Source organism: Lactuca saligna, chromosome 4, assembly GCF_052625555.1.
Source record: "Lactuca saligna cultivar CGN05327 chromosome 4, ASM5262555v1, whole genome shotgun sequence".
Classification (NCBI taxonomy): domain Eukaryota; kingdom Viridiplantae; phylum Streptophyta; class Magnoliopsida; order Asterales; family Asteraceae; genus Lactuca; species Lactuca saligna.
The window spans coordinates 19,288,265-19,360,353 of NC_136420.1; positions in this window are offsets into that span (position 1 = coordinate 19,288,265).

The window sequence follows — 72,089 nt, forward strand, 5'->3', positions numbered from 1 at the left end:
CAATCCTTTGCCATTTCTCACAATTTGAACTATGAAAAGGGATGCCGTAATCATATTCGAATTTTGAGAACACAATTATCATAACTGCAAACCATGATTTTAAATAGATCTAAATTCTACTAGCGAAAGTGTTTCCTCACAGTCATTTTCATGAATTAGAGTGAAACCTTTTGCCATCTAGATTTTATGGTGTATGTGTCCATATTCATGTAAATCTTATCATTTCTAACTTCTAATCATAAGATAAGGTTCATGACAAAACAAAATCAAATTTAGTTTTCTTTTAATGGACTAAACTTTGCTTATCCTTAGTTTCTTGTCTTCTGATAGCACATGGGCCTACCAATGCTTCCAAGTTATTAAGAAGCTCATCCTTATTGATCAATGTATTATCATTGACCAAAGTGCTCTACCTTTTTCAGTCAAATGAGAATTAAAGAACTCACATGCATAGTTAACTTAACTGGAAGGTGCACAGAAACAACAATGTGTCAACTTAACACGATAAGCAATCAACCTCAAGTCATGTGATAGTGTTAACTAACAGGTTTGTTCTTGATTGACTCCTGAAACTATTCAAGATCATTAAGACTGCCACTGACTTCTTGATATATAAGTTTCTTTGTTAAGGAACATTCCTCAACAAGGGAAAACAAACATTCAAAAGTCATTGTAGGTTCTTATCAAGATAACACTTCATTTAATTGGTATTAGTTTATCTTTGTTTTATCCAAAACATCACAACTACCAATTTCAAATGTGCCAGAGTAAGAAAACATTTCTACTCCAAATTTCATGAGGTGTTATAAAGCTACTTAGTTTGAAATAAGCTTCAAGATACGATTTGAAGTTACTAAAGTGTGACTCTAAAATTTTATTTAATAACGAAGTATGATTCATCTCTTTATTAAACTGTTTCAGCAATATCTGGTTTCTCTTCTTAGTTGAGACAATTTCACTAAGATGTCCTTAGAGAATCAATTATGACATAGTTCCATAATCATTAAGATGATCATAAAACATAATACTAGAGTACTCTCATTTCCTTAAAGATTGGAGAAACCTTTATCTTTCTGCCTAATAGATTCTTCATATTCATTCTATCATTCTTTGAAACCTTTCAAAGAATCAGAATTACACTTAATCTTATAATTATAACCATATTTACTGAACCATCAATAAATCATGACGAATAGACTTATGTCCTTTGTGGTGGATCTAAATATTTCACATCAATGTGTACTAGATCCTTTAGTCCTTCACTTGATTCACATAAACATGTGATCAATGAATTGGTCATGATCTTCCAACGATCAAGGTTCTCATACACCACACAATTCAAATTGTATGACTCCAAGTTTCTATCCAACTAAAACTTGGGCGATGAGAATTCCTTTTCACTTGGTTGATTATGAAATTTCCACAAACAACAAAACTAAGAGTCAAATTCATATTTAACATTGCTAATAATAGAAATATCATCACCAATTTTCATAAATGCCATTGCAAGAAAACATAAAGTAAACCAAAAATTCACTTTATTGATAATGAGCGGAAAATTTTGTCCTTACAATGCAACTATATGAAAACTATGTTTCTAGATATTTCCTAAGAAATCTATCATAACTCCAAAGCAGCAGCACAAAAATATGATCATCGAACTATGCGGTCAAGATACATCTTTCACAATCATATTCAGCTTACTCTTTTTAAGCTTCCTTCTTTCTCTTAGATTCTGCAAAACATAAAAATGTGACTATCACATCATGTATTAAGAATCTATGAATAGGAACTTAAAATAATGGAGATATGTAGTGGATGTACCTGAAGTAGAGTCACACAACTTGACTTTACTATCTCTAAGATCTTTAGGTAGTCTGCATAGCTTCGTATCCAATGTCCCTTCAATTGGACATAGAAACACGTGGACCTTTTTGGATGGCACATGGAACTATCTCAGAATTTGTCTTTCTCTTTACCATATAGTCAAACGGTTTGACCGTGGTCGATCCTATTCCATTGGGAAGAGAAACCTTTTCTGGACTACCATTGTTGATATTGTCCATGGAGTTTTGGGAGACAAATCCTTTAAACAAATTTTCTTGACCAGTGCACTTTAGCATTTCTACTTCAGTAACAATTAGCAAATATGTTAGATCAATTAGGGTTATGTTGTGGTCAATCATATAGTAGTACTTAATGAACCAATTATATGACTCAGGAAGCGAGTGAAGAACCAAGTCAACAACAAGGGCGGATTTAGGGGTGTTCCGGGGTGGCACCGACAACCCCTAAATTTTCAGGCCGCAGTGGAAAAAATTTCAAAATTTTTTAAAATTTTTATTTTTTCTACTATCGTGCAATCCCTAATCTTCCCGTGCAACCCCTACTATGAAATCCTGCGTCCGCCCATGGTCAACAACCAACTTCTTTGGGAAAACGACACCCAACATTCCTAATCTGTCAGTGTACGACTTCATTTTTAGAACATGTCCACACATAAAATTTTCATGTAGGTGTTTACATGCCAACAGGGCTTGAGTAACCTTAAACTTTTCAAGTTGAAGAAAACATGGGTCAGGAAGAATCACTGGAGGGGGTGTAAGGAATGGGTGTCTCAAATATGTTCCCTTATTTGTTGAACAATTCACAATTGCATCATATTCAATAGAAAACTAAACCTGGCTATGATACCACTGATGGATTTTGAGCAAAACATACATTCCTATGTGTGCATGCAACCCTAAATTGATTGGATCTAAGTTTTCTCTAATTGAACATGCAAATTTGAAAACAAAAGAAGAAACCCTAGGTTCTATCTATTATAATCAAAATTCATATAATAGGGATATGTGTACATACCTTGATTGTTATATTGTAATAACAATCTAAAAACCTTGCTTGTAAGACCTTTGTTAGCAAGCTCCACAAGTGTCGTGCCTCTAGTGGCTCACAAACAAACCTAGCAACCAAGGAACAATTTTTATAGAGAGAATGGTGGAAATTTTCAGAATTCCTCTAAGGAATCAAGTGGTAGACGAAATCAAACCCTATAGGGGTCCATATAGGTGATAAGGAATCTATTGGATAAGGCAGGTATATCCAAGATAACCCTAATCCATTCACCTCCTCCCTAAGGCATCCAGGGACCCTTAGAGCCCAAGGAAACCCTAGGAGCATCTAGATTTCGCTCACCCCCTTTAGGGAGGTTCCAGAATTGCCCAATGCTTAACTATTGATCATTGTCACCTTTAGTCCCTGCAGTTTCAATTAATTCATTTAATCCCAAAATTAATTCCAAATTAATTCTTGATTAGATATTAATTAAACAATATGATTTCTAATTAATATATTATTTCCATAATACATTAATAAATCATTTATTTTTATTTTTAATTAATTTATTAACCAAGTAATAAATTAATAAATCATTATTCTCTCTCTAACAGTTATCATATCCAATTGTCAGGTTTGAAGGCAACTCAAAAAGACATTATTACTATCAATTCAAGTACATACCAATTATAGTTATGTGATTAGACACCTAATCCAACAAGTATAACTTTCTTATTATTCTTTTTTCTCTAGCTTTGAACATGATAGGTTTTCCTATTTGAATCTGCATAAGGATATATATATATATATATATATATATATATATATATATATATATATATATATATATATATATATATATGATAGTTATATTAGAGATTAAAAATATTGATAAACAAAATCGTAAAATATATAATGAACATACCTTTAGCACATGGGTTAATAGCATTTGTAGAAGATAAAATTAGACTGACTAATGTAGTGTACAAATGTATGAATTTTATCTTCTTATTAGTCTTAAAAGAGTCCATGTAAATGTTTACAATATGAAATATAAGAAAATTTATAAGTTTATACAAAAAGATGATATGTTCAAATTTATTGTAAAAATTTAAGAATAAATAAATATTAAAAATCTAAAATAGACTACAATTAAAACGTTATAAAAACTTATAAATTAATCTATAAACGAAAACTACATATTTGCCAATTTTTTTTTACCAAAATAATGTTTTAAAGGTATTTATCAAACTTATTTAATTGTTCTGGTCATTTGTCAATTTACTTAAAAGAAATACGTGCTTTTAACCCAACTTGACAATAATCAAATTGTCATTCTCTCAAAAATCGCGTCCAACAGGACTTCGTTCATCTTCGACCTCATAGACGTTGACGATCAACCTCCAACCATACTAACGGTGACAAGTTCTCCTCCAGTTGCACCGACGACGACGCTACTACTCCGGCCACATGGTTCGATTGGATTTGAGCTTCGATTTTTGACTTTGAAGGTTTGATTTTTCAAGTTTTATCATCAATTCCAACTTGATTAGGTTTATTGAATACAATTTGAACTTTCATCTTCAATCTATCTGAATATGAATTTTTGATTATGACAGATTTCTGAATATAAAATTGGGATATATACACTAAAGTCCCAATATTTTCATCGATTTCACAAGAAATTCTTAACTTTATTTTTTTTTACAGTAAAATCCAAATTATCGGTAGTTTTTGACACTTTTACCCTTTTTTCTGGTTAGCCGGTAATTAGAACTTTTTTGTCAAAAAATTAAAGTTTAGGACTTTCTTGCCAGATCGTCAATTATGACTTTACTGTCAAAAAAATAAAGTTTATGACATTCTTGTCAAATCGTTGAAAATATTGGGACTTTAGTGTATTTTCGTAACCCAAGAACTTTTAATTGTGACTTTTGTTGCAACACCACTGTTTTTCTTACCATCATCATTTTTACCCTGACATAATCACGACCAGGAGAAACATATGCAAAAGAGAGAACGAGAAACGGTGAAAAGACTTGTAAAACTTTCTTTTTGCTTCGCCCCAAAATCTTGAATTAAAAAGTGGAGACAGATTATACAAACACAAACAACACATGCTTAGTAAAAAATATGTGAATGTGGAGAAGGGAAAGAACGGTAATTTCGTTTTTCTTTCGGTTTCTTATTTCTCCATTTTTGGGACTGCAAAAAGCCAACATAACCCTGAGATTTTCTTTCTTTCTTTCTTTCTTGATTATCTCCTTTTTTTTTCAATGTCGGTTTGTTGAGATTAAAAAAACGATTTAACAAGAAGTAAATGTTAACGATTTCAATAGGATCAAACTGAGTGGAGAAAGTTTCAATAACTCTTATGCTTAAAGAGTATCATACCATTAAATTTCTAACAAAAAAGGGATATATGTGTATATATATATATATATATATATATATATATACACACACACACACATACACACTCACACACACAATAAAGTGCCAAATTTTATTTTTTTGACAGTGAAATCCTAATTGACGATTTGACAAGAAAGTTCTAAACTTTTTTTATTGACAAAAAAATCCTAATTACCGGCTAACCGGAAAAAATGGTAAAAATATCAAAAACTGCCGGTAATTTAGACTTTATTGTCAAAAATATAAAGTTTAAAACTTTCTTGTCAAATCGATAAGAATATTGAGACATTAGTGTATATATCCCTACAAAATTCTATTTGGGTTAGTTAGTTGATCTTTTAAGGTGTTTTTTTTGCTTGGACAATGAGAATGCTTTGAATGGCCTTCTGAAATAGAATAATAATGTTGGAATAATTCTTATTGCTACAATTTGCATCGTTTTTTGCTAAAGTTGGCACTGATTATTGCAAGGAAAAAATAGTTGAAAAAATTTGAAAAATAAGAATGACAATTTTTAGTGAAATACGCAAAATAATCAATTTATAGAAAAAAGGATGAAAATGGAATAAAATTAAAAGTAATTAAAAGAAAATAATTACAAAGTTATTTACAATTTCACAAATCATTCATATACATAATGTAAATTGAAAAGTATGATGTAACTAAAGAAAAATATATATGTAAAAAATAGTTAAAAATAAGATAGAAAATAATGTAAATGCATTAATTTAGAAAAGTAGGATGCTATTACAGAATAATTCTTTTTTTTTTTTTTCAAATTGAAATATTTCAGATTTATTAGTTATAGTATCTTACTGTAGCTCAAAATAACCAATTTAAATGATGAAAATTGAATAAAATTAAAAGTTATTAGAAGAACATAGTTACATAATTATTTACAATTGAATCATTCATATACATAATGTAAATTGAAAAGTAGGATGCGATTAGAGAAAAAATATATCTAAAAAATAGTTAAAAATAAGATAGAAAATAATGTAAATGTATTAATTTAGAAAAGTAGGATGTTATTACAGAATAAATCATTTTTTTTCAAATTGAAATATTCCAGATTTATTACTTATAGTATCCTATTTGTAGTTCAAAATAATCAATCTACAGAAAAAAAAAAAAAAAAAAAAAAAAAAAAAAAAAAAAAAAAAAAAAAAAAAAAAAAAAGGAATAAAATTAAAAGTTATTAAAAGAAAATAGTTACAGAATTATTTACAATTTCAGAAATCATTCATGTATATAATGTAAATTGAAAAGTAGGATGCTATTAATGCAAAAATATACATGTAAAAATAGTTAAAAATAAGATTGAAAATAATGTAAATGCATTAATTTAGAAAATTAGGATGGTATTACAAAATAAATCCTTTTTTTTTTTAAATTGAAATATTCCAGATTTATTAGTTATAGTATCCTACTGTAGTTCAAATTCAAATATTCAACTCCAATTTGATCTATACTCAAATTGCCAGAAATGGGTAAAACAAAATATATTATTACTCTTTGAAAAACAATCATATGCACTACTATTTCTGCAATTGATACGAATTACCCCGACAAATTTATGTTCATTCTGGAAAATAGTTTGATACACAACACAATAGAAACACACTAACCTGATGTACAATATTAGTATAAAGAAACTAACCTCATGTTCTGTTTCTTGTTGTATAGTATGCAGATATGAAGAAACGTATATTGGAGGTAGTCAAACGATGCAGGAGGAAGGTTTCTTCAAATTCGTGTAAGTTGAAAATATATGCATATAATATAAACTATAAATGGGAACATATATATCAATTAAACGTATATTTATGGCAATGTTGTCAAGATCGAGATCCTACCTAGGATCGTTTTTGGGTTTGCAAGATCAGGATCGAGATCCTAAGATCCCACAAAATAAAATATAATTTTAATTTATAATATTTAATCATGAAAAATATTTCAAACATTTAATTTTTCATTCAAAAGTTATAAAAATTTCAAAATATTAGTCATAAGTCACAATAAAAAATGATGGGTAAATTACACGAATCGTCCCTCGTCCAGGTGCCAAAAGGCATGTTCAGTCCCTATTTTAAAAAATTAACTCGGATCATCCCTCGTTAGTTTTAAACTTACACGCTTCATCCCTCCGGATATAAAAAGACCATTTTGCCCTTATTTATTTCCTTTTTGATTTATTTTTTTTAATTATTTGTTATTTATTAATTATATGTTGATTTATTTATTATAAAATAATTATTATTTCCTTTTAAAAAAAGAAATAGTCACTAAATACGTTGATAACTCGTCTGGTTGCCCCCTCGCCCCTTTTCTTCTTCAGTGCATCTCCTATCTACAGTTAACACCCCGCCGGCGACTTTTGCAACATCTCCGACCGACTCCATTATTCCGATCGTGAACCAACCAAATCAAAACCACCACTAATCGCCTCCCAAAAAACCCTATATTTTTTCGTTCGATAAACCTAGCAGCAACTACCAATCGACATAGCTGATTTCTTCAGAATTCCAATCGGGGGTGTTACAGATCCAGAAGGTGACAAGGTGTAGAAGGCGACAAGGTGTAGTACCTGAGTGAGGGTTTTCTTGAAGCACGTTGGGGACAACATCAGTGTTATGATGGTTCGATTTCAACACATTCACCTCCACTGAACAATACCTCTCCCCGTCTTCTTCTTTGATACTTTGAATCTAAAGCTCTGGTGCCGATTTTCATTTCCAATCTCATCTTTTTGAAGCTTAAGTTATAGGGTTCATTTTTGAAAGTGAAAACAAAAAGTTCTTGCTGGAGGTAAACGGTGGTTCTTTAAGGAGATCTGGACCGTAGAAGAATGGTAGCGATGACGGCCTAGAGGTTACCGACGACCGGTGAAGGAGGTGGTGGTGACGGTGCTGGGTTTCATGAAGGTGAAGGCTTGAAGAGTTAGCACTCACATCAGAGAAAAGAAAGGAGAGATAGGGAGAAAGAAGGGGTTGTGGTCCATTGATGGCGATAAGCGGTGATATGGTGTCGGAGGTAGTCATCGGTGGTGGTGGTTCGGTAGGTGGCGGTGAGGATGTTTCATGATGAGAGGAAGAGGAAAAGGGTGATAGATATAGGAGCTGTAATTTCTATTTTCTATATATAAAATGAATTATAAATAAATTAAAATAGAATAGTAAGGGTAGTATAGTCATTTTAAATATGATAAGGGATGAAGTGTGTAAATTTAATCCAACGAGGGATCAAGCATGCAAGTTTAAAACATCCAAGGGACGGTCCGAGTTAATTTTTAAAAATAGGGATTGAACGTGCACTTTGGCACATGCACGAGGGATGATTCGTGTAATTTACTCAAAAATGATAAATGGTAGATTGGTAAAGGATAAAAGACATAAAGTGGTAAAAAAATTCATTTTCAAAATAAAATAAAATAAAATAAAATAAAATCAAGGGAGGTAGGATCGGATCGGATCTCGATCCTACGATCCCGTGTTGCCATCCACCTTGAAATTCACTCGAGGTACTTTGGTTGAGGAATTTACATTATCATAGTCATCAATATCGATGGAATCTCCAAGGTTTCGTTTTCTTACAATTGGTGCAAAAGTAAACTTCAATGGGCTAGTAGCTTCAAATGTGTCAGACATGGATGTTGTCAAATTCTCACCGGTTTGTGAGATAGCATCCTTAAAGCGAAAAAAGGAAATAGTGTTGGTAATAAAAAATTTACAACAAATATTTTTAAAAGATAATATAGATTTATAATATAACATTTAATGACTTCGTTTTGTAAGATGCAATGTCTATATCATCAACATTAAACGATGCAGAATTACCTGCCTGCTTCAAAAGTGTAAATATTTATATAAGCTGTGGGATTAAGTTTTTGTTCCATCAACATTTACAATTAATTAATGAAAATAATTATATAAAAGTATGAATCATAAAAAGTAAGAGTATAAACAGATGAAATAATTAAATAACTACCTCAATAATTAACTTTTTTTTTTCAAATCAATGATAATGTAATTATCAAGCGTATAGCTAAGTATCCCACACCGATTGTACTTATTGGTGACGTTAAATTCATTAACATCTACTTTGAATGTCATATTTCTATGCTCCAAACATTTAAGGTCATAAGGATACAATTTTGGATTATTGTCAGCCTGGAAAAATATGGTATATAATATTGTTATGGTTAAAAACACATTAATATAAACAAAATCCAACAAATAATGTAAGTAATAACTAATAAAACATATATTATAATTATTTTATACATGTTTAATTTTATATATAAGACAACTTTCACTTTTTTTAATGAGTTTATAAGCATCTCTATCAAACAAAGTTAGTGTGATTGTTACAGAATCATCCTGGACACGAATATGTATCTTATACCTATAAAAAATTTCCACATAAATAAATATTAAATATATGTTTAATAATATTTTAAAGTTATTTTAATTGCAATTTTGTTAAAAGTAAAAAACCTCTGAAGACAATATATTTTCTTGTTTGTCCACTTTTCATTAAAGCATTCATAAACCACACTTGCATCACCACTTGTGATACTAAGCTCTTGAAGTTGAAGATTCATGCTACTATCAAAAGGTAATCATCTAAACTTGTATTAGATGTAGAATTCGATTTTATAGTATGCTAGATTAGGGTTTGCAAGCTTTGGATAATTTTGCATGTACAATAGATAAACCTAGATCCAAAGATTTAGGGTTTTGCATGTGCACATAAGAATGTTCTTTTGCTCAAAACCCATCAACGGTATCAGAGCCTTGATTGGTTTCTATTGTATCTGATGAATTGTATGTTTGTTCATAGCTTAAAATCAATTTTTTTTGCCATCTGCCTGACAGACTCGTCGAGTCCCATGATGAACTCGACGAGTCAGATGAACTCGGCGAGTTCCGTAAGGGACTCGGCGAGTCGGGCTGTCAAACAGATGGATTTTTGGGATTTTGGCCTATTTTGATTTGGGATAATTACCAAAATTGTTTTAATTAATAAAATCCAAATTTTATTGATTCCATGTGATTATCTTAGTCAAAATAAAATATATTTATCATTTAATTAGATAATTATTGCCGTATTTGATAGACCTTAATTATTTGAATTATTTGATCAATTATCTTGCATGAAATTGGATTAGATCAAAATTAGATAATCAACAATTAATTGTTTAATTATATTATTTGAATTTTGATCTAGATAGTTTTAAAATGTTTCAAAACTTTACCTCAAGTTTTGGAATTTAAATTTTGATTAAAACTTTAATTTTTAAATAATTAAACTTCAAACCCTATAATTTTACAAGTTTAAAATTGTAACACCCGTAAAATTTAAGACAATTTAAAACTTTTTAAAACATTTAAAACCATTAAGTTATTACAATTTGTTTTCAAAATAGTTTAAGCATTAGAGTATCCCCAGAATCAATCATGAAAATATGAGGAGGTGCACGATCACGCCTTCGCCTTCCCGCGATCATCATAAATACCTGAAATAAAATCAACAAATGTAAGCCCGAAGCTTAGTGAGTTTCCCCAAAATACCAACGCCATACAAACATAACCATATCATATAACAAATACATAACAACATGCATCATGAGCCTTCAGCCTGACTGGACCGCCTCGCAGGGCCTACAGCCTATCTGGACCGCTCCCGAGCCTCACCATGACTGGATCGCCTTGCAGGGCCTACAACCTATTCAGACTGCTTGCCGGGTATGTTGGCCTACAGCACAAAGTAGGACCGCCTCAACCCAACCCCCAATCAAACAAACATGTGAACATAAATATCATACACTAGCATACATATATAACAATCAAACCGATCTAATAGATCATATAGCATAGCAACATCCTATAACCAGGACACCGACCAAACCAGGTCACTAAGCATAAACATAACCTCATCCTAACTACCAGGATGCAGATCTAATAGATCAATAAGCACAATGTCATCCTATCTACTAGGAGGCAGAACTAACAGATTATTAATCCTATCAAACAGTATGCATAATGAGCCTTCAGCCTGACTGGACCACCTCGCAGGCCTTCAGCCTATCTGGACCGCCCTGGGTATGTTGGCCTTCAGCGTAAAACATGACCGCCTCAATAAACACATAATCAATCAACAACAAGCACATATCATACAGATCATAACAACGTACTATAACCAAGATGTAATCAATAAACATATCATGCCATAACCAGATACAATCCATAAGGGCCGACCTTGGTGCCTTAGACCCTATTGATATAGTGAGGATAACTCACCTCAAAATGTTGAAGTCCCGTAGACACAATCCCAACTGCTGGATGACAGATTCCTGAACTGTCAATATCCAAACATCACCCAATTAATAACTGGGTCTCAACATATAACCACAAATTCTTAGGGTAACAGGCTACATTACCCCATCTTGGCTTGATTCAAGCCCAAGGCCCAATCTAAATACCCAAAAGTCAAACTTGGAATCAAAGCCCAACATATAGCCCAATTTTCCCAATTGGGCCCAAACCTTTACATGGTCATAATCAAGGCCCAACTACTTAATCCAGTCCAAACATTTGGCATTTCCAAACGCCCAATATCATATAGTCATTAAGGCCCAAACTATGGGCCATCCACGACCTAATTTTCCAAATTTGGCCTGCCCCCTCATATGGGCCTTACCCTAAGCCCATCAACATATTCCAGTCCATATGATTATTCTTGGACGGCCCATTAATAATCCAATTACCAAAGCCCACAGGAAAGGCCCAACTCAAGGCCGAAGTGAGATAGGGTTATCACATGAAATGATGATTAGGGTTAAGTGTCCCTACTTAACCCAATAAGGACTTAATTCATTAAGTCCAATATTACCTTAGTTTAATTGCAAATGATTATTAATTAACATTTTAAGTTTATAAAATTATTCCCGTGTGTGTTCCTATCAATCCCAAAATTAGGGTTTTAAGCCATTAGGGTTTCCTACCCAATACTAGCCCATTAATCAATTGGTTGGGCTTTTAGGTCACTATAGGTGTCATTGGGCCCATTAGGGTTTTATTAGGTCAATTAGGGTTTCCTTGGGCCCATTAGGGCTTTATTGGGTCCACTTTGTCCACGCATCCCCCAAACAAGTCAAACACAACATGGTAAGCACACCGTGACTCAACACGGCGGCCGGTGGTGGTTTTCACTTTTATTTTCATTATCCGATTTGTAATTTACACTTTATAATGATAAGACTCAAAATAAACACACATACTAAACAAAACAAACACACACAACCACCTTATGGTGGCCGGTGGTGGTAGAAGGTGGCAGCCACCACCTCAGGGTGGTGGTGGTGGCTTTTCCGTGAACTTCAAGCCAACAAACACTCCTGTATCCCTTACAAGTGAAAAAAACGAAAACAAATACTAAATCACACTCAAAGCCACCCATACATGGCGGTTAAGGGTGGCAGAAAAGAAACTAGCGGCGACAACTACCATGGTCGGCAGCCATGGTGGCTTTCTAAGCTTTCCGGCCACGAGCACACACATACACACACATCTCCGAAGATCACCGTGATAGACCTTCATGAATAAACCCTGCTGCTGGTCCCTCGATGGTGAATCTCAACCGGAAACTGAATGTAGGTTGTTCTGGTGGTGGTGGCTGGCTGTTGGCTGCTGTGGGACGAGTTCCAGAGCGGTGGTGGTCAACATGACACTGGCAACAGCCGAGTGCGACTGATAATGGAGACAAGAAACGAGAAGAAGAAGAGGATGGCGACGGAGAGATAGCAGCAGCGCTCACAGCTTTGCCGATAAATCTTGTTGTCGCCGACAGCTGGGCACAACGGTGGCGGTTTCTATCTCCCGGCTTCATCGTCGACTGATGCAGCGGTTGCTCCCATCTATCCCCGGTCTTCAATGCTTCCGGTGATGAGGACTATGCTAACAGTGCTAGACGATCGAAAAGTGAAGGAAGTGGATGGTGGCTCCGGAGGAGGAAAGGGAGAGTGGCGGCTGCAAAAATGGTTGATAGGGTTAGGTTTTGTTCCCTATATACCCGACGCCCATAAGCATTTTTCCATAATGCCACAAATAGTCCCTCTCTTCACATTTTCTTTCAAAGCAAGGGCAATATTTACCATTTAAACCCTGGATCGATAAATTTATTTCATAATAAGTCTGAATTTACTAGACAGCCCCCATCTTCTAAAATCTTTACAAAACTAATCTAAAATTTACAAAACTGGGTAGGATATGGCAACTAATTCCTCATTAAAAGTATAATAATTAATAAAGTAACTAAATGTTTATGTATAAAATTCCTAATCTTAGTTACTTTAGGAAAAATGTGAATTTGATGCTATTCCATGAAATTACACTTTGTAACCTTGCTAAGACGTTAGTGGAGCGTGTGTGGTTAACTGGCACACTAATTTGGGTCTAAGCAAAGGTGGCAAAGGGTGACTCGATGTTTGTCATAGATCAATGGAGTGTGTGTGGGTAACTGGAACATTGATTAGGTGACTGAACATTGGGGGCACCATGTACATTTGCATGGTTATTCACACCTTGTTTGTGATCCTCCATATCCCAGTCACAAACTTGAAGGGCATATCGAGATTTAAACATGCCATTGAAAAGTTCTATGAATCCCAAAAGATCTAGGAGTTTTCAAAAACATTTAAACACTGGAAGATATGTTGAGAGCATATACCCTGGAATTCTAAGGTAATTGGGATGAGCACTTACCTCTGGTCGAGTTTTCCTACAACAATAGTTTGCACTCGAGCATCAAGATGGCACCCTATCAAGCGTTGCAAGGACAGAAGTGTCGTACGCCGTCTTGTTGGCATGAGGCTAGAGAAAATCAGTTTATGGGACCTGAGATTGTCCATGAGACTATTGAGAAGTTAAAGGTGATCAGGGAAAGAATGTTAGCAGCTTAGGATCGTCAGAAGAGCAATGCTGACAAGAAAAGACAACCAATGACTTTTAAAATTGGAGATTCTGTTTTGCTTAAAGTCTAACCATGGAAGGGACTTATAAGATTTGGGAAACGAGGAAAGTTGAGTCCAAGGTTTATTGGACCGTTTAAAGTTCTTTAAAGAATTGGGAACCAAGCTTACAAGCTTGAATTACCCGAAGAACTAGATGGTATTCATAACACCTTCCATATGTGTTATCTGAGAAAATATACGGGAGAAGTTCTCGACATAATTCCAATATCGGAGTTAAGGATGGATGAGAATAAGAGGCTAATCGAAGAGCCCGATACAATTGTTGACCGTAAGACTAAGAAGTTATGATGCAAGATGGTCGACTTAGTGCTAGTCCGATAGAAACATTCGATTGGGCTAAATCTCACTTGGGAAATAGAGAGTGACATGATCACTCGCTATCCGCATATGTTTGCCGATGCATGATTCCGGGACGGATTCATCCTAAGGAGGAGAGAATTGTAACGCTCGTGTTTCGGGGATAACAGTAATAGATGATGTGATAGTCTAGTTCAACTATTGTAACTCTTTTTGAAGTAATAAAGATGAATTATTTGAGTATTATGTGAATTATGTGCATTTATGTGCTTATTACTTATTTATAAATGTGTAATAAATAAAGGATAAAAATAAGCATCAAAATTAAAGTGTTAGATAAACCCGATATCTTTACATAAAGTTGTAGTGGTCGAAACAAGGATTCGGGGGATATAAAGAACGCCAAAATCCGAGTTATAACGAAGAAGTTATGACCCGTCGAAGTTTCGTGACGGAACCGACATGGCACGTGACGCGTAAATAGTGAAATTATGATAGAGAAATTTTTAGACTTAGTGATCTAAATGAAATTCATAGAATACATTAAACGAGAGCGTCCATAAAAAGAGTGCCCAAATCAGACTTCGTATGAGGAAGTTATGATTTTTCTAAGTTTCGGATCGACAGTACACAGTCTGGAGTTCGAATATTAGAACGAGTGGTATTTTAGCCAACACAACCTAAACTAGAATCGAAGATCTCGTTAATAGTAGCGTAACGATAAAAAGACAGACGAAAACGGACGTCGGATGAAGAAGTTATTGATTTTTAACAGACCAATCCTTTCCCGACCTGTTAATAACATAACGTTAAAAATAAATTCAAAATTAGTCGATGTGGGCTAAACGAAAGTTGTAGAGTACGTTCATACCTATGCGTGGATGTAAAGAACGTCGAAAATGGGGCTCGTATGTGAGAGTTACGAATTTTTAAATTTTAGACTTGGTTTTGCGAAGACTGTTGCTCGATTGATGAAGTGGCCGAATCCCAGTCGTCCGATGAACTCGCTTCAGATGATGACACATCGCCCTTCACCTACACCTAGTGTCCGCAGCTCAGTACACCCAACGTTCTGACCCTTTTCGCAGTTTTGAGACAAGCCATGGTCCACCACCGAAATCTCGCCACATTAGATCTTATCTGAACTACGCCCCACGTAGCCGAGGACTACTCCTAGCGTACGTCCGAGGCTGGGGCCTATAAAAAGGGTGCAAAGTTGCTTGGATTTCCACACCATTCTCACTTCTCTCTCTCACTACTTTCTCTCTCTAATCCATTCCAACCCCCTAAACCCCAGGGAACCCCCTAGCACCTGAAGTGAGCCCTGAGGCTCCCGGAACACCGAGAAAAAGGGTCTATCGATTCAAAAACGCTGCTCCAAGCAAAGCTCGTTTTCTATAAAACCCGTTGTAAGTGAGCTACGCCTATGCTATTTTTAATATAGTTTTTATTTAATTATAGTAGCGCTATTAGGAACTTATAATAAGTACTTGGGCTATTATTATGGGTTATATAAGTGTCGTTATAATATCTTTTTAACCACTTGCGATACGGGGAATCTGGTTTAAAGGTCGCATGGGGTTGTTGGATTTCAGAAGTGCTATATGCCAAAATGGTCTTGCCTTCCAGTGTTTTATGTCTGGCCCCTGCCTGTACATAGTGGGTGAAGAGTATTGTTTAATGCTTATATAATAGTAATAATAACTAGAATATTAATTAGTCTCGGTGAATATTAGACTAAACTCTAGTGGTAATGATACTAGGTTTTGTCAAAGGAAAATTGTTTTAAGAGTAACGAAGTGTTATCCGAGTACCCAGTGACCACCTTACCAGTTGAGAGCATAATTACTTTGATCTTACACATAGATATGAACTATTTTATATAAATTACATGCTAAGTGTGCATATTATCTGAATACTTGCTGTCTATACTGGATGAATGATTTTATACATGTTTTAAATGATTTAAACTGTATATGTATTTTACATCTACAAAAATGTTGGGGTAAAACATGGGTAGATGTACTAAGACGACGTGTGATAAAATGATGAGAGGCCTCGATGTTGTTGTTGATTCTGAGATCTAGCGGAGTATGGATGACGACCACAGACTCTTCTAGACAGTCCAGTGGAACGCTAGCAGGCTCGCAACCTGTAGATGTTTGTGAACGATGTGTTCACCCGTGTACTCCATCCCCCACATGGTTGCCTTGAGGACATTTATTGCTGAGGAACCCTCTTGGTAGTAGTGTCCATCCCGATGTTGATCCTTAGTCTAGGTCCCTTATGATTGGTGTTTTTGGGACGTAATGTGAGGATAACGGGAACGGGTAATCGGATCATTGTTGGTTGTTGAAATTAATAAACTTATTTATTGTGGGTTGAAAACCCTATATGCTCACCAGGCTCCCAAGCCTGACCCACTCAGTTTCTTGTATTACAAGTAGTGGCGCATGAGTATAGATGTTGGATGAGAGTTAAGGGATTATAGGCCTATAAATACAAAATAATGTAGTAAGGCTTGTATTGTACCGTTTATGCTTTTGATCTGTATCGAACATGACATCCCGAGATTTTAATTAAATACATTTCTTTGGAAATGCTTTTGATAAATCTTTATCATATTTTGTTTTTGGGAATAAATTCCGTAACACTTTTATTTAAAATATTACTCTGATTTCTAAACAAAACATAAATAAATTGGTCTTTTCTGGCCGTGAAAATTGGGGATGTCGCATTGTGTAAACTTGAGAAGTCCATTTATGTATTGAAACAAATATCTTGCAGGTGGAATCTTTGTTTTGACGAGAAAGTCAAAGAGTTTGGCTTCCTGCAAAGCGACGATGAGTCATGTGTATATGTCAAAGCCTGTAGGAGTATAGTTAGCTTCCTCGTATTGTATGTCGATGACATACTACTTATTGGAAACGACATCCCGACCTTGCAGGAGGTTAAGTCCTGGATTGGGAAGTGTTTCGCTATGAAGGACCTCGGAGAGGCTGCCTATATTCTGGGAATAAGGATAGTGAGAAATAGGAGTAAGAGACTAATAGGACTTAGTCAGAATACTTACTTGGAAAAGGTACTAAAATGTTTTAGTATGGAGAGTTCCAAGAAAGGGGACTTACCGATCCAAAGCAATGCCAAGTTGAGTAAGACTCAAAGCCCGAGCAATGAAATCGAGATACACAGAGATGAGTCGAGTACCTTACGCTTCCGCAGTTGGCTCGATCATGCATGTTATGACTTGTACTCGCCTGATGTGGCCTTCGCTTTGAGCATGGTCAGCTGATATCAAGGGAACCCTAGCAGAGCACATTGGACCGCATTCAAGAATATTCTTAAGTACCTTCAGAGGACCAAGGAATGGTTTCTAGTCCTCGGTGGGAGTGATGAATTAAGGGTACGAGGGTATAGTGACACCAGTTTTCAGACCGATCGGGACAACTACCGCTCTCATTCGGGCTGGGCCTTTAACTTGAATGGAGGAGCAGCAACTTGGAAGAGTTCCAAGCAGGAGACCGTAGCTGATTCAACCTGCGAATTAGAGTACATAACGGCAAGCAAAGCGTCAAAGGAGGCTATATGGTTGAAGAACTTCATCGGAGACCTTGGAGTTATATCAGCCATAAAGGAGCCTATGGAGAGTTTTTGCGATATTGAGGAAGCGGTTTCCTTGACCAAGGAACCGAGGGATCATGGAAGATCCAAACATATCAACATGAAGTATCACTTTATTAGACATCAGGTAGAGAAGGGACTCCTCGTAGTGAGGAGGGTATAATCAGAGGATAACCTAGCAGATCCCCTTACGAAGGGACTGAGTAGGGTTAAGCACTTGCAGCACGCTAGGAACATTAGGCTGAAGGATGATATTAGTTTAGATTAGATAGTTTCAAAATGTGTAATAGATAAAGTATAATTAACATTTGATGATTAAATAAAGGAGTATTATTTATGAGTAAAGTTACTCTCTTATGTTAATTATTTACCTACTGTTTCACTTTGCATGTTTTGACTACCTGAATAATAAGATTATTCGAACAGTCCACAGTCGCTTATACATTAGAAATAGGTATGAATGAAGACTATCATGAATTGGTTTGTAGATTGTGTAAAGTGTATTATACATAGCAAAAGTTTGCTGCCGCATTCATGAGTGCTTTTGAAATAAGATTTGAGCATTGGATTAAACCCACGCTTGCTGGTATCACTTCATGGAATTTATCACGAGTGATCGAAAGACGATAATATCATATTATGACAACCCGAAAATTTCTAGCTTACATTCTTCATTTCTTATCAAGGTTAAACTCGTTTTTGCTGTTTTCTAGCATTGTTTGGAGTCAAATAGAGTGTTTGAAGCCTAGTATAAGGAGGGTAGGAGTCATGGGATAAGTATTGTGGGTGTATCGCCTTGCATTTGAGCCAATCACACCAACACAAGGTGTGTGCGGCCATACATGGTGTGTGCGGTTGGGTGTGCGGCCATACATGGTGTGTGCGGCCGTACACCTAGTGTTCTTGGTGTAAAATGTTACCTTTTATGAAGATCCTCAAGGAGATTTGGATGATACTTGAGAGGATTTTCAGGTCCTAGCTTTGTGGAAGTGTAGAAAGTGTTCCAAATGGCTAAGTGTTCTATATATAGGGCGAGTGTGCGGTTGGGATGGGTGTGTGGCCGCATACACCTTGTGTTGGTGTGATTGGCTCAAATGCAAGGCGATACACCCACAATACTTATCCCACGACTCCTACCCTGCTTATACCAGGCTTTAAACACTAATTTTATTCATATATGTATCATTATATGTTAAATAGGATCCACGTGTGTGTTCAAGCCTTCACTTGACACCTATCAACCTTGATACCCTAAGTCCACAACCAAACAAGGAACATGAAGCAGGGTAGGCTAGCAGTCCTAAGTCCTTTCAGTCCTACTTATATAACTATATCTATATAGATACACCGAATATAAGTGTAAAAGAGTTTAAGTAAAGTATTTGATAAGTAAAAGAGTTTGTAAAACAATTTTGAAGTAAAGCAGTTTGGTAAACAGTTTGAACAGTAAGAATCCACTAGTTTGGTAGTTATTAATCACATGTGATTGATATAATAACTATAAGTATTCAACTTGTATCCCCCCCCCATAAAAGCATTTAAAAACATTTAAAAGGTTTATTAAGGGGTATGAACTCACCTGTAGTGAGTGGTTTGGATGAACAGATTGTATAGGATGATAGGTGTCAAGTTAAATAGACACCAAAAAGTACAACAAAATAAAAGAGGAGTCTTGAACAAGCTCCATCTTCTCAAAAACCTGGCACTGGTACCTGTCTACTGGTGACCTGAGAATACAAGTTATTTTGAAGGCGAGTATCAGCTTTAAAGCTGGTGAGATCATAAGTATATTAGTTTCTGAGTTTGTTTGAAAGTATTTGTAAGATGTTTGTAATGTATAAGTTTTGTAAAGTTTGTATTTGTTTGAACTGTGACATCCCCAAAATCACGGCCAGAAAAGACCGGTTTTGTTTATACTTTATTTCAAAATCAGAGTTATCTTTTAAAAAAAGGGTTGCGGAATTTGTCCCAAAACAATAATATGATAAAGACTTATCAAAAGCATTTCCATAGAAATATATTTCATTAAAAGACTCGAGATGTCATGTTCGTACAGATTAAAAGTATAAACAGTACAATATAATCCTTACTACATTATTTCATATCTACAAGCCTATATCCGTAATCCCTCGTCCAAAACATCACACATATGCTCATGCGCCACTACCTGTAATACATAAAACTGAGTGGGTCAGGCTTGGGAACCTGGTGAGCACATAGGGTTTTCAACCCACAATAAATAAGTTTATTAATTTCATCAATCAACAATAACCCGATTATCCGTTCCCGTTATCCTCACTTTACGTCCCTAAACACCTATCATAAGGGACCTAGCCTAAGGATCATCATCGGGACGGACACTACTGCTAAGGGGATTCCTCAGAAATAAATGTCCTAATAGGCAACCATGTGGGGGATGGAGTACATCTGGTGAGCACACTTTTCAAATAAACACACAGTTCAAATAAACACCTACAGGTTGCGAGCCTGCTAGTGTTCCACTGGACTGTCTAGAATAGTCCGTGGTCGTCATCTATACTCCGCTAGATGACTGGATCATTAATAACATCTATAACTAGGCCTCTCATTATTTTATTTTGTCACACAGCAACTATTACATCTACCCATGTTTTACCCAACACATTTTGTAGATATAAAATACATATACAGTTTAAATCTTTGAAAACATGTATAAAACGTTCATCCAGCATAGATAGCAAGTATTCAGATAATATGCACACATAGCACGTAATTTATATTAAATACTTCATATCTATGTGTAAGTTGAAAGTAACTATGCACTCACCTGATTAGGTGGTGACTCAGCACTCGGACAGCGCTTCGATACTCTCACAACGATTTTCCTTCGATAAAACCTAGTATCGATGCCACTAGGGTTTAGTCTAATGATAACCGCAATAAATTAATTGTCTAACTATTATTATTATTATATAAGCGTTAATAACACTCAATATAACTCATAATAATAGCCCAAATAATTATTTTAAGGACCTAATAACATTCCTATGTTAAAACATAAGCTAAACTAAAGATAGGATAGGTACAGCTCACTTACAGCGGGTTTTTTCTCGAAAACCGGGCTTCGCTGGAGCAGTGTTCCCGAGCCGAAAGGCTCTTTTCTCGGGACTCCGGGAGCCTCGGGGCTTCCTTCGGGTGCTAGTGGGTTTACTTAGGCTTTTAGGGGGGTTAGGGAGCTTAGAGAGAGAGAGTTTAGAGAGAGAAAGAAGAGGGTTAAGGGGTGAGGAAATGAGGGAACCCGACACCTCTATTTATAGGGGAGAAATCTGATGGAGTCGTCGATTCTGAGTCATGACTCGCCGAGTTGGTCCATGTGGTGGCCTTCTGGTGGTGCCACGTGTCCAATTCTGGTGGTGCCACGTCACCCCCTATCGCGTATCAGCCTTTAAACTTAGAAAAATCATAACTTTCGCATATGAGCTCCGTTTTCGACGTTCTTTATATCCTCGCGTAGGTAAAATCAAGATCTACAACTTTCATTTAGACTCAGTCGGCTAATTCTCGACCGATCTAAAATTTAACAGTAGGAGGTGTTTAGACTGTTAAATGACCGCGAAGAGTTCATAGCTCCTTCATACGGACTCCGTTTTCGTCTGTCTTTTTACTGTTGAGTTCCTATTAATGAGATCTTCAACTCTCATTTAGGTTGCGTAAGCCAAAAACCGCTCGAACTAAAATTCGAGTTTCGGGCCGTGCACTGCTAAGCCGAATCTTAGAAAAATCATAACTTCTTCATACGAAGTCAGATTTGGGCGTTCTTTTTATCGATGTTCTTAGTTTAACATATTCTATGACTTTTGTTTAGATTGCTAAGGCTAAAAAGTCTTCTATCGTAAATTCACTATTTACGTCTTCCGGTGCCGTGCCGGTTTTGCCGTAAAACTTCGGCGGGCCATAACTTCTTCGTTATAGCTCGGATTTGGGCATTCTTTATATGTACGGAAACCTTGAGACATATTCTACAACTTTATGTAGAGATATCGGGATTATCTCACACTTTAATTTTGACGCTCATTTTTATTCTTTATTAATTATACATTTATAATTAAATAATAAACACATAAACACACATAACATCACATAATACTCAATATTTCATCTTTATTACTTCAAAAAGAGTTACAAGAGTTGACCTAGACTATTATATTGACAAAAATGCTCAGCCCTGAAACCCGGGCGTTACATGAACTATCCTAGAAAACCCTATGTTTCCTACTCAAAGTAGTCTTCTACCAAGGCATCTAGTAACTATGTGTGTGTCTCTTGAAAGAGTGTGTATTTTCCCAAAATCCGACTCTCATTAAACAAAAATATAGTTTTTACATTACCGTGCATCGTGTGAATGTTCACGAAGTGAATGTAATGGGAGAAATATTATAGTACTGTAGTATTGTATTAAGTAACTACTGCTGTACTAACTACCTTAAACCAGTTGTTATTTAAAGTACCGTGTGATCGGCCTTTACCCTGCTACCTACTCAATAGTAAAACAACGATGTAAGACGCCGTAAGAAATGACATTTGGCACCCGTAGACTTGCAAGTCCCACTGTAGCAAGCAACAAGGTGTAGGATAGTCAATCTGGTATAGATCTATACTCAAACTCATACACTCCCCAATTAAGGAGATTCTGATACAAAAACAGTCATGGCAGGTAGTGCCATGCCCTGTTTAATGGCTCACATAACTGTGTTAATGTATATGTAATGTATATGTGTGCTAGCTGTATTGTGTGTTCTTTCTCTATCTAGCATGTATGTTTGCTTCTCATCATAGTGCCTTTTGTTTGTTTCTCATCATAGTGTTAACATGTTTGTATACCCTTGCTACCCAAAGTCATTGTATCCTTTGACTCATGTATGAACTGACTCATTGTAGGTTTCATTGTTCTAGTACTAGTATTAGTATCATCCTAAACTACTCCGATAGTAGTTTACTAGCAATGTATGATCATATTTGAATACCCTTGCTACCCAAGGGCATGGAATGGTTATGAAGGAAATAACCTTTTATTTCTATATACATATACATAATATATAACTAGGATTCAAACGAACTTCGGATAACTAACCTTGATACCCTAAGTCCACAACCAAACAAGGAACATGAAGCAGGGTAGGCTAGCAGTCCTAAGTCCTTTCAGTCCTACTTATATAACTATATCTATATAGATACATCGAATATAAGTGTAAAAGAGTTTAAGTAAAGTATTTGATAAGTAAAAGAGTTTGTAAAATAGTTTTGAAGTAAAGAAGTTTGGCAAACAGTTTGAACAGTAAGAATCCACTAGTTTGGTAGTTATTAATCACATGTGATTGATATAATAACTATAAGTATTCAACTTGTATCCCCCCCCCCCCCAATAAAAGCATTTAAAAACATTTAAAAGGTTAATTAAGGGGTATGAACTCACCTGTAGTGAGTGGTTTGGATGAACAAATTGTATAGGATGATAGGTGTCAAGTGAAGGCTTGAACACACACGCGGATCCTATTTAACATATAATGATACATATATGAATAAAATTAGTGTTTAAAGCAACTAATTATTGAATTGGGACCACCTTAGGGACTAGTAAACACTTATATTGAAGTGTTACAACCATATATGATTGTATGAAGGGGGTATATGGCTTTACAAAGGAGTGTATGGTCAAAATACACACTATATGTGTGTGTGCGGTTGGGTGTGCGACCATACATGGTGTGTGCGGTTGGGTATGCGGCCATACATGGTGTGTGCGGCCGTACACCTAGTGTTCTTGGTGTTCTTGGTATAAGATGTTACCTTTTATGTAGATCCTCAAGGAGATTTGGATGATACTTGAGAGGATTTTCGGGTCCTAGCTTTGTGGAAGTGTAGAAAGTAATCCAAATGGCTAAGTGTTCTATATATAGGGCGAGTGTGCGGTTGGGATGGGTGTGTGGCCGCACACTCTTGTGTGCGGCCGCACACACCTTGTGTTGGTGTGATTGGCTCAAATGCAAGGAGATACACCCACAATACTTATCCCATGTAACGCCCGTGTTTTCAGGGCTAAGCATTTTTGTCAATGTAATAGTCTAGGTCAACTATTGTAACTCTTTTTGAAGTAATAAATATGAAATATTTGAGTATTATGTGAATTGTGTGTGTTTATGTGTTTATTATTTAATTATAAATGTATAATTAATAAAGAATAAAAATGAGCGTCAAAATTAAAGTGTGAGATAATCCCGATATCTCTACATAAAGTTGTAGAATATGTCTCAAGGTTTCCGTACATATAAAGAATGCCGAAATCCGAGCTATAACGAAGAAGTTATGGCCCGCCGAAGTTTTACGGCAAAACCGGCACGACACCGGGAGACGTAAATAGTGAATTTACGATAGAAGACTTTTTAGCCTTAGAAATCTAAACAAAAGTTGTAGAATATGTTAAACTAAGAACATCGATAAAAAGAACGCCCAAATCTGACTTCGTATGAAGAAGTTATGATTTTTCTAAGATTCGGCTTAGCAGTGCACGACCTGAAACTCGAATTTTAGTTCAAGCGGTTTTTGGCTTACGCAACGTAAATGAGAGTTTAAGATCTCATTAATAGGAAATCAACGGTAAAAAGACAGACAAAAACAGAGTCCGTATGTAGAAGTTATTAATTTTACGCAGACGTTTAACAGTATAATCTCCTTGTACTGTTAAATTTAAGATCGGTCGAGAATTAGCTAACAGTGTCAAAATGAAAGTTGTAGATCTTATTATTACCTACGCGTGGATATAAAGAACGTCAAAAACGGAGGTCGTATGTGAAAGTTACGGATTTTAGAAGTCGGAAGTGTGCTGTGCGAAAATGGGTGATGTGGCACAATCTTGGCCATTGCTTTCTCCCCAAGGCTTGCCACCAGATGGTGACATGTGGCACCAAGTTCAGCCACATTTCACCCTATAAATAGCTAGACTGTTAATTATTCTCGACGAATAATAAACTAAACTCTAGTGGTAATAATACTAGGTTTCGTCGAAGAAAAAATTCTTTTTAAGAACCGAAGCGTTGTCTGAGTTCGGAATCACCACCTTTTCCGGTGAGTGCATAGTTACTTTCAGCTTACACATAGATATGAAGTATTTTATATAAATTACGTGCTATGTGTGCATATTATCTGAATACTTGCTATCTACGTTAGATGAACGTTGTTATACATGTTTTCAATGATTTAAACTGTATATGTATTTTATATCTACGAAAATGTTGGGGTAAAACATGGGTAGATGTAATAGGTGATGTGTGATAAAATGATGAGAGGCCTCGATGTTGTTGTTGTTGATCCAGTCATCTAGCGGAGTATAGATGACGACCACGGACTCTTCTAGATAGTCCAGTGGAACACTAGTAGGCTCGCAACCTGTAGGTGTTGTGAACGATGTGTTCACCGGTGTACTCCATCCCCCACATGGTTGCCTATTAGGACATTTATTGCTGAGGAATCCCCTTAGCAGTAGTGTTCATCCCGATGATGATCCTTAGGCTAGGTCCCTTATGATAGGTGTTTAGGGACGTAAAGTGAGGATAACGGGAACGGGTAATCGGGTTATTGTTGATTGATGAAATTAATAAACTTATTTATTGTGGGTTGAAAACCCTATGTGCTCACTAGGCTCCCAAGCCTGACCCACTCAGTTTTATGCATTACAGGTAGTGGCGCATGAGCATAGGTGTGATGTTTTGGACGAGGGATTACGGATATAGGCCTGTAGATATGAAATAAAATAGTAAGGCTTATATTGTACTGTTTATACTTTTGATCTGTACGAACATGACATCCTGAGTCTTTTAATGAAATACATTTCTATGGAAATGCTTTTGATAAATCTTTATCATATTATTGTTTTGGGACAAATTCCGCAACCCTTTTATTAAAAGATAACTCTGATTTTGAAATAAAGTATAAACAAAACCGGTCTTTTCTGGCCGTGATTTTGGGGATGTCACAGTTGGTATCAGAGCATTAGTTTAAGCGAACTAGGAATTTGTAGGATTTCTAGACTTAAACTTAGAATGCTAAGCGATGATTGTGGGGTGTGAGTACTAGCTTATTTTAGGAATTGTGCCTAAAATGCTTTTATGTGCTAAATGCTTTATGCATGATATGCCGTTATTTTGTTCGGATCTATGGTCTGTTGCCGACTGGATCTAGAAACCTTATGTGTTTAGGATTCTAAATGTACGACTACGATATTAGAACTAGCATGTAAACGTTTCGAAGTGATAAGGACGATTTCAAACGTCTCTCCTAAATAAAGATCTGAATTCACCTTATTCGGTGTATAGATCATGATGGCAAGGACCCGTAGCGGAAACGTGAACGCAAATGGAGGTAGGAACCAACCCCCAGTAGTGCAGCAAATACCTATTGTTGAAGAAGTTACACCTGAGCCAGTTACCATGGCTGGAGTTCAAGCCATGATTCAGGCTATGCTAGCTGAACAAAGGGAAGAAATGAGACGGATGCTCTGCGAGAATAGAGACGAACCTACCATACATGTTGAACCGACGGAGCCAGTTCCCGAGCCATCTGAGGAAGGGAACTATAGCCGTCAAGTGAGTCAAATAGGGACTCAAGGTGAAGAAAGGGATGGCCCAGAAGGAAGAAACAACAAGGATGGGCGGATGTACAAAAATTTCTTGGGTGCAAAACCACCAAGTCTCTCAGGAAGCCCAAAGCCTGTTGAGATTATGGACTGGATCTCTGAGATGGAGATGGTGTTTGAGAGCTGCGACTGCAACGAAAAGTAGAAGACTGTCTTTGCTGTGAGACAATTGAAAACTGGAGTCTTGAGTTGGTGGAAGCTATTGGCAGATACGATGCCACGAGGAAAAGCCCTGAAAATGTCATGGGATGAGTTCTTGGAACAACTAAAGGCGCAATACTGTTCAGAGATAGACCTGATTGATCTGAACAATGAGTTCCAAAATTTGAAGAAGGGGAGAATGAGCATCGATGACTATGCTGCTGCATTTACGGAAAAGATGAAGTTGTTTCCATACCTAGTGCCAACCGAACTTTCTAAAATTAAGAAATTCGCAAACGGACTGCCGGCTGACTTTGGCCCAACAGTCAAGATGGCAACCACTCTGAAATCAGCTGTTCGAGCAGCTAAGAATGTGGAGACCCAACAAAAGGAAAGAGGTCTGGAAAGGGCTGAGGTCGGTGAGAAACGGAAGTTCGATGGATCCTCGAAGTCCAACAAGAAGAGTAGATTCTCGAAACCTGGTTCGAGAGGAGGAGGATCAGAAGCAAAGTGGTGTGACAAGTGCAAGAAGAAGCACTTTGGGAAGTGTGATGGAGGGGTCACTTGTTACAAATGTGGAAAGCCTGGGCACTATGCCAATGAATGCACCCTTAACCAGAAGGCCTGTTATGGGTGTAATGAAGAAGGGGACATTTTGAAGGACTGCCCGAAGAAGAAGGAGGCAGGAAGACCCAACATACCACCAAAGCCGAAGGCGAGAGCCTTCCAGATGACGCTCAAGGCTGCAAAGGAGGCAGCAGACGTTGCTTCAGGTACCTTTCTTGTAAATGGTTTGCCTGCAAATATACTGTTTGATTCCGGAGCCAACTACTCCTTTGTGTCGCATAAATTTAGTGCGAAATTAGCATTACCTGTAGAAAAACTTGATAACGCCCTAATTGTAGAAGTTGCCAGTGGCAAATTCGTACCTGTTAGTAATCATATTAGGAACATCGTCATTGACCTAAACGGAAACGAATTCCAGGAGGAACTATTACCCATAGAGTTAAACGGTTTCGACATCGTTTTGGGTATGGATTGGCTTAGCGCCAACGATGCCGAGATATTATGCCGAAAGAAGATAGTTAGGATAAACCCACCCGGAAAGGAATCATTTATGGTGTACGGGGACAAACGCAGAGTGAGTTCTGGAATCATCTCCTTGATGAAAGCCAAGAAATGTTTGTCCAAGGGATGTGCATCGTACTTGGCATTCGTAATCGATGCTAAGAAAGAAAAGAAAGAGGTGCAGAATATACCGGTTGTGTGCGATTATCCAGAAGTCTTTCCCGAAGATCTTCCCGGATTACCACCTGATAGGCAAGTAGAATTCCGTATAGACTTATTACCAGGAACAACACCGATAGCAAAGGCACCTTACCGATTAGCACCGACGGAGATGAAGGAGCTCATGACGCAACTTCAGGAGCTGTTGGACAGCGGTTTCATTCGACCTAGTTCATCACACTGGGGAGCTCCGGTGTTATTCGTGAAGAAGAAGGACGGAAGCATGAGGATGTGCATAGACTACCGAGAGTTGAATAAGGCAACGGTGAAGAACAAGTATCCATTGCCGAGGATTGATGATCTATTCGATCAGCTGCAAGGTTCGAGCTACTTCTCAAAGATCGATCTTAGGTCAGGATATCATCAGTTGAAGGTGAGAGAGCAGGATATTGAGAAGACTGCATTCAGAACAAGATATGGACACTACGAGTTCTTGGTTATGTCATTCGGACTAACCAATGCTCCCGCAACATTCATGGATTTGATGAATAGGGTTTGTAAACCATTCCTCGATAAATCTGTGATAGTGTTCATCGACGACATTCTCATTTACTCGAAAAGCCAGGAGGAGCATGGCAAGCATCTACGAGAAGTGTTGGAGGTGTTAAAGAAGGAGAAGCTTTTTGCAAAGTTCTCCAAATGCGACTTTGGGATACGGGAAGTCCAATTCTTGGGTCATGTTGTTAACCAGGAGGGAATAATGGTTGACCCCGCCAAGATCGAGGCTGTAATGAAGTGGGAACGTCCGAAGAGTCCCACGGAGATTCGAAGCTTTCTAGGATTAGCCGGATATTACCGACGATTTATCCAAGGCTTTTCTTCGATAGCTGCTCCATTAACAGCTTTGACCCATAAAGGAGCTACGTATACATGGAGTGAGAAACACGATGAGGCGTTCGAGAAGCTAAAAAAAAAGTTATGTGAAGCACCGATACTTTCTCTACCCGATGGAGTCGAAGATTTCGCAGTTTATAGTGATGCATCTGGAGTCGGGTTGGGTTGTGTTCTGACCCAAAGAGAAAAGGTGATAGCATACGCATCTCGACAATTGAAAGAGCACGAAAAGAACTACCCCACTCATGATCTGGAGTTGGCAGCGGTAGTATTTGCCTTAAAGATATGGAGGCATTACCTCTACGGCACGAAGTGCAAGCTCTTCACTGATCATAAGAGCCTCCAATATCTCTTTAATCAGAAGGAGTTGAACATGAGGCAACGACGCTGGCTAGAACTTCTCAAGGACTACGACTGTGAGATACTTTACCACCCAGGTAAAGCAAATATTGTTGCTGATGCTCTCAGTCAGAAAGTCAATCTTGAAAGAAAAAGGCCAAGAGCGTTAAGAATTGAAGTCGTCTCGATGATTGTGGAAAGTATCAGGAAAGCTCAAGAAGAAGCCTTAGAAAAGAATGACCGAAAGGAAGAACGTTTGGGAAAAACGTTAGTGTTCGATACGAACAGTCGAGGACTGAAGGTATTCCAAGATCGAATTTGGGTACCTAAGACGGGAGGAATAAGAAATCTTCTAATGGAAGAAGCACACAAGACCATGTACTCGATTCATCCCGGTAGCACTAAAATGTATAGGGACCTAAAACCCTACTACTGGTGGCCGACGATGAAGCTCGATGTTGCGAAGTATGTGGCTGAGTGCGTAACATGTGCGAGGGTTAAGGCACAACATCAAAAACCGTATGGGAGTTTAGAACCCCTACCTGTACCCATGGGAAAATGGGAAGACATCACCATGGATTTTGTGACTAAACTGCCCAGAACGAAGAATGGTCACGACATGATTTGGGTAGTCGTGGATCGTTTCACCAAGAGTGCACACTTCATAGCAGCCAACGAGAAGTGGTCTATGGATAAGCTCGCAAATGCTTACGTGAAGGAAATTGTAAGACTTCACGGTGTCCCTCTTACTATTGTGTCAGATCGTGATAGTCGTTTCACATCGAGGTTTTGGAGGAGTCTACAAGAGGAGTTGGGTACAAAGTTGTGTTTGAGTACTGCTTACCATCCGCAAACTGATGGTCAGAGTGAAAGAACGATTCAGACGTTGGAAGATATGCTGAGAGCATGTACCCTCGAATTCCAAGGGAATTGGGACGAGCACTTACCTCTGGTAGAATTTTCCTACAACAATAGTTTTCACTCGAGCATCAAGATGGCTCCTTATCAAGCCTTGTATGGGCAGAAGTGTCGTACGCCGTCTTGTTGGCTTGAAGCCGGAGAGAAGCAGTTTATGGGCCCCGAGATTGTCCATGAGACTGCTGAGAAATTGAAGGTGATTAGGGAAAGAATGTTAGCAGCTCAGGATCGTCAGAAGAGCTATGCCGACAAGAAAAGACGACCGATAACCTTCGAAGTTGGGGATTCCGTTTTACTTAAAGTCTCACCGTGGAAGGGACTTATACGATTTGGGAAACGAGGAAAGTTGAGTCCAAGGTTTATTGGACCATTCAAAGTTCTTCAGAGGATTGGGAACCAAGCTTACAAGCTGGAATTGCCCGAAGAACTCAATGGTATTCATAACACCTTCCATGTGTGTTATTTGAGGAAATTCATGGGAGATGTTCCTGACATAATTCCAATCTCGGAATTAAGGATGGATGAGAATAAAAGGTTGATCGAAGAGCCTGAGGCAATTATTGACCGTAAGACTAAGAAGTTACGACGCAAGATGGTCGACTTGGTGCTAGTCCGATGGAAACATTCGAATGGGCCGAATCTCACTTGGGAAACAGAGGATGACATGATAAGTCGCTATCCACATCTGTTTGCTGATGCATGATTCCGGGACGGAATCATCCTAAGGGGGTGAGAATTGTAACGCCCGGGTTTTCAGGGCTAAGCATTTTTGTCAATGTAATAGTCTAGGTCAACTATTGTAACTCTTTTTGAAGTAATAAATATGAAATATTTGAGTATTATGTGAATTGTGTGTGTTTATGTGTTTATTATTTAATTATAAATGTATAATTAATAAAGAATAAAAATGAGCGTCAAAATTAAAGTGTGATATAATCCCGATATCTCTACATAAAGTTGTAGAATATGTCTCAAGGTTTCCGTACATATAAAGAATGCCGAAATCCGAGCTATAACGAAGAAGTTATGGCCCGCCGAAGTTTTACGGCAAAACCGGCACGACACCGGGAGACGTAAATAGTGAATTTACGATAGAAGATTTTTTAGCCTTAGCAATCTAAACAAAAGTTGTATAATATGTTAAACTAAGAACATCGATAAAAAGAACGCCCAAATCTGACTTCGTATGAAGAAGTTATGATTTTTCTAAGATTCGGCTTAGCAGTGCACGACCTGAAACTCGAATTTTAGTTCAAGCGGTTTTTGGCTTACGCAACGTAAATGAGAGTTTAATATCTCATTAATAGGAAATCAACGGTAAAAAGACAGACAAAAACAGAGTCCGTATGTAGAAGTTATTAATTTTACGCAGACGTTTAACAGTATAATCTCCTTGTACTGTTAAATTTAAGATCGGTCGAGAATTAGCTAACAGTGTCAAAATGAAAGTTGTAGATCTTATTATTACCTACGCGTGGATATAAAGAACGTCAAAAACGGTGGTCGTATGTGAAAGTTACGGATTTTAGAAGTCGGAAGTGTGCTGTGCGAAAATGGGTGATGTGGCACAATCTTGGCCATTGCTTTCTCCCCAAGGCTTGCCACCAGATGGTGACATGTGGCACCAAGTTCAGCCACATTTCACCCTATAAATACCACCTCTCCCACCCTCATTTTCTTCACACCTTTCCCATTCTTTCTTCTCTTTACTCTCTCTCTCTCTCTAGAACCTCTCTCTAGCCCCGAAATCCCCCAAAAAGCCTAGGGAACCTCCCTAGCACGAGGCGGAAGCCCCGGAGTGCTCGAAGGCTCTGAGAAGAAGAGCTTTTCGGCTCGGGAACGCTGCTCCAAGCAAAGCCCGGTTTTCTATAAAACCCGCTGTAAGTGAGCTACGCCTACGCTATTTTTAATATAACTTTTATTTAATTATAGTAATGTTATTAGGAACTTATAATAAATACTTGGGCTATTATTATGGGTTATATAAGTATTTTTTGATGCTTATATAATAATAATAATAATAGCTAGACTATTAATTATTCTCGACGAATAATAAACTAAACTCTAGTGGTAATAATACTAGGTTTCGTCGAAGAAAAAATTCTTTTTAAGAAACGAAGCGCTGTCTGAGTTCGGAATCACCACCTTTTCCGGTGAGTGCATAGTTACTTTCAGCTTACACATAGATATGAAGTAGTTTATATAAATTACGTGCTATGTGTGCATATTATCTGAATACTTGCTATCTACGTTAGATGAACGTTGTTATACATGTTTTCAATGATTTAAACTGTATATGTATTTTATATCTACGAAAATGTTGGGGTAAAACATGGGTAGATGTAATAGGTGATGTGTGATAAAATGATGAGAGGCCTCGATGTTGTTGTTGTTGATCCAGTCATCTAGCGGAGTATAGATGACGACCACGGACTCTTCTAGACAGTCCAGTGGAACACTAGCAGGCTCGCAACCTGTAGGTGTTGTGAACGATGTGTTCACCGGTGTACTCCATCCCCCACATGGTTGCCTATTAGGACATTTATTGCTGAGGAATCCCCTTAGCAGTAGTGTTCGTCCCGATGATGATCCTTAGGCTAGGTCCCTTATGATAGGTGTTTAGGGACGTAAAGTGAGGATAACGGGAACGGGTAATCGGGTTATTGTTGATTGATGAAATTAATAAACTTATTTATTGTGGGTTGAAAACCCTATGTGCTCACCAGGCTCCTAAGCCTGACCCACTCAGTTTTATGCATTACAGGTAGTGGCGCATGAGCATAGGTGTGATGTTTTGGCTGAGGGATTACGGATATAGGCCTGTAGATATGAAATAATGTAGTAAGGCTTATATTGTACTGTTTATACTTTTGATCTGTACGAACATGACATCCCGAGTCTTTTAATGAAATACATTTCTATGGAAATGCTTTTGATAAATCTTTATCATATTATTGTTTTGGGACAAATTCCGCAACCCTTTTATTAAAAGATAACTCTGATTTTGAAATAAAGTATAAACAAAACCGGTCTTTTCTGGCCGTGATTTTGGGGATGTCACATCCCACGACTCCTACCCTGCTTATACTAGGCTTTAAATATTCTATTTGACTCCAAACAGTGCTAGAAAATAGCAAAATTGAGTTTAACCTTGATAAGAAATGAAGAATGTAAGCTAGAAATTTTCGGGTTGTCACATCATCCCCCCGGTAGAGGGAATTTCGTCCCGAAATTAGAGTTTAAGCAACTAAGTTATTACAAATAACTCAGTAAAAAGATGAGGATATTTTAGTTTCATCTGATCCTCTCGCTCCCAAGTGAATTCAGGTCCTCGCTTGGCGTTCCAGCGAACCTTCACTATCGGGATACGGCTTTGTTTCGTTTGCTTGACCTCTCGGTCCATGATCTCTACTGGTTCTTCCATGAAGTTGAGGCTCTCGTTGATCTCGATCTCGTCGATTGGGATTTCAAGAGTCTCGTCGGACAGACACTTTTTCAAGTTCGAGACGTGGAAAATAGAATGTACGTTACTGAGTTCACGCGGTAAGTTAAGTTTGTAAGCTACAAGAGCGATTCTTGCGAGAATCTCAAATGGTCCTATGTACCTTGAATTTAGCTTTCCACGCTTTCCAAAGCGTATCAAGCCCTTCTAGGGTGAGACCTTCAATAGAACACGGTCGCCCACCTGGAATTCCACCGGTTTCCTTCGTTTATCAGCGTAGCTTTTCTGTCGGTCTCTGGAGGCTTTCAATCATTCACGGATCTGAACGATCTTCTCCGTCGTTTCCTGTATGATATCCGGACTTGTGAGAGTGTTGTCAGGAACTCATCCTTTAGCTAATTGGGTATCACCCACCTCAGCCCAGCATAGAGGGGATCTGCACTTTCGGCCATAGAGGGCTTCAAATGGAGCAGCCTTTATGCTTGTGTGATAGTTATTGTTGTAGGAAAATTCGACAAGGGGTAAATGAGCATCCCATGCTTTCCCAAAGTCTATCGCGCAGGCTCGCAACATATCCTATAAGGTTTGGATAGTCCTGTCACTTTGTCCGTTAGTCTGTGGATGGTAGGCTGTACTCATGTCTAGTCTAGTTCCTAAGGAACTTTGTAGCGACTGCCAGAACCTAGAAGTGAACCTACTATCTCTGTCCGAGATAATGGATAAGGGAACACCATGCAGTCGTATAATCTCCTTAATGTAAGTTCTTGTAAGTTTCTCCATCTTGTCTGTTTCCTTGATTGGCAGGAAGTGTGCGGACTTGGTCAATCTGTTGACGATGACCCATATGGTATCAAGTCCACCCGATGTCTTGGGCAACTTGGTTATGAAGTCCATAGTGATCTGCTCCCACTTCCATTCCGGGATCTCAGGTTGTTGCAGTAGATCGGAGGGTTTCTGGTATTCGACCTTGACCTTTGCGCAAGTAAGGCATTTACTCACGAAGGTATCAATCTTTGCTTTCATGTTAGGCCACCAGTATAACTTTTTAAGATCCAGATACATCTTATCTGAACCTGGGTGTACGGAATAACGAGTGTTGTGCGCCTCGTTGATGACCAAGTCTCTGAACCACCGAGTTTCGGGGTCCGGATCTGATCCATGAAATAATAAGCTCCGCCACCCTTAACCTCCAAGTTCTTATCCATTCCTTTCAGGGATTCACCCGCCACGTTTTCAGGCATCAAAGCGTTGAGCTGAGCCGCCTTAATTTGTGTGGACAAATGTGAATGGATAGTCATAGTCAATGATTTGACTCTACGACTAGAATATTCCTTCCGAATTAGGGCGTCAGCTACTACGTTCGCTTTACCCGGATGATAATGAATTTCTCATTCGTAATCACTGAGTAGTTCGACCCGCTGTCGTTGTCTCATGTTGAGCTCCTTCTGATCGAATATGTGTTGCAGGCTTTTGTGGTCTGTAAAGATAATGCTCTTCGTACCGTACAAGTAATGTCTCCAGATCTTCAGAACAAACACAACTGCTCCTAGTGATGGTTTACCATGATTGGTAGGAGAATAAGATAAGAGAAAAGTTTTGTTCATATCTAAGTTTAGATAAGAAAAGAGTATCTAATCAATTAGATCATGTAAAATGAAATATGAAATCAGGTTTATGTTTTGTATTATTTATAATCATGTCATTCATTTTTTAGACATAGACAAAAATGCTTTTATAAGGTTTTTAAACATGTATTTGATAAATGACAAATATACCCTTAATTATAAGCTAAAAGTAATGGTTCATATGGTTTCCAACCATTAATGGTATTTGTTTGATCCTCTCTCTCTCTCTCTCTCTCTCTATATATATATATATATATATATATATATATATATATATATATATATATATATATATATATATATATGTTTAGATTTATGTGAGATAACCTCATGTTGTGAGATCGTGAGAATATTTACAGTATAATATTCTATTAAAATATTTCACGTATTTAAAAAAACGGTAATTTTTATTTATTTATTATTTTTTAGATATAAAATGACGAAAATAATAATTAAAAATAGAATTTTCAGATTTTCCTTTCATTTTACATTTTAAAATTATTTTCAAATTGCGTCTCACGGTCTCATAAAATTAACACGGTCTCAAATGAACCTATATATATATATATATATATATATATATATATATATATATATATATATATATATATATATATATATATATATATATATATATATATATATATATATATATTGTCCAAACTTGATGTAACTTTGAGTTCCTGAATTGGATGGAGTAAAGTTGAATTGCGAAGTAGGTGAATGAAGCTTAATTCAAATTTCCCAACAACTTTTTTTTTTCTTGTTCCCAACTCCCCCACCCATAGTCTTCCTTTAGATAATTGGTTTGAATATTTACTTTTAATTATTATGCACATTTTGTATATAATGTAAAAGCAATGGGTTTCTATATTAATGAACAAGTCACTGTATATACGTATTTGTTGTTTATGTATAATAAAACTAAAAATATCTTGCATTGACAAAGACGATGAACATTCTGTCGTCAATTATTTAACATAATGAAACTCTCCCCCTTTATTTAGTAATCTTAATAAAATTCATTATTAAATATAAATTTATATCAAGAAAGTGAGATTGGAGCATGACGATAGTGACCCTACCAAATAACCATTTGGAGTCTGAACATTGTGGAATGAGGCATCTACGATAGCAACATGGGGGTTGGTGGCATTTTGAGGTAGCTGAACTTTTCCAATCCATGCTAAATCAAAGTTTATATATATATATATATATATATATATATATATATATATATATATATATATATATATATATATATATATATATATATATATATATATATATATATATATATATATATATATATATATAAAGTTTTTACCTAACAAAATTTGATTTAGCATGTATTGGAAAAGTTCAAAGTAATAGGTACATCAAAATCAAAATGTGAGTAGAGAATCATTGTTAACCATGAAACCAACAATTTTTTTTTTTTTTTTTCAATTTTTAGAAACTACTTTTTGTCAATAAAAAAAAAACTAAAAATACAGAAATTAATAACTTTTTATCATTTTTCCAATGATATCAAAGTCGATAAAAAAATTACTTTTTCTTTGTCAAATTCACAGTGTGAATCTGAATTCATACGGTGAATCCGAAAAATATATAATTTATTTTTTAGCATTCACAATATGAAGTTATAAATTTAGACATTTTTAATTTTTTTTTTCAATAAAGAATAAGCTCTAAACTTGAAAAAACATTTGGTTTTTTGGAGAAGCATTTATAATGGTTCACTATTGAGGTTTACTATATATATATTCAAATGTTTCTAGCAACTATTGTGTCCTTGTAAGAACGAATCAGATTTGAGGAAATAATTAAATCATTAATAAATAATAGAAATGTATAAGAGTAATTTACACTATAATTAATTATGGTAAAATAAAACATCAATTAATATCCCATTATCTTATGTTATCCGTTTCAAAAACCTATAACACCACCATCGATCCCTCTCTTTCTTTAAAAATCGTCTAGAACCACCATCATCTTGGCTTCGACGTCCAGAACCATCATTATCAGAACCATCATTTTCGTAATTACTATGTAACCATTCAGTGCGTAGTCGATCCAAATCGCAGTAGCAAAATTGATTAGTTTAAATCACAACATAAATATTCAAAATCAAAGTGAAATAAGCAAAACAATTGGTTTCTTAAAAACTCAGTCCTTTAATCGATTTCCAAGGCTTGAAGCTTAAGGTTTCATCGTCATTGAAGGTATGTATTTTGAGTATTTTATTTCCATAATTTTTTTTCTTATAAATTTATTACCAAATCATATTTGTTAATATTAATTTCGGAAAAGAAATTTATGTTGTTTGCACACATAGCTTCAGATTCAGAAGGCATCTGATTTTGCCCGCCAACTGTTTATTAAAATGCTTGAATCAAATATTTTATCCATTTAAGTATTTAAATGCATTTGAAAACCAGTCAATGTAGTTTTGTTAATATGATCTCTAATGAGATCTTTATTTCTTCTATTTTGACTTTGCTTATGATTAGTTATTCCATAAACATGATGATTTAATTTGATTTTTTTTGACTTAATTTCATACTTTTTAAGAATATTCAGAACCATTCTAGGAGAATATTTACGGTATCTTTCTTGCAGATTAAACATGTTTTTTTATTGCTATTAGACTATAACTAATATCCTTTTAGAATTAAGTATATGTATTCTTATAGAATCTTTGTTTGCCATTTATAGCTATTAAACATGTTTTTTTAATAGTTATTAGATACTAAGTAATATTCGATTAAAATTGGTGATTTGAGGATTGCATTCTATCAAAATGGTTGAAAAAGTTAACATTTCCTCATACACTTTATTTTATGATTAAGTGATTTGGTAGTTCATTCTATTGGAATAAATTACAATTATTTAATATTTACAGTATTCAATCAAAATTTATAGTTTTAGTTCTCTGACATTGCATTAAATTTTTAAAGATTTTAAAGTTAATTATGGTTTCTTTGTGGATTTAGGTTTTGAAGAGGTTGTCATTGATGTGAAAAATGAAGAAAACATGGAGAACCATGATGTATTCTAGCATAATGTATTATATTATAACGTATAAAGCGTTTCTTAACAATATTTTTATTCAGAATGTACTCTAATAGAATATATTCTATGTATTCTATCATATTCTTCCAGAATATATTAAGTGACACGAATTGCAAGTAGCATGTTTTTAAACATTCTTAGTTTTTGTTTTATTTGTGATAGGAATGGCTGGAAGAATGGGGTGGTGAATTACATTCTTATGATAATACAAAACATTTTCGTAAAAATAGTTGGAATCAAGTCGATTATTTGGACCACTGAAGAAGATCAAGTGTATTTGTTCAATAATTGTATATTTATTAATGCAATTTCGTAAGAATTTTACTCATTTTTATTACATTCTATTAGAATATGTGGAATTATATTAAAATGTAGAACGGTGTTATTTTGTAAGAATATGTATTAGTTTTTATTTAAGTTCGGATGTCTAGGAATAAATATAAGAATGTTGTTATTATTCAAGAGAGATTAAAAAAAATAATTCATTAATAATATTATAATAGAATACAATTCTGACAGAACCACAAAACATCATTCTAACAAAAAAAAAAACATTCTGATAGAATAAATTCGGTTTATGCTTACAAACTACGTTTGAAATTGAATTAAGTTTTAAAAAAATCAAAAATTTTAAATCAGGAGCATTAATTATCCCTTAAATCTCGAATTTACGTTTTTTTTTTTAAATTTGTCTCAATTGACTAAAATACCCTTATATATACATACATACATACATACATATATATATATATATATATATATATATATATATATATATATATATTACTTACTTAAAATAACTAAAATTATTGGTCCACAATCAACCACACATGCACACAATACTTATCAAAAACACAATAACCTAACCCTATATATATATATATATATATATATATATATATATATATATATATATATATATATATATATATATATATATATATATATATATAGATAGATAGATAGATAGATAGAGAGAGAAAGAGAGACAATGTTCAATAAAGAACCATTATTAAATAAAGAACTAAGGAACCAATCAAAAATATTGGAATATAATGCAATCAACACGAAAAGAATGTGTTGTAAACTTCTACGATAGAAACATATGTACCGGATTATAACAAAAGTTATTTTTTTAGTTTAGTTTTTTTTAGGTGACATTGTTTATTGTAAAAAAAAACCGAATATAACAGCGTTCATGATTTTTCGTCATCTTTCCACAGAGATCCATATTGATATATAAAATCGATTTTTTTTTCAAAAAGCTTACTTTAGTTTCTTTGTCTTTTGAAAAGTTAAAGGTCTATTTTTTATTGAAAAAATTAATAAATGTATCAAAATTTATATTTTTTGTACTCTTTAAAAATAGATTTATATTGATGTTATAACAAAATCGAAATTTCAGTTCATTGTGAATCTACTCAGACTCACATTGTGAATCTCCTTAGATTCGCAGTCTGAATAATAATAATAGTAAGTCAGATTTACATTATGAATTTTGAAACCAAAATTATATACAGTTCAGATTCTGAATGTGAATAAATCTATTTGTTGATTTTAAATAACTAATTTACGAGTAGTCAAAATGTTAACATATTATAAAACTACATAAAAATATATTTTGATTCATATGTAAATTTCATTTAATTTGTAAATGATCAAAGAATTGAAATAGTAAGTCAGATTCACATCGTGAATGTTAAAATTGAAATATTTACAGTTTAGATTCACAGTGTGAATTTGAATTGATCGAGTTTTTTTAGTCGATGATGATGTTTATCAATAGAGCAAAAAAAAATGAGATTTTTGATATAATTGGCTTTTTCGGATATAAATAAACATAAATATTGTAAAAAAAAAAACAACAAAACGAAGTGAGATTTTTCGGAAAAAAAGTTTGTTTTTATGGATCAAGATGGATCTTTATGGAAAGATGACGAGAAATTGTGCACAATGATATATTCGTTTTTTTTTCGATAAAAATGTGGCTTAAAAAACTTAAACGAAAAAAGAGGTGATTTTTTTTAAAAAGATGTGGGTTTTGTGGTATACTCTAGTGTATATGCATCCAATGTACAAGTGTACATCAATTCTCTTGGCCGTTGATCATTATAATTTTCAACGTTCACGATTGGTTCTTTAGTTTTTTTGTTAGTAATGGTTCTTTATTGAACCTCACTATATATATATATATATATATATATATATATATATATATATATATATATATATATATATATATATATATATATATATATATATATATACACACACATACTAATAAAATAATAATTATTAGTGTCACTTGTTATTTTCTCATCAGTTATATTTTTAAAAAAATATTGTTGTTGATAATAAGTTAGACAATTATTTATTTGATCCCTCAACTTTAAGAGAAACAATACACCTCAGTTTCTCTTTTTCTCTCTAGTTTTTTTTTTTTTTTTTTTTTTTTTTTTTTTTTTTTTTTTGATGTTAAATGGGATAAAAGGAAGGGCTTAATGAAGACAATTTATCTTAAAGATCATAAAGAATCACAAGTGATTCCCATGGAAGCTTAAATTAAGGTAGTATGTTTTTCCCATTTTCTCTTTCGTGATTTCTTGTTTACGAGCGTTGTTTCCACCACCATCGCCAACTTTTGTTCCTAATCTTCCTCTTCGTTGACCGTTAGATAAAACCATTTTTCTTCGTTTGCTTATATGCAACATTACTCATTATTTTGGGAAAATCGTTTTTATTAGAGTACAAGGGTCTGAATCTGGTAGATTTTGTAAATTTTCTTCGTGAAACATTGGGAAACTTCCATTGGGTATTTTGACTATTCAATGTTTCATTCGTGTTAGATTGAATTGACATATTTTTGTAGTTAATTTATTTTAAACATCTTGATTTTGTATCGATTTATTAAATATCCCCCAAAGCAATAAATTGATTGTTTGTCTGTACCATTGGCTTTGCTTAGTTTTCACCTTTTTCTCTTTATCAATTTGTTGTTTCATACCCAACTTTGCTTCCTCCTTCCTATAAACAGAGTTTATTTTGTAAATTTTTTTCCGAGGATAAGGGCTTTGCAAATCTCTCAATATGGACTCTAATTGTGAGACTAAAGGAAGCAAGGAGGTGCTTATTGATACACCAAAGACTTTTGTTTTAGGAAGATATAACGTTGTGTTTTTCTTTGCACATATGTAGTTTTTTTTCTTAGATTAGATACTTGATTTATTACAAGTTCCCTTTGTAGATCAAGTATGGACTATATTGGTTCTCGGTGATTGAAGAAAAAGAGAGGAATATTGCACACAATATGAGGCATGCTCTTCTACCTGTATTTTTCTACTCCAAATTTTTCCTTACTAAATTCGTAATATTTTTAATTTAATAACTAAATTTTTAATTTATATTTCATTGTTTATGTGAAATATATGTTCGAATCAAAAGTAGACATAGTTTCACAAAAATTTCAGGTTGCCAATAAACCACATTTATGACATGTTTATTTATTTTTCAGAGTAAGTTAACTAGCACAATATGTTACCAAAGTGACCACTTTTTGCGAAAATTTATTTACAAAGAACTTAAATTTTATGGTTTATGTGTTTGTTAATGTGTATATCAATCGACCTAAAGGTATGCTGATATTTGGCCGGATAAAGACATATATGATAATAAACATTTGACAATTTTCAAGGTTACATGTCATTAATAAATCAATCCAAAGATGGTCTTTTTAATTGACATGATTTATTATCGATGTTTATTATTAAATTTTATGGTTTATGTGTTAATTAATGCGAATATTAATCGATCCAAAGCTAGGTTAATATTTGGTCGGATAAACACATGTTTGATGATAAATATGCAACAATTTTTAGGTAACATATCATCAACAAGTCAATCCAAAGAGGGGCTTTTAATTGACCTGGTTTATTGTCAATTTTATTGTTAAATTTTATAGGCTATGTATTTATTAATGCGGGTATTAGTTGACCTAAAGGTTGGCTGATATTTAGTCGGATAAACACATATATGGTGGTAAACATGTGACAATTGTTTGGCTCCGTGTGATTAATAAGTCACTCCAAAGAGGGGCTTGTTAATTGACATGATTTATTATTAATGTTTATCACTACAAAAAGTATATCTATTGCAAATTAGTAATTTTCCAATGACTTGATATTAATGTTGTGTCGATATCTTGTAAAGATGTCATAAATAAAATTTATTGATTATAGTTTTAGGATTAATGAGCATAAAGCTAAGATTATTAATTATGTTCTCAAAACAACAATTTTAAATTATGGCATTATATCTTCCAACAATGATTACATTCGTGTGCTTAATGAGACTAACTTTAAGGAAAGGAACGAGAGCATTATGTTAGTTCTCAATTGCATTACTTTCTCTACCTAATGGAGTTGAAGACTTTGCTGTCTATAACGATGCGTCTGGGGTTGGATTGGGTTGTGTTTTGACCCAAAGAGAAAAGGTGATAGCATATGCGTCTCGACAGTTGAAGGAGCATGGAAAGAATTACCCGCCTCATGATTTGGAGTTGGCAGCGGTAGTTTTCGCTCTGAAAATATGGAGGCATTACCTCTATGGCACAAAGTGCAAACTTTTCACTGATCATAAGAGTCTCCAATATCTCTTTAATCAGAAAGAGTTAAATATGAGACAACGACGCTGGATAGAGTTACTCAAGGACTACGCCTGTCTGATACTTTACCACCCCGATAGAGCTAATGTTGTCGCTGATGCTCTCAGTCGAAAAGTCAATCTTGAAAGAAGGGGGCCAAGAGCGTTGAGAATAGAAGTTGTCTCGACAATTGTGGAGAGTATAAAGAAAGCTCAAGAGGAAGCTTCTGAGAAAAATGACCGAAAGGAGGAACGTTTGGGAAAAACGTTGGTGTTTGGTACAAACGGTCATGGACTGAAGGTATTCCAAGATCTTATTTGGGTACCCAAGTCAGGAGGAATAAGTGATCTTCTAATGGAAGAAGCTCACAAAACCATGTACTCAATTCATCCTGGCAGCACTAAAATGTATAGGGACCTAAAACCCTACTACTGGTGGCCGACAATGAAGCTTGATGTTGCAAACTATGTGGCCGAGTGTGTGACTTGTGCGAGATTCAAGACACAACATCAGAAACCATATGGGAGTTTAGAACCTTTACATGTGCCTATGGGTAAATGGGAAGATATTGCGATGGATTTTGTCACTAAACTACCCACAACAAAGAATGGTCACGACATGATTTGGGTGGTCGTTGATCGATTCACTAAGAGTGCGCATTTCATAGCAGCCAAAGAGAAATGGTCTATGGAAAAGCTCGCAAATTCTTATGTGAAGGAAATTTTGAGGCTTCACAGTGTTCCGATGATGATTGTATCGGATCGTGATAGTCGTTTCACCTCAAGATTTTGGAAAAGTCTACAAGAGGAAATGGGTACCAAGTTGTGTTTAAGTACATCTTACCATCCACAGACTGATGGTCAGAGTGAAAGAACAATACAAACACATGAAGATATGCTGAGAGCATGTACCCTAGAATTCCTAGGTAACTGGGATGAACATTTACCTTTGGTATAATTTTCCTACAATAATAGTTTCCACTCGAGCATAAAGATGGCACCTTATCAAGCTTTGTACGGACAGAAGTGTCGTACGCTGTCTTGTTGGCTTGAGGCTGGGGAAAAGCAGTTTATGGGTCCCGAGATGGTCCATCAAACTGCTGAGAAGTTGAAAGTGATTAGGTAAAGAATGTTACCAGCTCAGGATCGTCAAAAGAGCTATGCTGACAAGAAGCGAAGACCGATGACTTTTGAGATTGGAGATTTGGTTTTGCTTAAAGTCTCGCCGTGGAATGGAATTATAAGATTTGGTAAAAGGGGAAAGTTGAGTCCAAGGTTTATTAGACCGTTTAAAGTTCTTTCGAGAATTGGGAACCAAGCTTACAAGCTCGAATTACCCGAAGAACTGAATGGAATTCATGACACTTTTCATGTGTGTTATTTGAGGAAGTTCATGGGAGAAGTTCTCGATATAATTCCAATTTCTGAATTAAGAATTGATGAAAACAAGAGGTTAATTGAAGAACCAGAGGAAATTGTTGACCGTAAGACTAAGAAGCTTCGACGCAAGATGGTCAAATTAGTGCTTTTCCGTTGGAAACATACGAATGGCTCAAATCTCACCTGGGAAACGGAGAGTGACGTGTTGAGTCGCTATCCGCATTTGTTTGTTGAGGTGTGATTCCGGGGACGGAATCATCCTAAGGGGGAGAGAATTGTAACGCCCGCGTTTCCAGGCTAGGCATTTTCGTTGATGTAATAGTCTAGGTTAACCCTTGTAACTCTTTTGAAGTATTAATGATGAAATATTTGATTATTATGTGAATGATGTGAAGTATGTGTTTATTTTCTTAATTATTATAATTTAATGAACTAAGAATAAAATAAGTGTCAAAATTAAAGTACGAGATAAGCCCGATATCTTTGCATAAAGTGGTAGTGGCCGAAACAAGGTTTCCGAATATATGTAGAACGCTCAAATCTGACTTCGTATAATGAAGTTATGATTTTCTGAAGTTTCGACTTAAGCGGTATGCAACCTGAATACTCGATTTGAGATCGAGCGGTTTTTAGCCAAAACAGTCTAAACGAGAATCGAAGATCTCGTTGTTAGTAGCGAAACGATGAAAAGTTAGGCGAGAACGGACGTCGGACGAAAAAGTTATGAATTTATAACGAAGTTTTCTTATCCGGGCCTACTAAAAATAAATAATAAAAATAAATTCAAAATTAGCCGACGGAGTCTAAACGAAAGTTGTAGAGCGTAGTCTCACCTACGCGTGGATATAAAGAACGTCGAAAACGGAGTTCGTATGACGAAGATATGAATTTTCAAAGTTTATTAAATAATTAATATTTAAATTTAATTATTATATCCGATATTATCCGAAGAGGAGTCACCAGACTTATCAGGGTTACACCCAGCGTAAGGCGGTACGCCCCGCATATAGCGAAGCATGACGCACCTCGCACTTGAGTGACTTCGGATACGTAAGCCATAACGACCAATGCAGTACGCCCCTCATAACCTAGTACACCCAGCGTACTGCGAGGCCTCAGCCCCCTATAAAAGGGCATGCGAGGGCAACTTCTTTCTTTTTCCAAATTCTTCCTTTCTCTCTAGCTATTGCCTCGATTTGCGTGCCATTTATACCCCGAAGCCCCGGTATTATTCCCGAGCCCCGAAGCAAGTCCCGAAGCCCCGAAGATCCCGAGAAGTGCAATTCCCGAGCCAAAGCTCTGCTCGCGAGGAGTCCGATTTTTTGTGAAGATCTTCCAGATCTACTGAGGGATACTACTTCTATAAGCCGTAGTGCTATCGGATCATCTTCTGATCAAGTGAGTGTGTAGTTACTTTCTTCCAGCACAATATTATGAAATATTTTATATAAAATACGTGCTATGTGTATATATTTTGTTGTTATATGTGTGAATGTATATTCACTCTCTTATATCTTATGGATATGATTTATTCCCTATGAAATACGTGTTATGTGTGTGTGCCTCATCTGTTATGTGGAGTATGTATTGAGTAAAGCATGCTATACAGGTTTTAGACTATGTATAAAAATGTATATTTTTATCTACCAATATGTTGGGTAGAACATGGGTAGACAGTTGGTGTGTAATAAACAGATGAGAGGCCTCGATGTTGTTTTGATTTAGTCATCTAGCGGATTTTAGATGACGACTACGAACTTTTCTAGACAGTCTTGTGGAACACTAGCAGGCTCGCCACCTGTAGGTGTTAATGAACTTGGGTGTTCATTCGTTGTACTCCATCCCCCTCATGGTTGCCTTACTTGACATATATTGCCGGGAAACCCCCAAAAGCATGTGTTGTCGCCCCGATGAAATATTCTTACACTAGGTCCCTTGTGTTAGTTATTTTAGGGACATAAAATGAGAATAACGGGAATGGGTAATTGGGTTATTGTTGGTTGATGAATATTAATTTAATTATTTATTGTGGGTTGAAAACCCTATATGCTCACCAGGCTCCCAAGCCTGACCCACTCAGTTTTATTTGTATTACAGGAAGTGATGCAAGGGCATAAGATGGATGAATCATCAAGTTGTTTTGTTTACAAGTCTGTATATGTAAATATTTGTTGAATAACTTGTAATATTATCGTTTATGCTTTATGGTCTGTATCGGAACATGACATCCCGAGTTTGATTATATAATGAAAATACATTTCTTGTATGAAACGCTTTGGTAAATATTATTTTATCACATTTTGTTTTTGGGAACAAATTCCGCAACTCTTTCAAATCAAAAGGATTTACTATGAAATTATTTTAAAAGCATAAATGAAAATTTGTCCTTTCTGGCCGAGATTTTGGGGATGTCACACCGCAGCTTAATGGTGTGGCTGAGAGGCGAAATCGAACCTTGTTGGACATGGTTCGTTCCATGAGGAGTCGAGCTTCGTTACCAATCTCATTCTGGGGTATGCCTTAGAGATTTCCACCCATAATGTTAATTTAGTCCCTACCATGAAGGTTGACAAAACACCTCACGAGATGTGGACTGGGAAGGATCCCACATTAGACCACATCAAGGTTTGGGGTCGCGGGGCTTTCGTGAGGTGTGAGACTCATGACAAGCTCGAACCTTGGAGTGAGTGGTGTATTTTCATCGGCTACCCGCATAAATCCTTTGGTTATCTCTTCTACAGACCGAGTGATAATGTTGTCTTTGTTGCGAGGAGATGAGTCTTGAGAGAGAGAGAGAGAGAAAGAAAGAGAGAGAGAGAGAGAGAGAGAGAGAGAGAGAAAGAGAGAGAGAGAGAGAGAGCTCATACACCAATGAGACAGTGGGAGGCAAATTGACCTTGAGGAACTTCAAGATTCAAGCGGTGAAGGAACCTCAAACACTAGCGATCAACCTGAGGAGGAAACTCCTGTTGAGCCGATTGATGAGTCTGTACCTCTGAGGCGTTCCAGTAGAGTTAGTGTTCCACCTATGTTGTATGGTTTCATAATTATGATGAAACCTTTTCACCAGCAGCGAAGATTAAGTCTACTAGGGTTATGCTAGCCATTGTTGCATTTCATAATTATGAAATGTGGATGTCAAAACCGCTTTCCTTAATGGAAAGTTGGCTGAGGATGTTTACATGAGTTAGCCAGAGGGTTTTATCGATGCAAAGTACCGTAACCGAGTGTGTAAGCTTGAGAAATCCATTTATAGATTGAAACAAGCATCTCGTAGATGGAATCTTTGTTTCGGTAAGAAAGTCAAAGAGTTTGGCTTTTCGAGAAGCGAGTATGAGTCCTGTATATATGTAAAGGCTAGTGGGAGCATTGTTAGCTTTATGGTATTATATGTGGATGAAATACTACTCATAGGAAATGACATCCCAACCTTGCAGGAGGTTAAGTACTGGCTTGGGAAGTGTTTCGCTATGAAGGACCTGGGAGAAGCTGCCTATATTCTTGGGATAAGGATATTGAGAAATAGGAGTAAAAGATCAATTGGACTTATTCAAAGTACCTACTTGGATAAGGTGTTGAAAAGATTGAACATGCAAGATTCCAGAAAGGTGACTTACTAATGCAGAGCAACGCCAAAATGAGTAAAGCTCAGAGTCCGAGTACAGAGACTGAGATAGAAGAGATAAGTCGAATACCATATGCTTCTGTTGTTTGCTCGATCATGTATGCTATGACTTATACTCACCATGATGTGGTCTTTGATTTGAGCATGGTTAACAAATATCAAGGGAACCCGGGCAAGGCTTACTGGACTACGGTAAAGAACATTCTCAAGTACTTACGGATGACTAAGGATTGGGTCCTTACCCTCTGTGGGAGTGATGACTTGAGAGTGGTGGGGTATAGTGATGCTAGCTGTCAGAATAACAGGGGTAATTTCCACTCTCAGTCGGGTTGGGTCTTTACCCTGAATGGAGGAGAAATAACTTGGAAAAGTTCCAAGCAGGTGACAGTAGCTTAATCAACTTGAAAATCAGAGTACATGGTAGCAAGAAAGGTAGAGAAGGAGGTAATATGGTTGAAGAACTTCATTAGAGACCTTGGAGTTGTACCAGCTATAAAGGAGCCTATGGAGATTTTCTGTGATAGCGAGAGTGTAGTTGCCTTAGCCAAGGAACCAAGGTATCATGGCAGATCCAGGCATATCGACAGAAAATACCTCTTCATTAGACATCGAATAGAAGAATGACTCTTCATGGCAAAAAGGGTATCATCAGATGAGAACCCGACAGATCCCATCGCGAGGCGCATCAGGTTGAAGGATGATATTAGTTTTAATGATTAGATAGCTTTAAAAAAATTTAATAGTTGAAATGTAATTGACTTTTGATGCTTAAATAAAAGGTGTTTTTATTTACTAGTATGGTACTGTCTTGTGTCAATCATTTACTATTGTTTCATTTTGCATATTTTGACTTCTAGAATAAGTATGTTATGGTATATCATATTATTCAAACTATCTACAGTCAATCATACATTGGAAGTAGGTATTGAATCAAGTCTATCCTGAATTTGGTTTGTATATTTGTCTGAATGGTATTACAGATAGCAAGTTTGTTGCAACATTCATGAGTGCTCATAAGGTCTGAGTATTGGATTCAACCCGCACTCACTTGTATCACTTCATGGAATTTATCTCGAGTGATAGTGAGATGGTAATATCATATAAGTCTTCAAACCTAGACATATAATTTGTTGACTATGATTTGGTTGTACACTGATAGTACGAAAAAGCATCGGTAACTTAATGTTATAAAACTTGTTTTTGTGTATGATTCAATGAATAGTTAGTATAAGCATATACTGTCGAAGTTTATCTGTTCCGTTTAGTTCTTGGAGGATTAAAAGCGATATCTTGGGCCCCTTGATGATTTTTTTTTGACCTATGTACCGGGCCCGGTCAGAACTAAATTGATGTGTTCAATTAAGTTCTATGTCAAACAAATTGGAAATCGGGAAACAAACTGTTGGACAATAAGTATGACGTTGTTCCATGTATTTGTCTGGCTGATGTCTTGAGAACAGAAGATTATATGATCACTTATCTAAAATGGAGCGTTTCGTTTTGACAGAGGCTTTTAAGAGCTACGATTGCTAGTTGGTGTTTTAAGTCATACTTGCAGTTATAGTTATTAGACTTATCCAAGTGGGAGACTGTTGGATTTAGTGTCTAAGGCCTTGTTTGGTAGCCTCTTAATTGGAAAATTAAGAGGTAGTCTCTTAATTTTGAAGATCCAGACTCTTTGGTAACATCTGAATTTGTGGCTCTTAATTTTTAAAATTCCTCTTAAATTTTCATATCTTGGGATATGTCTGAATTAGAAAAAAGAACGGGCGTTTCTTTTTTTTCCCTAGTACGTCACCCCTTTTCCCTCTTCTCTTTATTTCACAACCGCCGACCCGTCCTTCCCCTACATCTCAAAATCGCACGATTACAATCCTCAAACATCATCTGTTTTCCTCTGTTAGATCTGCAACACCTCCTACGTCACCAGATTCGTCGTCGCCTCTGACTGCATCGTTTATGTCACCTTCGCTTTTGGGTCATGCTGCTTCGACCTCGACATCTTCTTTATGTAAAGTTTTAGTTTTCTCTTGTTCTGTAATTTGAGTTTAATGATTGAAAATCGAGCATCATAGTTGTTTCCCCTGAAATTCGAGTATTTTTGCAACAACTTTTATCTTCTTTAGGTTGTGCTTCTTCGCCCTCGACAGCTTTAGGTCCTGATTGGAGTTGATTTATGTATCAGAGTTGTTTCCCCTGAAATTCGAGTATTTTTGCATCTCTTTATCATCTCCATTGATTTGTCACTTTTCATCAGTTCACAATTCTTGCCAAGATGCTTTGAAATACAGTAAATCAACATGGATTTCTTTCTCCTTTTTGGTCTCTTTTATAAGTAGAGGAGATATTGATAAAAATGAATTGGCTTTGGCTATTGGGTTGCAAGGATTCTTTGAATCAGTTATCATTATCAGGTTATTGCATTGTTACATATATTCAATTTCCTGGTATAACTAGGGATGAGCATAGACGGGTACCCGCCTCATTTGGCGAGAACCGGAACCGACGGTTCCTAGAAAGTTAGAACCAGAACCGGAACCGCTGTAGGTAGTTCTTAAATTTTTGGAACCAGTCCTGGAACCGGCGGTTTCGGTTCCAGGAGCGGGTAACCCGGTTACATTAATGTTGTTAACTTTTGTCGATAAAACGCAATTTAGTTCGATCCAAATCGAATCAATTCAGACCAAAGATGGACAAAATCGGACCAATATATTCTAAACCGGTCTAAGTAACACACAAATATTTATATGATATATATATATATATATATATATATATATATATATATATATATATATACATATATAAACCGGTTTCGACGGGTACCCAGCGGGTAGCGGTTCCGAAAAAATGAGAATTGGAACCGGAACCGCTTAAGGCAGTTCCATTTCAAGAACTAGCAGTTCCGAGGCGGTTCCGGTTCCAAAAGCGGATACCCAGTTCCGATGCTCATCCCTAGGTATAACCTCCTTAAGATGAAAGAGAGATGTGAGAATGAATGAAAGAATGTTTGATGCAGGGGTATGTTGGTCAGTCGGTCATCATCCTTGGATGTCATTTTAGATTTTCATTGGTTGTAATATTTGTGATGCCATTTTAGATTTCTTTGCTTATATTGATTTATAGAAATTTCATCACTAATCATGTAGAGCTTTGAATCATATTTGATCATGTAGACATTTGGTAAGAAGTGCTAGCTGATTTCTTGAGTGTATATCTCTTCTCAAGTTTCTTCCAATTTGTTGGTGGTGTTGTGTGAAGCATATGAGGAATGTGGAAAGTCATGAGTTACATGGTGTAACCCTAATGTGCACACTGTATAACAAGCCTCATAGCTCATGAAATGGCACCTTAAGTCTTGGTAAGAAGTGTTAGCTGATTTCTTGTGTGTATATCTCTTCTCAAGTTTCTCCCAATTTGTTGTTGCTGTTGTGTGAAGCATTTGAGGCATCACACTTTGGTTTCTAGGCTCTTAAAAGATTAAGGAATCAAGCTACAAGAAAAGGTATGTCATTCTACTAGTTTTTTGTATTACATATACTTCATGGTATGCTAGTTAGGATGGAACCTTGGAAAAATGAAAGTTTGCATGTATAATAGAGAAAACATAGATCCAAGGATTCTAGGGTTGCATACACACCTTAGGAGTGTTAAAATGCTCAAAACCCTTCATCAAGACCAACCAAAAAGGGACAAAGAAGCATAGAACCCTAACATGAAGAGATATAAGCATAAAAAGATCAAGGTTGAGACTTTATACCTTCTTGCAAGTGAGAAAGGTGACTAATATTTGGATCCACAAGATCAAGCTCCAAAAAAGCTCCTTCACTAACTCCTTATTCTACCAAAGGCACCAACTAACCAAGGAAAGACCCCAAAAGGTCAAGAACACTAAAAAATGCTATTAGGGTTCGAGATTAGGGTTTTATGGCAATGGAGGCTGATAAAGAGGCCATCTCTTAGGGATTTAAGGTGAATATATAGGGTGCAACATCCCAAAACATGGGTTTCATTAACCCTTTCATACGCCAAGCATAACCCTTGTATGCCCAACATGTGAGGCTTGAACCCACGACCAACCTTCCGATTAGTACGCTAAGCGTACACATGTGGTACACCCTGCGTACTAGCTTCTTAGTTAGTACGTTAAGTGTACCCTATGGTATTCCCCACATACTAACCACTTGGGCCTTAATGAAATAATCTTAATTACAAGGGCTAAAAGGAAATATACCCATTTCACGTTTTACACATTCGTTTAGATTATTTAGGCTAATAAGCCACCTATCTTCGATTCATATTTTATGACGTACTTTGTCATATATGGTTGAATAAAAAAACTTCAATGAAGCATAACCTCTTCATATGAAGTCGGTTTTAAGTGTTCTTTATATCCCCAGAATCATCATCACAAATACTTCAACTTTAGCAAGCATTATTTACTATATCTTGAATGTCTAGCCCGAGATTTCATGCATTAAAAGTATCTCCCCCTTAGGATGATTTTGTCTAGGAATTATCAACAAAACAGGGATAGATAATGATCCCACAAGTCACCTTTCCATCCTAAGATATAACTATAAATCCTATGCCTTCTTCATCAAGCTATTAGACTTCTTAGTTGCTGGTGGTGCTGAAACTTGAACCCATTCTTCATTCTCTTTTGGAATTTTAATCCTAACCTTCGAATTACAAACTCAACCTTTATCGGAGAATGATGTTGATTCTCAAACAAACTCAACTCATGATAAGGTATTTACTTTGGTTATTGTAATAGATCGAATGGTCACATTCTAATATGGTACGATCACATCATAGCAGGAAGTATTTCTAGTTACTAGCCACTTAATCCTAACGACGGCTGCAATTATTTTGTTGATCACTTAGATCGTCTCCTTTATCCAATCTTTTGACTAAATTCAGACACTACAAATAACATGCTTCTTTGAACCAGATAACTTACTTTGCAGATTTATCTTAATCGGAGTCGAATCTTTATGACCACTAGGGTTTGAGTGAATACCATCTTCTTAGTTATTACCAAAACGACGGTAATGACAGAAACCGAAAAACAAACTCAACTACTAGTGCCTCAACAACCTTTTGACTCTTCCTGATCGAAGTATTATTCACATGCTTCCGATGGTATAGGCATCGAATATCTCTCACACCTACTCATACTTGTCCCAAGGATTGTTTTTCAGTCCTCAAGTCACCATACCAGAAAAAGAATCAGACAACAACTTAACTATTAAATAATATAATTAGGGTCATATAACTTCTTAAAATGATTACACTATTATTCAAGTTCACCATACTCCATGCCCCTTACATTGGGCTACATAATATAATACTATCTATATGACTACATCATATCTATAACTTCGGATAAGCAACTTCATTCTCCTAATCTTATTCATCTTCTGCTGCCTCCAAGATCATTTGAAATGCACGTGCTTTGGATTCAGTGGCGCATTTGAATTTGCAACTTCCTTTTTCTTTGGGCAGTTATTCCTGAGATGTCGTGCTTCTCTATACCTATAACACACTCTTTAGGTGTAGTTGCCAGTGTAATGCCTAGTCTTCCAGCTATTCAAGCAACCTACTTCACCGTAGTATCTCTTAAAGTGATTTTTATTATAGTTATCACACCACCTCACCTCATTATTATATCCATACCTCTTGTCATTGGGGCCATATTTCGAGAATCTACTCATCTAATCGGATATTGAAGATCCTTCAAACTTCTTTTTCTCTCTCATTCTTCTCTTCTATCCGAGTCTCTAAATTCCTGGCCACTGCTCTCAGCTTTCTCCATACCATTTTTCCCTTATCCGGGTCTTTAATTCCTAGCCGCCCAGATGGATACTCTTAGAGTAGTTGCTAGCTTCACCATTGGACAAAAATTTGTTAGTAGTCCACTAGCAAACTTATTTACTTTGGAAGGTTTGGTAGGAACTAGGTAAGGAACTAGCTTCATCTATTCAATTAAAGTTGCAACAAACTCACTGAAACTTATCTTGCCTTTTTTTTTTAGATTTTGGAATTCATTGTTGATCTCCATAAGATCTTGATCAGAGAAATATTGCATCTTTAACTTCTCAAGGAACCAGTACATCTTCCTTACTTCTCCTTTTTGGCATGGAATCATCCATTAGTTTCAACCAACTTAATACTCCAAACTTTAGCTGTTTGACCACTAAGATGGTCTTTTATTGGTCGTTGTAGTCATAACTATCAAGCACCGTCTCCATTTCAAAGATCAGATCCATAAATTCCATTAGTGTTTGGCTCCCAGAAAGACTTGGTGGTTTGGAAGCCATTAAGTCCTTATACTTACATCTATCTTTTTTAATTCCTTCATTAGTTGTGTTCTTTCTAACTCTTTTTGGTTCATCTTTGTCAACAATCCTATTGTAGATTCCTTATTCGGATTGTCTCTTATTCAACACTGCTTCATCAATTGGTTCAGTGACTTTCCTCATATTCGCTTGGAGCAGTTGCTTGGTTTCTTCCATTTGCTCAACCAGGGTTGGCCGAATCATGGATTGAAATCTTGCCATCGTGATTGGTTTAGCTGTTGGCATGACTTTGGTGCACACTCGATTGCACATAGAGGTTCAGGCTTCTAGTTTTTGTTACCATTTGTTAGTTCTAAACATGTTCTCACGTTATCGATCTGTACACTGAAGCGGGCCTTCAGTGCACCGAGACAAGATTTTATTTTGATGGTGAAGTTTTTCTTAATTATTTTGGACATATAATCCTCCTTATCACTTCGAAAAGTTATATGTCAATTCTAATACAATAATTTATACGTTTAGAATCTTGAACACATAAAGTTTCCAAGTCAAGGTCGACAATAGACCCTAAATCTAGTATAGTAACACTACTTAGGTTAGCAACCTCAGGCATGCTATAGTATAAATCATTTAGCATATAACATCAAATTAGACATCTCATCATAAAGTAAGCTAGTGCATGTTTAGGTATGCAAGCTAACTTATAATAGACATACATCTCATGATTATCGCTTAACATTCTAAGTTTAAGTCTAGAAATCCTCGAAATTCCTAGCTCGCATAAACTAGTGCTCTGATACCAACTGTGACACCCCCAATTTTATTGCCAATTAAAACTTTTTCTTTATGCTTATTTAATCCAGAGTATTATTTTATTGTAGATTTTGTTCCCAAAATATTATTCTGAATGTGAGATAATATCAATGTCAAAGCATTTCCGAAGAAATGGTTTTCATTAATATATAACACTTGGGATGTCATAATTGATACAAAACAAAAACAAAAACTTGTCTTAACAGGTCTTACAACAACTTATTATACTAATGGACCACATATCCTCGAATCTCCCGATAGATTCAGACATCAATATTCCTGAACCTTTGTACCATTACTAGTGAGACAAAGAAATTAAGTAGGTCGGGCTTGGGAGCTTAATGAGCACACAAGGTTTTTAACCCATAATATTAATTAAATATTTCACATCAAAGAAATAACCCGAGTACCCATTCCTATTATTTTCATTCCCTGATCCTAAGATGATGATCTCATGGTCCATATCCAAAAGGATCACTGAGTAAACAATACTACTTTGGGGATTCTTTAGCAATGTATATCAATAAGGAAAAACTGGAGTAAAATAGAATACTTGTATGAATAAAACATCTACATGTTGTAGGCCTACCCATCCGTGATACATCTATCACCTACAGGTCGAAGACATGCCCGTGTATGGTTCTTTTAACATCTACATGTCGAAGACTTGACCATGTATGGTTGATTAACACCTACAGGTTTAAATCAGCACGTGCATGAATTATAAACACCTATTATTTGAAATCCTATCCACATTTCACAAGATTTATCTAGAATAGCCTGTGGTCATCTATATTCTACTAGATGACTACATCTAAACATCATCAGTGAAGTCATAGCCTCTATTTGTTATTTTTCATTAATCGTCACCCATCACTATCCAATATATTATGAGTATATATATATATATATATATATATATATATATATATATATATATATATATATAGACACACACACACGGATAAATAGCAAATCAACTCATATCGTTTCATCTAAGACAAATGTTTATATCGTAGATAATAAGCACATATAGCATTTAGTTATCTAAATACTTCATATCTATGTTTAAGATGAAAATAAGTATGCATTCACTTGTTAAAAGTGGATGATTGGTGAATTGGAAGAGCTTCACCTAACACTTTTAGCATTTCCTTTGATGTGACCTAGGCATTCACATACTAAGTTTTAGTCTTATATTTTTCACGACTATAATTATGATAGTCTATATTCCTCAACAATCCCAATGTCTACTGATCTATAGATAATAAGGAGCATACAAGTAATATCATATTAGATGTAGGGTCCTTTTGGTACTGTTTGGAAATTCCACTTTAAACACTTCACTAATCTAGCCTACACATCATCCCCGCAAGTAGATCAATCAGTATTATGGTATTGAATCACTACTAAATCTTATTTGTAGATTCATAATAATGATTATGAGTATAAATATAAGTTACACTCGAAGTGTAGTAAGTACAAATTAACTTATAAAGATTTCTGAGAAAGCCCAGATATTCGCAGGCAGAACTTTGACCCTAACAATTCTATATATTCGACGACTCAGGTCTCCGTTAAAACTTCTAAAAATCTAGGGTAAAATCGACCTAAATTTCTATAGAAATGTAGAGAGAGATTGATGAAGGTGTAAGGAAGTGAGGAGTTATGGCCGACTATTTCTAGCAGATTTTTTGACGATGCGCATCGTGCACGTACAGGTGCGTGCCACACACTCATGTTATGACCCTCCTTCACATGGCTTGAAACACCCCAAAAATTTTCAAACTTTAAAATGCTATGGTTTTAAAAACATTCAGGTATTAACCCACATTTAACAAATATTGGTCCCACAAAACACCTTTATAAATTAAAACATTAGGTGTTACCATTAAGAATCAATAAATCCATAGCAAGAAAATAAGAATTACATCAATACAAAATAATAAGGAACTTATCAAGTTCCACTCCATTCTCTATAACTTGACTTCTAACTTCCATCTATCATCCTTTCTCCTTAAAGTTAATCTGAGATACATGGCATTAAAAAGAGATATGTAAGAGAATAATGTCTCGTGAGCTACGTGGCTTTGTGACCCAAAACATTTATCACACTTTTATGAAAAACATTTCATCTTTACAAAACGTAGTTTTAGACCATAAAATATTTTCAATCATTTTCAAGGAAAACTCATTTAATACATGTCATAAATATCATTTCATATCTTATCATTTTATTTCCTTTCTTTTCATTTCAAAAGCCATATTTCCATATTTCATTTTCTTTTATCATTAAGGGATAATTTTGATATTAAACTATTGCCATTTTTATACTTAGGGTCTACATCTAATAAAGTAACCACTCCCAAGTCTATACCATGGTGGAAAGAAAAAATTAATCCATCAAGGCATCATTTTCATTAGGAAATCTATCTCATGAAGAGGAGGCGCCACCCCAATAGATTCCTCTAGTGCCTTTTACGAAGTATCATGGTCCAAGCAATTTTTATTTCATTACTTTCCAATTCTTTTCATTACTTTCCATTCCTTTTCATTACTTTACATTTATTGTCATTACTTTCCATGCTTTACACATTTCATTCATTAGTATCATAAACTCATTTCAAAATTAAAGCATCTATATTTCAAAATATCTCAAACACATTTTCAAAACATTCAATCTTCGAAAACGTTCTTTTCTTTCAAAAACATTCTTGCCTTCAAGGCACTCTTTCAAAATACCCTTTCCAAAAACATTTGACGCTTTCATTTCAAAACATTTCATATATCAAAGCATTGCATTTCATTATTATAAAATGATTTTTCAATGTACCCCAAAGTGGGAAAAATGCCAACACGTACTCACCTCAATCACATGTAGGTTAACTAGTCCTCTTATAGTTCTTTTCCTTAGAGCAACACTCTCAATCATCACTTATATAAGATGGAAATAAGTCATTAAAATGACCAAAATACCACTCATATGTTCCATTACTAAATTTTATTGTTTTATCTCATTCCTAATCCAAAAATATGAACCCGGGCAAAAACCGCACGTAAATCCGAGTCAGTATGGAAAAGCTACAAAAAAATTACACGATGCTGATCAGGGTATTCCACGCCCGTGGAATGACTTGCCTTGCCATTCCACAGTCATTGAATGAGGTCTGCATACACAAAATTCTCGAATTTCCTCAATATAACACCATACTATGAATAGTTCTTGAAGACCTATTTCCTAATCACTTTGTACCATTTATTTAGGTTCTCACACATGTTTAGGAAGTGTTTTATCATCCTAAAACACCCTACTTAATTCATTAAGTGCTTATTGAAACCATTTAAGAACAATATAAATCCTCAAGTTCCACAAGAAGGACTAACTTGTCCATTGATCACCTGAGTATCCCAAAGTTTACGAAGCTTGTCTACAACTTATTGAAAACTAAGCACATAAAACTATAATACATCCCATTGTAAGTACTTAATTCACTATGGAATCCTCAATTCCTTTCCATGCTTCCCAAATTGTCCTTTGGGCCAAAACAATCACTAGGGCTAGAACTTAACTAGAACCCCTTCATGTTTATGTTCCAATTTCATATCGAGAGTGTGAATTCTTGTTCGTGAATATCATTCACTTCTTATTTGTAAATCATCATGTAGTTATCAATACATTTCCTAAAATGCCATTAAGTCCTCATGTTTATTCCATTAAAATCATTCCAATAGTATCAGCTCATATTCATGAGTATCATATACTCATTGAATGCTCACATACCAAGAATTTGATTGCTTTCATAACAGTTTCTTCCAAAACCATCTAAAACCATGTTTATGCTTGATTCTACCATCATGGATGATATTGAGCATTCCAATTGGATTTATTGTCATCAAGCATCAACTAGGTCATAAAATACAAAACAATTTCATAATCAATTGAACTATCCCTAATTTGGGTTTTCTAGGGTTCATGGAGCTTTTTGCTTAGGTCATCAAGTCCATCAATAAGATGATTGGATTGAGATTAGAACCATGGAAACCACTCAAGGGAGGTTAGAAAACCAAACCCTAATCATTTATTTGAACTAAAAACGAGATTAGAGGGTTTTCACTTAGATCAAACCTTAGATAGAATAAGATGATGAATCGCCAATTGGAGGATTTTTAGAATGCCCATCACGAATATGGAAGATGAATAAGGAGGGTGTTCATCTTATTTCAAGATTTTTCATATTTGTTCCTTCAACTTTGCTCATTTTAGCCAAAACTCACCAAACCTCAATATTTATGACTTTAACACATGTTTTGACAAAATAAGTCCTTCCTCATCCATTTTATAACCTTGATAACTCTTACATTGAGTCAACCCTTTGGTCAACTAACTTTGCCAACTTGAAACTTTTTGCCCTTTAGTTTTAAAATTTACTATTTACACTTCTAACTTCCTAAACATCGTATCAACTTATGTTATGATTATTCCTTAACAATTTAACTTTATAAATCATTTTCACTTATTTACTTTATTAATTTAAGAATCTAGTCTTAAATTTTTGGATGTTATAATTATCTACCCGTTAAAATAATTTCGTCCTCGAAACTACCTCGTGAGCCATATCATTAGAATTTCATCCCATAACTTTTCAACTTTTCTTAATGGTCACATTGCCTTGGTCATTTGTCACAATTAAAGTCCCCCTAATAATTAATACCACATAATTAGGGGATATTAACCTTCTTGGACACTTTTAACTCTTTGTCCCTTTTTAAACTTTTAACAACATCATGCAATAATGTTATCTAACCTTAAGTCAACATTTATCTATCTCCTTACTCAAGTTCTAGTTTTCCTAAGCCTATCCCTTCATGGTCAATCACGTCATCGACATTCCATTCTTACTAATTCCATTAGTAAGTCATTTTCAAGACTTAGCTACCGATATATCTTTTCATCTTGCCCTTTTTGACCTTCATCGGTATTAAAGTCTCAAACATAACATAGTATCTTCAATATGGCTTGAATGCCTACTAAATCATGATTTGCAAGGTCGGTATACTAACATCTCGTATGACCTACATTTCATAACACATTATGGTACCCAAACCATTTCATTTCCATCTTATTATTCACAATACTTATCATTCTTAGTTAATTGAACTCTATTATGACTTAAGCATAAAACGTGATATTCACACTATAGTGCATCACGGATACCAATTTAAGTTTACCTTTAAACTTATATTTGATTTTGTTTTATCACTTTTACCCCTACTAATAATTCTACCTTTTCTTCCTGGAGGTCTTACTTTAAAGGCATAAGAATGATACTTTATCCTCAATAAGGCCTAAAAGTCAATTTATATTACTGACACTTCCCTTCAATGTTATCAAAAAGATAATCCAATCATGTATACATTTCCTTTTCTACTACCTTTGTACCAATGATTACCATACAATTCAATTCCATGTATACTTCATGAACCTTATCTGAATCTGCTTTCGTTCACTTTAACTAACGTGTAAAACAAAAATCTCATCTCATGAGTTAATGTGTTCCTTAGGTCTACAAACCTAAGCACACCATGATAAGAAGCTATAAAGCACATAGTGTTATTTTGCTACTCAACTTTCAAAATCTTGTTGGGTCTGAATGATCTCATCACTTGTAACTTGTTTCTTCCTAACTATCTACCCCTTAAAAGAAATAAGGACATTTCTTTTATGGTTAAATCAAAAGATAATCCTCATCATGTAGTAAGTCGTTTTGTTTATTTCTTCACGGAAACCCATTGCTTCACATTTACTCCTCATCGATCTCGAATTCTACCTTTGCATTTGACTAATGATTATATATAACATCTATCATATTCTAATCATTAATTTGTCCTTTCACATTGATATTAGAGTACTCGACTCTTCCATGTTGTACTATGTTAGTTTAGCTTCTCATGTAACATCATATATTTCTTTATATTTCTTGTCCTTTACTTGTAGATACGTAATAGAAGATCTTATGCCCATAGTACAGTCGAGCGACCCTTAATGATTTGATTAAAAGTTCTACCCTTTATATGAACTCATAATAGAAGATCTTATTATCACAAGTTTTCCCACTCTTTTCTGGTTATCGAATTCAGATTAACAGTACTACCCAAATCTAATACTTAATTGTACTTAGTGTGCTTGGTATGTGTAATTAGGTTACATAACTTGAAATCTCTAAATCTGGTATCATTGGTTCTTTCATGCCACCCATAGTTATAAGCACTACATGTTGTTCTTACTTAGCCCTAGAGTACTGTGAGCTCTTGTAACATCACACCATCATACTTCTGCACTCTACTTATCATCTAACCCTTAAAAGAAATGAGGGCATTTCTTTTAAGGTCCAAGTCACCATATGATTCTTATGCTATAGTAGTTCCTTTCTCTAACTCGCCTATGGAAATTTCAAAAATTTTCCTTGTTCATCGTCGTCTCCTTTACAGTCCTTTTTACAAACTTCAAGTGTTCATCCTTATCCACACCTTGTTACTACTATAAGACCCTTTGTCGTTCAATTTGCATTCTTTGATATTACATCATGTTAAATCTTATTCATCCTTTATCGCTCATTGAACACCTTTTCAGATACTACTCATTCATCATCAAGCTATCAACCATTGGAATCTTATTTCTGTTGTGCCCTCATCACATTCCTCATTTAATTTTAGCTTTTCATCACTAGCCATGGAACTTCTAAGTAGGGCTCAGAAAGTTCCCCTTTTTAAACTTTTCATTAGACTAGTCTAATACTCTATGATTTAGGTACTCTCATGGACTTATCATTTTCACTGTTAGTTTCCATTATTTTCATATTTTCTTATGGTGTTCATATTGTTTGTCTTCCTTTCAAGCTCGATAAATACCTTCAGGTATCCTCAACTACTACCATCGTGCACAATTGCTCGCCAGTCGATTACATTAGGTTAATGCACAATTTCTCGCCTTTTATTAGTATCTTGGTGTCATAAGGAGACCCTTCTTCCACATCTACAATCATACTTGACACTTGATTTTTCTATCATATGGTCCTTAACTCCTTAGGATCCCAAAAAGATCTCATTGAGTCAACAACATCAAGCTTCTTCCCAAGCTTTCTTGGATAAATAATTGAAGTCTTTTGATGAAGAATCGATGAATCTAAAAATGTTAATATATTACGTTTTTTCAAATAATAACATAACGAGAATAATTATGAAATTACCCCTATCTAATTAAAAAAAATGAGTCATTTTTTTACAAAGAATCGATCGATTCCTTGGTTAGTTGTCTCCTTTGCCTATGCTTCCCACTTTGTGAAGCTCAAGATTACTTTTAGGAACCTTTATATGTTATAACATCTATCATACATGCGTAGCGTAGAGTTATAAAATAAGTTTCGTAATTGAATATAATTATAGTAAACATGGCATAATATAATGCATAAGACAATTTAGTATAAATATTAAATTTTATAGAAATTTCATTCTCCGGCATACAAGATGCCACTCTTCCAAAGACGAGACATGAACTTGATTTGTTTTTCTTCGTATCATTCATGTCTAGTAGTCTCATTATTTCATTACGTCTTATTATCTAGACAAACATTACACTTTGATCTCATTTTTGTTCAGGGTTAGATTTTGATTTTATTAGATTACATTTTGTTAGTCTGTAGTTAGTTCTTATCTTGTAATATTTGTACAAATAAATTAAAAAAAGATGGTTAAAAAACAAATATATAAAAAAAGGGAAAAAAAAAGAGGATAAGAGTCAAAGACAATAGCCCCTTTTTATTTTTTATTTTTATTCATTTAGTTTATGTGTTGGTTTGTTTTGAAAACCTAAGACCATATGCTACAAAACTATAATCTCGTTCGAAATATTTGCACCATTTTTCGACAAGAAAATATTCAGAAAATTTTTAATATTTTGGAAATTTTTTTAATAAAGTCTTAAATTTTATTTTTTTGAACAAAGAAGTCCCAATTTTTTAACTTTTTGAATAGAAAAGTTTAAAAACCGATTAATTTATTCACTCGAGCCATTTTTTTGACATGTTCAACAGATCATGAGATCAAATTGTTAATTTTTCCAAAATAATGAAATTTTTCTGCAGATTCTGTCAAAATTTGTATATCATATAAACGTAATTTTTACTTATTTATATCTATTTTTACATATTTATGTACTTTTTTATGTTTTTATATGTATATGTTTATGTAGTTTTATGTATTTAAATGTATAAACATATTTATATATATTTTTAACAATTATATATTTTTATATATTACGTATTTATATGTATTTTTGTGTATTTATGTATTTTTTTTGAAAAAATTTATATAGATGTTTATGTATTTTAAATATACAAACATATTTTTTTTTATGTATTTATATGTATTTTTAAGTATTTTAAATATTTTACATATTGTTTTCTGTATTTTTATTTGTTTTTATGTATTAAGTATTTATATCTATTTTACGTATTTATGTTTTTTTTTTTTTTTAAAGTTTTCTATATAGATGTTTATGTATTTTTATGTATTTAAATTATAAACGTTTTTTTACGAATTTGTATGTATTTTAAAGTATTCTACATATGTTGTGTATTTTGATGTATTACGTATTTATATGTATTTTTACATATTTATGTATCTTTTTAGCTTTTTATGTAGATATTTATGTATTTTTATGCATTTTAAATGTATAATCGTATTATTTTTATGTATTTATGTATTTTTTTTTTATTTCAAGTCATCTTCACTATTTCATCTAATTTGCACAACTTTTTCGAGTATATTTAAATGGTTTTCTTATATACCCATATATTCTAAGCTTTATCATTTTATTTTTAATTTCAAGATAAGATAATGAGAAAAGCTTAAAATATGTGTGTAAGAAAACGATCTAGACATACTCGAAGAAGCTATACGAATTGGATGAAATGATGAAGACGACTTGAAGTAAAAAAAATACATAAATAGATAAAAAAAAATACAGTTATGTATTTAAAATACATAAAAATACATAAACATCTATATGAAATTTTTATTTAAAAAATACATATATATATAAATAAATAAATAATTCATATATAACCACATAGAGATACATAAAAACAGGTAAAACACTTTAAAAAAAATACATATAAATACGTAAAAGATATACATTTATACATTTAAAATACATGAAAATACATAACCATCTAAATAAAAAACTTAAAAATATATAAATACGTAATACATTTAAAACACATAAAAATAAATAAAAAATAGGTGAATACTAAAAAATACATATAAATACGTAAAAATATGTTTATACATTTCAAATACATAAAAATGCATAAGCATATACATATAAAAAGTTAAAAAAGTACTTAAATACGTGAAAATAGATATAAATATGTAAAAATTACGTTATTACATTACATATACGTTTTAACAAAATATGTAGAAAAGTCTCATTATTTGAAAAAAATAAACGAATTGGTCTTATGACCAGTTGAACAGGTCAAAAAGAGCTAAAGTGAATAAATTATCCGGTTTTTGAGGCTATTCTATTCAAAAAGTTAAAAAAAATCGAGATTTTTCTATTCAAAAAATAAAATTTATGATTTTATTAAAAAATTTCTCAAAATGTTGAGACTTTTCTACAAATTTCTTTTTTTCGTCATATTTAATAGAAAATTTATGTATAGTTTAAAATTTGATGTGGTGTGAAGTTTATGTGTTTGTATTTTTGTTTTTAGAAATCAAATAGAACTTATGTCAAGTTAAATTTTGAAGTCATATATTGTTTATGTTTCATTTTGAAAATTTGTTAAAAATAAAATTCTATTATTATTGCGTTATAAAACGCAAAAACTAGTTAGTTGGTAATGTTTTACGATTTTGTAATATAATGTTTACGATTTTGTTTAAGAATTTGAGTATGTTAAAAGAAAATGATAGGTAAAAAAAGGTAACACAAAGCAAAAAAACTGAACCAAAGGAGTTAATGTATAGTTTTCTATTTTTTTTTAATTAATTAGAATAATTAAAGTTATTATTTGTGCATTGTCTTTTGTTTAGTCTAGTTACAAGAGTTTTTTTAGTTAGCATCTACATAGAACATCATAGTTACCTAATGCTTGAGTATTTTCGTTCTTTTGATATTATTTAAAGTTGGAGCGTTAATCATTTTTAGAAACTTGTACTTTTTGCTAACTGTTATACATAGCTTGTTAGTTGTGACTATGACTTGGAAGAACGAATATTTGATACTTACGTGTTGTTTGTTTATTATAAAAAACTTCTTTAGATTTCTTATTGTTGGGTGATCCAACACACATGCAACACTTTTAATCTCACAACTGTTTGTTTTTTTTAGAAATTTTCAGGGTAAAAAAATCTTTGCACGTGTTATGTTTGGCGCAACACGTATATTGTCTCTTCCAACCTTTTTTTTTGCTAAAATCTTGATTATTGCTGAAATCTTATTTTACTTTTTCTTTTTCGTTTTTTTTTGTTTATTCTTGTTGATTTTTTTTTTGTTTTTTTTATATTGAATAATGATTATTTCTTGTTAAAATATCATATTTTTTGCTAAAATATCTTTATTTTTTGATGAAATATCATTATTTTTTGTTGAAATATCATAAATTCTTGCTGAAATGTCATATATTATTAAATTTTCGGTATTAAAAAACTATTTTCGGTTTATAAAATTAGTTTATTTTTTTAATATCTGCAACAACATGCAGATGTTAAAAAACAAACACATTTTTTATTACAGTCTGCAGCTATTTGGTTCACTTATTCTATTGCAGAAAGTTGCAGAAGAATTCATAAATTTTTGTTTAAAAAAAACAAACAATGTACGAATGTTGGCCAAAATCTCAGAATATTACACTTGGGTCGTTCTATGCATTGTGTCATAACAATATAGTTAGTGATTGAATTGCTTTATATCTTGATCCTACGCGTTCCTTTACGCATGTGTTTCACAAATATTCGTTCTATACTTCTATGTATTTAGAGAATATTCGTTCTTTAATGTGACTGTTTCATAAAATGTGGGATATTTGTCATGAATACAAGAGGAAATAAGCATGTTATTGATTACATTTAGTGTTGTATTCATGATACGTTTGATTTTTTTTATTATAATTTCTTTTAGCATTTTCATATTGTGTTAATATGATAATTTTATTTTAACGACACTTTAAATTTATTTAGCTAGTTAAGTTTGTTAAACTTAGCGTTATGTTTGTTGCTTATCGCCGTTTTATTGAAATTAAATTTCTAATTTTCATTTTTTTTTTTGTTTCAACACGTCGGTTTAAATTGAATTTTTGTTGCATAATTATTAAATCTATTTCTTAATTGCAACTCACATAAACTTGGTCTAGGTTTTTATTAAATATATTGAAAAAATAATTTGTCATATTAGTCTCGATGAATTTGCATTCTGTCTTTTTTTTTCTTCGGTTTGCTTTTCCATATTGTCATCTTTAAGGACAAGGAAATGTTAAATTTGTGGGATATTGGTAACTTGAATTTTTGTATTAATTTTAACATGCATTTGATTTTAGTTTTATTCTTTTTATTTTTTTTCATTAAATCGTTAGATATTTTTGTTTTGAGTATTCCATTTCGTTTAATCTAATTTTGTGTGAATTTGTACAAACGAAATTGCATTTTGGAGCACCGATAGAAGTAAATTGAACTATTGAAGGCCTTGCAACAATCGTTAAAGTCTCGTAAAAATCCACGAATGAGAAGAAAAACAAAACAATATAAATGAATTTTTGGATTTTTGATAGCATTCGTGGTCTTCCAATGGAAAGGAAAAAATTGTCCGATTAAATTAAAGTTACTGGTATCTTCAAAACGTGTTGATCTTGACCGATTTTAATGACGTTTGGTTTTGATCTTGTAAACAACAGCTTAGAAGCTGCTGGTTTCAACTATGGTAGCCCAATATAAAAGCCTAATATGATGGCCCATAAAAACGTAAATGGAAGTCCAAGGCCCATCAGGTCTTATTGTAGGCTGGGAAAGCCCATCAAGTAGAAGAAACGTAAAAGGAGGAAATCAGAATGAGAGATCTATTTCTTCTTGGTGTCATTCGTTTTCTTTTTTCTTATGTTTTTTTTTGAGAAAGTAATATTATATCTATGTAGTTCGTTTATCATTTAGATTAATATTAAGTTGATGATGTTTTTTTTGGAGCAACAAAAATAACGATGTTATGAAGCTTTCAAATCTTCGTTTTGTAATCGGTATTTGTATAACTTTTTTTTTTGAGTATTTAATTTTTATTTGCAATATTAGATGAATCAATAGACCAATTAGTTGATTAAGAGTAATTATGTATAAGTTTGAATTGTATTTTATGAATGCAATTTCAAATTAATTTTCTAAGTTATTTTTATGTTTTTATTCATGAATTCGAATGTTTTAATGATATCAGTTAGTTGGTTTTTTTTATTATTATTTTTTATTTTTTTATTTTTTTTATTATTATTTTTTTTAATATCATGCAATATATCTTCAAAAAGATTAGTAATAAATAATTTTTATAGATGTTTTATCTTATTTCTAAATCATGAAGTTGTGTTCTCCTGAATAGAAGTGTAAGTCTTTGACTCACTTTGGATTTTGTGATTCTTAAATCACAACGCTAGTTAATTTTCATGAACAAATGCTTATTTGACTCATGAATTTGATTAAGCAAGATATGTTAAAAAGTTATCTAATCATCATATTATTTACGAAGAATCTAGGTGATTCAAGCTTTTGTGTTGCTATAGGTAAATTAGAATCCATCAAACTAATTGCATCACAAAATTATGATGATTAGTAAATTAATAGAACTTGCGATTTAAACCCGATATTGGAACTTTCTATTTTCTATATTTTATATTTTTGCATTTTAGTCGGTTATTTAGACATTAGTCTTTATCGCATCTTAGCATTATGAGAAAAATCATTTACCGTTTTATATTTTATTTTCAATTTGTGAACAACATACAATAGTTTTCGGTAAAAAGAAATCAACCCATTCAAAGTCTTAAAAGGCAATCTGAAGCCCAAACAAATTACTAAAGATAATAATTCATTGGAACCCATAAAGGCAACATGATGGTCGTAATCATTGGTTTAAGAATCTAGTCGGTTGCAAATATTCAAAGCCATTCTCAAGACATGAATCGTAAGTTAAAGTTGCTTTGAAAGGAAAAGAATTAGAAAAAGAAAGGGCCAGGGAAAAAAGAAGACAAAAAAAGAAGATATGAATTGACATATTGATCAAGATAATGGAGGAGATATACTAAAAACATGAATTATGTACATAATTGGTGGTGGAATACCACGTGCTTCCTATCCTACAACGCTACTTCCTCATGGAGAAGAAGGTCATGACTAACCTTCAAAGCCACTGTCAACTTCGAGATTGTTGGGAGCGGATATTTTAGAGGAACAGAAAAGGGATAAGGAGAAGAAGAAAGAAAAATAGTAAATAGAAAGAAGCAAACATGCATTAGTGTCTTCTTCAAGATAATATAGGGGATTTGTGGAGCACATGCATTAGGTATAGATGCGGTGAAAATACCAATTGTTTCTTCTTCTACATCATGGCCTCTCATTGAGAAGATCATCATTACTCGCTTTGATGCCGAGAGTAAGAATAAGAAAGGTGAAGGAGAATCGTGTTCTTGAAAATTTCCACAATCAACGTATTCTTCAAGATAATTGAGGGCATATATGTAACTTCAGTAACATGTACGCAGGAGAGAGGAGAAGAATGACGGTAGAACGTGTTTCACTGTTACCTCCTGCAAATGGAAATACGCTTGAAGCCATCGCCTCCCCCATTACGTACCAAATTTTTTGCTTGAAGATTTAGAGATTGAAGAACACATCATTACATTGGTTTAATTTACTTTAATCATGTCGATTTATGTTGAGATTGTGTTTATGTTTTCAGCCATAAGTAGCTGAACTTAGTTGCTTTGGTTTAGTCGGATGATACTTTGACTCTATGGTTTAGTTATCTAATTTATGGATTTTAATAGTTGGTTGTGTGCATGTGTTTGATTATCATTACCTAGCATGTTAAAGTTATGATTTTTTTTTGCTTAAATTCAAGTTAAGTTTAGCTTAGTGGCCATTAAATTACATGAACTTGATTACCTAGTGATTTAGTGACCACTAAATTGCTAGAGCTAAGATTGATCAAATCTTAGAAAAGTAATAGAAGTAACAAATTTAGCTATACTATAGAACATAAATGGTTACCATAATTGTGTTTGTTTAGATAAAATTTACCTAGCCCATCTATAATTAATAACGAATTCTGTGTTTTGCGTATTTATGACCATACAATGTAGTTCATGAAATGGTGAAAATATTATTAAATTTGGACTTGAATTGATAATTACATAATAATTGGCAACCTACTTTGATAATCTAAAATTAGTAACTAACCATAGGGAAAACATGGATTCGAACTAAACAAAAGTGTTTTTAATATATTGATTAAAATCGTTAGTTAACCGTTTAAGTTTGTCTGAACTTGTAAAATCAGATACAAAAACCCCTTTTAACTTTTGCTTGTTTTAGGTTAATTTTTAGTAATTATTTTAGTTAATTAAATCCGTTCCTTGAGTTCAACCCCAACTTACTTTACAATACTATAATCCGACTAGGTACACTGCATATAGGTGCAATAGTAGATGAGTAGTTAGGATATAAATTTAAAACTGTAACGACCAAAAATTTCAATATAATTTAAACTTTTCAAAAACATCACAATTCATTAAGTTATTACAAAAAGGTTTTCAATACATCTATTATCAGAGTATTCCCACGTCCATTTCATAAAACATAAACACGAGGAGCGGTACAATCACGCATTTGCCTTGCCACAGTCTCCTGAAGAATCTGAAAAACATAAAACCACAACTGTAAGCCCGAAAGCTTAGTGAGATACCCCTAAAATAATAGCCACATATACCATACACATAACATGCTATATCATAACGAATCACAGAACAGCCATGCATATCGGGTCTACTATGAGACTGGTCCGCCGTGTCGGGCCTTCAATCCACCTGGTCCACCCTCCGGGTTCAGTCATGTCCCTCGAGTCTACAGTGTGGTTGGTCCGCCCGTACCGGGCCTTCAACCCACCTGGTCCACTCTTTGAGTCTACAGTATGACTGGTCCTCCCGCATCGGGCCTTCAGTCGGCCTGGTCCACTCTCCGAGCCTCGGCACGTCTGGTCCGCCCTCGTGGGGCCTATAGCCTATCCGGACCGCTCGCTGGGCCTTCGGAACAACCGGTCCGCCCTGGGTATCTTGGCCTACAGCACAAAGCAGGACCCGCCTCAACCAAACTCCAGTCCAAACAACCATGTGCACATAAACATACAATCACATAACAATTCATATTCAATCAAACCGATCTAGCAGATCACGCAACGTAACATACTCTAAGCAGGATACCGACCTAACCGGTCACTATCATAGCATCACCCTGTATACCAGGTTACCGACCCTAACCAGGTCTCTAACGAATACCATCCTAACTACCAGGATGCTGTAACGCCTGTGTTTCCGGGCTTGCCATTTTTAGCAATGTAATGGTCTAGGTTAACCTTTGTAACCCGTTTTGAAATAATAAGATTGTATTATTTGAGTATTATGTGTTTTGTGCTTAATTGCTTAATTATGTGGTTTGATTAATTAAAAATAAAAATAAGCTTCAAAATTTAAGTGTAAAATAAACTTGATATCTTTAGATAATGTTTTAGTAGTTGAAACAAGGTTTCCGAAGATATAAAGAATGTCGAAATCCGAGTTATAACGAGGAAGTTATGACCTGTCGAAGTTTCGCGACAGAACCGGCACGACACAACGCGACGTAAAAAGTGAATTTACGTTAGAGTGATATTTAGCCTTAGAAATCTAAATGAAAGTCGTAGAGTACGTCAAACCATGAGCGTGCATAAAAAGAACGCCCAAATCTGACTTCGTATGAGGAAGTTATGATTTTTCGAAGTTTCGACTTAGCAGTATGCAGCCCGAATGCTCGATTTGAGACCGAGCGGTTTTTAGCCGAAACAATCTAAATGATAATTGAAGATCTCATTAATTATAGTAAAACGATAAAAAGATAGGCGAAAACGGACGTCGGATGAAGAAGTTATGATTTTATAAAGGAGTTTTCCTGTCCCGGCCTACTAAAAATAAATAATAAAAAATAAAATCAAAATTAGCCGACAGAGTCTAAACGACAGTTGTAGATCGTAGTCTCACCTACGCGTGGATATAAAGAGCGTCGAAAACGGAGTTCGTATGAGGAAGATATGAATTTTTGAAGTTTATTTAATAAATTCGGTATTTAATTTAAATAAAAATTCGCTGATATTATCCATGGGGGGGGGGGGGGGGGGGGGGGGAGTCACCGGCCTTATCCCCGTTACGCCCCGCGTAAATCGCAGATCCAGCCCCTATAAAAGGCTTGCGAGGGCAGCCGAAAGTTTTGTTCATTTCTTCTCTTCTCTCTCCCGTTTTGCATAGTTTTGCGTGCCAGAAATACCCCGAAGCCCCGGTAATATTCCCGAGTCCCGAAGCGAGTCCCGAGATCCTGAAGATCCCGAGAAGTGCGGTTTCCGAGCCGAAGCTCTGCCCGCGAGAAGTTCGATTTTCGTAGAGATCTTCCAAATATGCGGAGGATTATTACTTTTGCGAGTCGTAGCGCTGTCCGATCATCTTCTGATCAAGTGAG